At 47.6% G+C, this 72,089-nt stretch overlaps 2 protein-coding genes and 1 pseudogene across 2 annotated transcripts; 1 reads left to right on the top strand and 2 right to left on the bottom strand.

Annotated features, from left to right (window-relative positions):
• Positions 1-18,224: 18,224 nt before the first annotated feature.
• LOC127304731 (uncharacterized) lies at positions 18,225-21,463 on the top strand. Its single transcript, XM_071820594.1, has 4 exons — positions 18,225-18,798; positions 19,527-20,110; positions 20,233-20,415; positions 20,528-21,463. The coding sequence occupies exons 1-4, from the start codon at positions 18,225-18,227 to the stop codon at positions 21,446-21,448; spliced, it is 2,262 nt and encodes a 753-aa protein (XP_071676695.1). The 3' UTR covers positions 21,449-21,463.
• Positions 21,464-33,338: 11,875 nt separating this feature from the next.
• On the bottom strand, positions 33,339-34,388 carry LOC127303455 (uncharacterized). Its single transcript, XM_051334187.2, has one exon. It carries the CDS (start codon positions 34,386-34,388, stop codon positions 33,339-33,341), a length of 1,050 nt encoding a protein of 349 aa, XP_051190147.2.
• A 20,887-nt stretch (positions 34,389-55,275) lies between these two features.
• LOC127299533 (disease resistance protein Pik-2-like) lies at positions 55,276-65,891 on the bottom strand (annotated as a pseudogene).
• Positions 65,892-72,089: the final 6,198 nt, after the last annotated feature.

Below are 72,089 nucleotides of genomic sequence, written 5' to 3'. Positions count from 1 at the left end.
TGGAGGGGGGTCTTGGTCCGACCCGCTGGGGTTCCCTCGACATGTTTCAACCATCCTAAAGAAGGGTGGATTCAGAGTTTTAAGGGGGGACAAGTAGATGGGCAGCCACTTAAAAGGGGGAGGCTTGTAAAGAAAAGAACAGAAATTCAACAACGGAAGTAAACAAATGCAAGGTAGGCCAATGATAGCATAACATAGCAGGGGTGCCGAAGGCACAATGTAGCATACCTCATCACAACATAAGTTTCATACAGCACATCCAAAAGAATGGTTTCATAGAACCATCATCACAAGTCTACTCGCATCGCAAAAGGGGGCCTACTCATTGCCCTAAGGTAAGGTGGTGCGAGTCCAAGGTAGTGCTCTAGAAGTCGTCGAGGTCCACGACAGGACCCTCAGGTGCAGGTGGGGCATCCTCCTCGGACATCAGTCGCTCGGGCTCCTCATCTTCATCGTTGATGAAGGCCTCATCCTCAGTATCCGGCTCCATATCGAAGTCCTCCTCCTCGTAGTCGTCGTCGTCGCTAAGGAGGGTCTCGTTCTCCTTGCGGAGATCCTCACCGTCGTCCTCAAGCTCCTCAATAGTGGCCTCCATCTGAGTGGTCAGAGCCTCCAGCGAAGTCACCTTCGCCTTCAGGCGAGAAACCCTTCGGCGTGTGGCAACCCTCAGCTTGCGCTCGCTGACAAGGTCAGCCTGTGCAGCAGCAAGCTGAGCGCGTAGTGCCACAATCTCATCCTCCTGCAGATCGCACCTCTCACGGGCGCGGTCCTGCTGAGTCTGAGTGTGGTGAAGCAGGTACTCCAAGTGGTGCAGCTGGTGTGCGGTGTCGGCGTGCGGGGCGCCGGCCACGGGCTGGCCCGCGAGGTCGCGCTACCGAGGTACTGGTAGCCAGTGCCGGCGACAACCTCAGGGTGAAGAAAGGCAAGGCGGGCAAGTGCCTCCTGGAAGACTCGAATCATCCTGTCTAGCCACGTGCGCTCCATCACGTCGATGGTGAACTCCTCAAAAACGGGGGAAATCCCGCTCCCCCTGACGACGCAGGTGACCAGCCAGGCCATCTCCGACTCAGCAGACCTCTCGGTACGGACGCCCTTCACCTCGGGCACCGGACGTCCGCAACAAATAGCCAGGTCGGACAATGCCCGCTCGAAGAAGTAGAGGGGCGGCCTCACTCCGACCTGACAGAAGTGCGTGTACTCGATCTCCATCTACACAAATTTTTAAAGTAGATTAAGTTAGTGATCATAGTGTGCAAAATTTTAACATAATAAAACTTTAATACAAGTAAAATGTTTTAAAATAAAATAGAGGGAGATAAGGGACTTAAGCATTTTCAGCATTTAGTCAACCTTTTTGCTTTAAGAAAATAGTTTTTGTTCTCCTACAGTCAGGATGGCTCTGATACCAGCTCTGTGGGGCCCCGGACTTACCAGTCCAGAACTCCTGTTATGCATACAATTTCACGATCCCAAGATCATTCCATCGTGAATACATAACCGAACTGATACCAGATTACATCATCCATTACAGTACCAAATTTAAAGTATAACGAAGTCTTACATCATAGGCCATCAAGGCCGTAGTTCAGCAAACAGCAGCGGAAACAACTTGACTCCAAAAGCGGTGGAACCCAAGTCAGGCCTTTACCCTACAGGCAGCTGACTGGGAGAGCATCCTAGTTCGCGTCTTCGGCGTCGCACTCCTCTTCGTCGAAGTACTCCCCTTCAAAGTCTGGCCAAGTAGATTGCCAGGACAACAATGCTAGTGAGTACTTTTGAATGTACTCGCAAACCACCTTAGAGAGAAATAAAGGATATGCAATATGGCAGTAGCAAGGAACATGCACTAGACTAGGGTGACAAGGAGCGAGAGGTGGTTCCTCTTGAGAGTATGACATCTATAACTTTGTTGAAAACTTTTGTAAACCATTTGATTTGCAGACTAATAGGTAAGGGTGACCCAATTTCCTTTCCGACCATCTCACATGGTCATCACCTTTTTAACTTTTCACCGTACCTCGCAGGTACTTTCCTACTAGTCCCACTGGCGTCATTTTTCCCAAAACAACTTTTAGGAAGACACTTTTATAAAACCAAAATTCCTTAGTGCTAAGCAGCAGCATTTTCGACCGTCCATAACCGCAGACACGGCTATTCGAATAGTTTTCACTCTGCAGAGGTTGTACACTTTCCCCACAAGATCTGAATACTCATCGTGTGGGCATCATCCCTGCATAACAACATATGCCACGACAAGTACCCGGTCGTAGTTTTTCGCCGGCTCGCCTTAGTCTAAGACATGCCGAATGAGTTGTACCTCCCAACACCAGAGTCCGGGATGTCGTTTACCCAGGAGTTGCAAAGTCCCCGACATACCCGACCCTCCGGAATGCCATTCAACCTCTTAGGCATCTTTCAATGGGAGCTCATAAGTTGTACCCCGCGTACCTAAAAAGGCAAATGGGTTGCGTCCCTTCTCATGGGAAGAACCCCGGTCGAAGCGTCCATGGTCGGACTGCCACTACACTTGCGGGACTCAAACTAAGGCGAGACAAAACTACTCTGCTATGCCCCGTGCCCACTTTGGGGTAGTGTGGTTGCACTGTTTTTCAGTCCGGATGAGTACTTAGGCGCTAAAGTTTTCGAAAGCATTTTCTTTTCTCCACCTTCCTCCAGCAAATCTTCCTTCCATAAATAGTTTTTCTTTTCATAAACCCACACTTGGACAGGGCTACCCATTCCATGGTTTTTCGAAAACTTTATTTCAGAAAACATTTCCATAATCATTTTTCCAGGGCTCCCAACCTATAGTCCAATTCTTCTTCGAAAAATGGCGACAAGTATGACAAGGTGATAAGCACCATATCACTAATAGAGATGTGTTCAGTAGGTACCAACGAGGGCTGCACCCTAAGGGTGGAATAATAAAACTCCGGGTGGCGCTAACCACCGAAAAAATAAATAAAAGACATGCACTTTTATAAAAACCTGTAATAATGCAAGAATAACATATATAGGATCAGAGATGCATCAAGAGGTGGCTTGCCTTGCTCAGCAATGTGTCCCTGGTCGTCTTCTCCAAATCCCCCGAAGTCACCTTCTCCTTCATCTCCGGCGGCGTTCGAATCTATCGTCGCGAAAATAGAAGAAACACGCCATACAAATCAACCAACCATTTCCAGAATAATACACACGAAAATTTGATAAAATCACAGTATGTAGAGGTTCACAAATGTAAACTACTGGAAGTGGTTTCACCCATTTATGATTTTAAAACAAAAGATATGATTTTTGCAATTCCAGAATTGACTTATGAACCATTTAATTGACCTAAATCTTTCTGGAAGTCACAAAAATGCATGCAGCATACCTACTGAAAGCTAATGACATGTATAACACACCTGCACAAGAATCATATGCAAATAAAATTTCAACTGACCTAGACAATTTAATTAAGACAGAGACCAGAGCACTTCAATACCTAGACCAGCACTAACCAGAGCATCTCCAACAAAAACCAAGCACACCCCTGGATAGCTAAGAACAAATGTGAACTAACCCCACTGGATTTGTATTTTTCTGATTTGTAAAAAAATGCACCAGGCCTAAACTATAACTCTAAATATCATCTCCTTTGGCACGGAAATACCCTATCACTATATCTACTGGTAGCCTTTAGATTTACTTGAAGAGCATGTATAGTTTTCGAAATAAAAATCATAGAAGAGCTCTCTGGACAGTTTTTAATTTATTTAGAAATCAAAATCTAGGAGGCTTTTGCATGTGGGACCAGTGCCAAATGAAAGGTACTCACATGGGTATCACTACAGAATTGACCTCATTCAAAAAGAGCTAGCACAACAATCACACGAAATAAAATTCCTAATCTGCAACTTTCTAGGGTTTAATTTGATGGCACATTTCTGCTACACTAAACCATGTTCATGCAACTTCTAACGGTAGGGAAAACATTTGTGAGCATTCAGAAACTTGAATCAATTTATTTGGTCAATCGATGGCTTTTTGGTGATTTAATTCCTGATCAGGGATTTTACTGGCTGATTAAATGAGAGAAAAAGGGAAAGGAATTGGGCCGGGGCTCGCTGGGCTCGGCCAGATTTGGCCCAGGAGTAGCGGCGCAGCGCGGGGGGGGGGGTTGAACGGGGGGAGGAGCTGGCAGCCACGCTGGCGTGCGGGACCCGGCGGCTTGCGCATGCATCCGTTGGATTTAATCCAACGGTGCATGCACCATCGTCTCCGACGCGACGCGGCGTCCGCTCGGCTAACCCTAGCTGCATACAGGGAAGTGGCGAGGCGGAGCATGCTCACCCTGGAGCGCAAAAGACGGCGAGACGACGTGCGCTGGATGCGGGGGAGCAGGGGCTTCCGAACGGTGGTCGTCGGGGTCGAAACAGCGGCGTCGTTCCCCGCAATGATCGATGGTGGCGGAGCGGCTGTTCACGACGGCGTCGGCTGCGGTCAACCCTTGAACGAAAGAAGGGGCGCATTAGCTCGAGAAGAGGGAGGCGCGTTCAAAGAACAAGAGGAGGGAAGGAAACAGTGGCGGTTTTAGGCGATGGCAACCTTCACCGGCTTGCAGACGGCGAGGTGGCGCTCACGGCAGGGAGGAGCGGAGCTCCTCTCCGCTCCAGGAGGTGAGAGGGTAGCGTTCTGTGGGGTTTGTGGCAAAGCAAATGAAGGAAAGGAGGGAGCGGCGCCCTATTTAACGGGCTCGGACCGGTGCACCGTGCACCAGGTCTGTGCACCGACGGGGAAAGAGGGCGGCAGCGGAGGATTGGCCGAGCTGGGCGGCATCGCTGCAGCGTTGCGAGGCGGTGCCGCGGCTTGGAGGCTAGCGCGCGTCTTGCAGCAGGACAGAGAGGAGGGACGCGACGTAGCGAGCAGCCTGCCAGGCGCTCGACGAAAGGACAGGGCAGCTGGGCATCGCCGTGCAGCATCGGTGGGTCAAGGGCGGGGGCCTCTGGCGTGTCTCCGAGGCATGGTCGAGCCGTGCGTGTCCATTTGACAAGGTTAGGGCTACCAGAGAAGGGAGGTGAGGTGGGCGACGTGGCCGTGGCTGGCAGACGTGCTCCACGGTCATTGGGGGTTGCCACCGCTGGTCAGAGAGAGGGAGGGTGAAGGGAGCGTGCACGCGGGGTCAGAAGGAGAGAGGGTGCAGGGCAATGTCCCCAGGACAAGCAGATCAGGCCAAAAAGAGAAGGGAGATGGAGATCTCCGAAATCTCTCCATGCACGGGTCCCCATGTGTGTGTGCACGGTAAGGAGGTAGGGGTTCGAGCTGGGCTGCAGGAGGGATGCTGGAGGGTTGCTATGAACATGAAGAATGTGTGTATGGGTGCTGGTGAGGAGAGGGGGTGAAAGAAATGAACATGAGAGAGGGAAGGATCATGGCCGGCATGACCATTCTCCACTTTTCCCAATTGTTTGGAGATTTGGAACAAGCCACAAGGATGTGATCCAAAACAATCCAGAGCATAAATATGATGAGCCAAGTGGTGCACTAATTTGGAGAATTTTCAAAGATGAAAAATGAGAAAAGAAGAAATAGATATGGGGGAGGGAAATTTGCAAAAGATATGATATTGGAAGATCATATGTGAGCATGATCACATGCACAAGGGTGTGTGGAAAATTTTAAAATATTTAACTAAAAGAAAAGGAGATCACAAGATAAAGAGGGTAATTAGGATTATAAGAATCTACACACAAATCAAACATTCACAATCAATTAACACACAATTTCTACAATGCAAGGGCATGATCAACTATATGCATGAAATTTTGAAAAACCAGAAAAGTTTTTGTTGGCCCAAAATTTTGTACTCCAGAGTTTAAACCAATGCACAAAAAGTTGGGTATTTACACCAACACTCACACCGCCGCTGATGACGACGCGGGTGGAGAACTCTCGGCCATAGCCATACCCCTGCATCAGCAAAAGAAGAACCGTGATGGCAGCATCAACAACAACAAGCGGAAGAACCCCTCTGATGACCAGTAGAGCGGCGAATCCGACATGGTTGGCATGATGTTCCAACGCGGAGGTCAAGGAGGCGGAAGAGGCCGCGTCTGTGGTAGCGGAGCCGGCAGGGGCCAGCAGCGCGCTGACGAGGTCACCGTCACTGGGTTCCGCGCTCCCCAAACCTACGAAGAATACAGGGATATGCCAGGCCTAGCCCATATTGATCCGACTACTGGCAAGTCCTCCTACACCAATCGCAGCTGCAAGTGGGTATCTGAAGACCGACCCGGAAGCAGGATACAAGCGCGCCCGGAAGCACCGCCCACGTGGCAAAGGAGGCAAGGGAAAGAACAAGGATAAGGATGAGGACAGTTCCGAGGCGATGGAAGAAGGTGAAGCTTCGCCGGATCCCAAGGAGGGTTCCGCAGCTAACAAATCCAATCCCTTCGTCAAAAAGAGTGCGGGTGTCTACCACACCTTCCTTGGAACACCGACGTCCAGGCCAAGAAATCAGCCCTCTGGGTCCTGAATGCCATGCTTCCGGCTGTGCCACAATATGTCAAGTGGTCCAAAAACCCATGCACCTTCGATAGGGCAGATCATCCGACTGTCATCCCCAAAGAGTACTATGCTTTGGTTGTGAGTCTGTTATCACCGGAATTTGTCCGGATCAGAGGTGGGCCGCGATTGAAGAATATACATAGAAGAAATGCATGAATCGGCCTTCTATACTAAGATGGGCTAGTTTGCCCGTGTATCTGTAACGTAGTAGATCGCATCGTGTTTAGAATTAACAGGTAGAGTTTAGCCCGTGCACGGTTAGGTGCACGCCTCAATTAGAAAGTCCCCTGGACTATAAATATGTATCTAGGGTTTATGGAATAAACAACAACCAACGTTCAACCACAAACAAATCTCGGCGCATCGCCAACTCCTTCGTCTCGAGGGTTTCTACCGGTAAGCACCATGCTGCCTAGATCGCATCTTGCGATCTAGGCAGCGTAATGCCTATCCCCGTTGTTCATGCGTTGCTCGTGCTGAAGCCTTTTTGATGGCGAGCAACGTAGTTATCTTAGATGTGTTAGGGTTAGCATTGTTCTTCGTATAATATGCTATCGTAGTGCAACCCTCGCATGTCTAGCCGCCCTTACACCTATCTTAGGTGTAGGGGCGGCACCCCGCTTGATCATGGTTTAGTAGATTTGATCCGTTACGGTTGCTCCTTGATTCTTCAAGGATTAGTTTAATATCTGCAATAGTTAGGCCTTACAAAGGGTTGGAGGATCCAGCGGCGTGTAGGGTGTAGTTTGCTAGCCCTAGACAGGATGTTCCGAGGATCAACCTCGTGTTGGTTTTTAGGCCCCGTCTAGGATCGGCTTACGATCACCGTACGCGAGCGCGAGGCCCAATCGTGAGTAGGATGATCCGATTATGCGGTGAAAACCCTAAATCGTCGTAGATCTTATTAGCTTTATCTTGATCAAGCAGGACCACCATATATTCGGACACCTTGTCTGAATCATGGGTGGATCGGCTCTTTGAGCCGATTCACAGGATAACCTGAGAGCCGATCGAGGCTCGTATTTAATGTTTACGTGTGTGCCCTGCAGGAAACTAAGCGAGGCATCATCCACACCTTCCTGACCAGGTATAGGTCAGGTGGCACGCCCTTGCAATTAGCATCGGGTGTGTGACCAGGAGGCTTTGCGGGCCGTCGCTCAGAGGGACTGGGGCCAGCCGCAGCCCTAGTTGTTCCCGGCTCTACGGTGTTGCCCGTCGCTGCCCGCCGGTGGGTTTCTGATGACAACACATTCTGGCACGCCCGGTGGGACCGTCTTCGACATCCACCGCATCGCCATCTACATCCGAGATGGCGGAAAGCACTCCGGTCAAGTACGAGGATCTGTCTGACGAGCTCAAGAAGAAACATGACGAGATCGAGGCAGTCCTCGAGGCCGAACTCATCGGCTCCTTTGAAAAAACCCGCCCGCTGATGCCAGGCGCATTGGCAGCACCAGAAGTGCCGAGATCATCGGCATGCGCCGTCGACATGGTGAAAGATATGTACCCTGGGAGGCCACAGCCAGGACACCTGTTCAGCATCCATATGGTAGAACTTGGGTACCGCCTTGGTAAGGGTAGTGATGAGGGCAGCTGCTCTCATAGCAGGGATAAAAGGGGGGCTGGCCCACGTGATCAGCCCCGACACTTCTACGAGGTCCTGGTGATGATCAAGATGGAGGCCGATTCCAGCGATCGGACCGTGTTATCCGCGCCACCGGCTCTCCCAGTATTTGGCGTCGACCTCACAGGTGACGGAAAGTTAGGGTACGGGTTCACCTCGGCTGATGAGCTGGAGGAAGTCGACATCGGCCTTGGGGACAAGCCGCGACCAACTTTTATCAGCAAGAAGTTGGATCCACAGCTCAGGAGTCAGATGATTGCGCTGCTGAAAGAATACCCGGATTGCTTCGCATGGGACTATACAGAGATGCCTGGGTTAGACAGGAGCATCATCGAACATCGGCTCCCCCTTAAGAAAGGATTTCGGCCGTTCCAGCAACGAGCACGTCAGATGAGGGCTGAAATTCTGGAGGAGGTCAAGAAAGAGATCGAGAAGATGTTGGCCGCCGGGTTCATCAGGCCATGCAGGTACGCTGAGTGGATCTCCAGTATCGTTCCTGTGGAGAAGAAGGATGGCCGATGGCGTGTGGCCATCGATTTCAGAGATCTCAACAGAGCCACTCCCAAGGACGAATATCCGATGCCTGTGGCAGAGACACTGATCAATGCAGCTGCTGGCCACAAGGTGTTGAGCTTCATGGATGGCAACGCCGGCTACAATCAAATCTTCATGGCTCCAGAAGATATACACAAGACCGCATTCAGAGTACCAGGGGCAGTAGGCTTGTTTGAATATGTGATAATGACCTTTGGATTAAAGAATGCTGGTGCAACGTACCAACGAGCTATGAATTATATATTTCACGATTTGATCGGTAAGTTGGTGGAAATCTATATCGATGATGTCGTAGTCAAATCTGTCTCCATGGAGGGACACTTGGATGATTTACGGCGCGTCCTAGACCGAACTCGGAAGTTCGGACTAAGAATGAACCCGAAGAAGTGTGCCTTCGGTGTAACGGCTGGTCAATTCCTAGGTTTCCTGGTTCATGAACGGGGAATTGAAATCGGCCTGAAGAGTCAAGAGGCGGTACGCACCATGCAGCCGCCCACCACGAAGAAGGAGCTCCAACGTCTCATTGGCAAGATCAATTTTGTCCGACGATTCATCTCCAATCTGTCAGGACGAATCGAGCCATTCATGGCGCTGGTGAAGACCAAGTCTGACGACGAATTTCACTGGGGGGCAGAACAGCAGCAGGCGTTTGATGAAATTAAAAGGTATCTGACGACGCCGCCTGTGCTAGTTCCGCCCCGGCAAGACAAGCCGTTCTACATCTACCTGTCGGTGGCTGACACGTCCATCGCCTCGGTGGTGGTGCAACTCTATGAGGGCGTCGAAAGGGTCGTTTTCTACCTCAGCAGAAGGATGTTGGACGCGGAAACAAGGTATCCTGAGGTCGAGAAACTGTGCATCTGCCTGTTCTTTACCTGCACCAAGCTGCATCACATCCTTTTAACGGCAGAGATCTAAGTCATATGCAAGTCGGATGTTGTCAAGCACATGCTGTCGGCCCCTGTGTTGAAAGGCCGACTGGGTAAGTGGATGTTTGCGTTGTCGGAATTCGATCTCCGGTATCAGCCTGCGAAAGCAGTCAAGGGACAAGCGTTGGCCGATCTTATAGCTGAGCAGATTAATACTAATATAGCGGCACTATCCATACGTGCGTGGGCTATGTTCTTCGATGGATCGGCTTGTGACGATGGATGTGGCATCGGCATTCTGCTCGTGTCGCCTCGGGGGGCAACGTATTCTTTCGCCATCAGGCTAGCTGCACCTTGCACCAACAATGTTGCTGAATATGAGGCAGTGCGCAAAGGGATGGAGTTGCTATTGGAAGCCGGGGCAGAGGCAGTGGAACTTTTTGGAGACTCAAAGCTGGTGATCTCCTAGCTCACGGAAGAATACAAGTGCGAGAGTGAATCACTTTTTCCATATTGGATGGAGTGTCGTGAGCTGATGACACATTTTCGGTACATCAATTTCAATTGGGTCCCAAGGTCTCAGAATACCGACGCCAATGATCTCGCACAGATGGCGTCAGGGTACAAGGACATACCTGACGGGTCAGAAGTTCAGGTGCTGTTCCTGGAACAAGATGATTGGAGAACCGATATCTTCAATTACTTGAAGGATTCGGCTCGGGGGGCACCCAAGAGGATAAGATACAAGGCCATGAAATATGTCCTTATAGGGGATGACATGTTCTACAGGACGTTGGAAGGTTTACTACTCAAGTGCCTAGGACCAACCGAGTCTAATCGGCTCTTACATGAGGTGCATGAAGGCGCCTGTGGAACTCACCAATCGGCCCATAAGATGAGGTGGTTAATTAGGCGATCAGGGTTTTATTGGCCCACCATGCTAGAAGACTGCTTCAACTACTACAAGGGATGCCAAGCGTGTCAGATGTTCGGGAAAATCCAGATGGTACCCGCTTCAGCGATGAACCCCATCATCAAACCTTGGCCATTTCGAGGTTGGGGCATGGATATGATCGGCAAGATACATCCTCCGTCAAGCAAGAACCACGAGTGGATTCTGGCCATTACAGATTATTTCACCAAATGGGTGGAGGCTGTACCCATGAAGAAAGTAAAATCGGAAGATGTTATCCAATTTGTCAAAGAGCATGTCATTCATAGGTTCGGGATTCCCCAAACCATCACGACCGATGGAGGTTCGGTCTTTGTCTCTAAAGAATTCAGAGAGTTCTGCGATAACATGGGGATTAAGCTAATCCGGTCATCTCCATACTACGCTCAAGCCAACGGGCAAGCCGAAGCATCCAATCAAAGCCTGATCAAGCTGATTAAGAGAAAGATCGAGGAGAACCCCAGGGTGTGGCACGAGACGTTATCAGAAGCTTTGTGGGCTTACCGCATGTCATGCCATGGAGCTATAAAGACTTCGCCGTACCAGCTTGTTTATGGGCAGGAGGCTGTATTACCTTGGGAGATTACGGCTGGGTCAAGACGTGTCACATTCCAGAATGACCTGACACCTGAGGAATATGCAACCCTGATGAGTGACACTATTGAAGATGCAACGGAACTTAGACTTTGGTCGTTAGAGAAGATTAAAGAGAACAAAGCCAGAGTAGCTCGAGCATACAATAAGAAGGTAAGACCAAAGGAGTTCCAGGTTGGTGATCTAGTATGGGAAGCCGTATTGCCACTAGGAACCAGGGATAAAGCGTACGGCAAATGGTCTCCTAATTGGCATGGTCCTTACAAAGTCATCCAGGTTCTGAAGGGCAATGCCTACATGCTTGAACAGTTGGACGGCCAGAAGTTCCCAGTGGCCGTCAACGGCCAACATCTCAAGAAGTATTTCCCAAGCATGTGGGAGGATGGGCAGTGAGATATGGAGGCCGATTTTTAGATCGGCCAGTAAAAAAAAATCACAGCCGATGTACAGACATCGACTTGAGAAAACATGTGGAGACAACAGTATGCTAACAGCCGATGCACGGGCATCGACTTCAGAAGAATAAAAGCTGATGCATGGCTATCGACTCTAGCGGAACAAGCTCGATTCAGATCATAATATTTGGGATAAATCTCCTAGTGGTTTGTTGAGAGTTCAATCTACACAATTATGATGGTTTGGACGGGAGCTAGACCTACTGGACTGTGTGGATAGGCGACGGTTTTGCCTCAAATTGCTTTTGTAGTGCAAGCAGATGCCTTGTTATCGGCTCTTGGTATAACGACTTCGTTCGGCGATCGGCAAAGTTGACAAGAAAGCGAGACTCATTTGGGAGTATTCTCTTCATTAATAATGGGGATTTCTTACAAGGAAAGAGCCGATTGCTTGGGGAAGGAAGAACAAAAGCCGACTGCTACTACTGATCCCTAATCTAGGGGCCATTGCTGCCCTCATCGTCGCTGCCTTCGGCGCAGCTGCTGATAGGCTCCTCATCGGAGCTTCCGTAGCCTTCTACGGGAGCCTCATCTTCATCATCATCGTCATCGCTGTCGTCATCCCACCAGGTGCGGCGGCGCTTCGTTGGTGGGTAACCTTCAAGGGAGTCGTCGTCATCTTCCTCCGCTGATTCCTCAGAAGAGGGGTTTGTCGTCCTCAGACCAGATGGAGGAATCATGTTCCTCTTTGTTCCACGTCGTCGGGGCGAGAATGTCGTGCGCCGCCAACGAGCCCCACTCCGGCGTCGGCTCGCGAGAGGAGGAAGAGTCAGAGAAGACCGACGAGGTGGAGGAGGAGGAAGAGGAAGACATGGCTATGGGAGATTGGGGGTTTTTTGGGTGTCGATAGCCGGAACAGAGTAAAGGGATGAAGTGGCAAACTGCTCAGGGCGGTTAAGTAAAGGGGCTATAGTAGAAATTCAATGCCACAGCAGTTTCCGAGGAGGCGGTGCCCAAAGACAGCGGTCAAATTACGCGGAATAGTTGAGGAGGCAAGACGTCATGATGAAGAATACTGCGACGGTTCCGCTCTGCCACGGCATGACCCCTCGAGAAAAAACAGAATGGTTTTGAAATTATCATTTCCAAAACCAGGGGGGCATGTGTTATCACCGGAATTTGTCCGGATCAGAGGTGGGCCGCGATTGAAGAATATACATAGAAGAAATGCATGAATCGGCCTTCTATACTAAGATGGGCTAGTTTGCCCGTGTATCTGTAACGTAGTAGATCGCATCGTGTTTAGAATTAACAGGTAGAGTTTAGCCCGTGCACGGTTAGGTGCACGCCTCAATTAGAAAGTCCCCTGGACTATAAATATGTATCTAGGGTTTATGGAATAAACAACCAACGTTCAACCACAAACAAATCTCGGCGCATCGCCAACTCCTTCGTCTCGAGGGTTTCTACCGGTAAGCACCATGCTGCCTAGATCGCATCTTGCGATCTAGGCAGCGTAATGCCTATCCCCGTTGTTCATGCGTTGCTCGTGCTGAAGCCTTTTTGATGGCGAGCAACGTAGTTATCTTAGATGTGTTAGGGTTAGCATTGTTCTTCGTATAATATGCTATCGTAGTGCAACCCTCGCATGTCTAGCCGCCCTTACACCTATCTTAGGTGTAGGGGCGGCACCCCGCTTGATCATGGTTTAGTAGATTTGATCCGTTACGGTTGCTCCTTGATTCTTCAAGGATTAGTTTAATATCTGCAATAGTTAGGCCTTACAAAGGGTTGGAGGATCCAGCGGCGTGTAGGGTGTAGTTTGCTAGCCCTAGACAGGATGTTCCGAGGATCAACCTCGTGTTGGTTTTTAGGCCCCGTCTAGGATCGGCTTACGATCACCGTACGCGAGCGCGAGGCCCAATCGTGAGTAGGATGATCCGATTATGCGGTGAAAACCCTAAATCATCGTAGATCTTATTAGCTTTATCTTGATCAAGCAGGACCACCATATATTCGGACACCTTGTCTGAATCATGGGTGGATCGGCTCTTTGAGCCGATTCACAGGATAACCTGAGAGCCGATCGAGGCTCGTATTTAATGTTTACGTGTGTGCCCTGCAGGAAACTAAGCGAGGCATCATCCACACCTTCCTGACCAGGTATAGGTCAGGTGGCACGCCCTTGCAATTAGCATCGGGTGTGTGACCAGGAGGCTTTGCGGGCCGTCGCTCAGAGGGACTGGGGCCAGCCGCAGCCCTAGTTGTTCCCGGCTCTACGGTGTTGCCCGTCGCTGCCCGCCGGTGGGTTTCTGACGACAACAGAGTCCCCGCATCGACGCGTATGACTTCTCCAAGTGCCCCATGGATGGCGGAGCCAGCCTGAACATCATGTACCTGGAGACTCTTGAGAAGATGAACCTTACCAAGGAGCAGCTCAAGCATAGCACCACAGAGTTCCATGGTGTGGTTCCGGGTAAAAAGGCAAACTCTCTCGGCAGCATCAAACTTCCCGTGGCCCTCGGCGATGTTAACAATTTCCACGAAGATATGATCACGTTTGAGGTTGTGCCCTTCAAGAGCTCCTACCATGTCATTTTTGGTAGGCCCACCTACCACAAGTTTCACGCAAGGGCGTGTAACATCTATAATAAGCTTAAGATTTCGGGTCCTAACGACATGATTACCATATCCGGACTCTACAAGAAAGCTCAAGACTGCGAGGAGGGCGAAGCCACCTTTGCAGAATCCGTACTATCTGGAGAGGAGCTGCAAGACTACGGGGCCGCGGTGGATTCGAATGAGATGCATACCACCAAGAAGAAGATCTCCGACCAGAAGACCTCGTTTAAGACCGCGATAGACACCAAAAAGGTTAACCTCAAGGTAGACGATAGTTCCAAGCAAGTGTCTGTCGGAGCTGACATAAATCCCAAATAGGAATGCGCGCTCGTCGAGTTCTTGCGAGCTAACATGGAAATCTGTGCATGTCAACCTTCTGACATGTTTGGAGTACCGAGGGAACTCGCGGAGCACTACCTCAACATAAATCCGGGTGCAAAACCGGTGAAGCAAGCTATGTGACACTTTGGAGACAAGAAGCGCCGCGCCATAGGGATGGAATTAGCAAAGTTACTAGAGACAGGATTCATAGTAGAAGTTATCCATACTGAAGATAACAGTTGGTGGAAAAAAAGATGTCGCATAGAGGATCTGCCCAAGAATGGTTTCCGTTGATCCCATATATATTTGTTTCTATGGAGCTCCCCTACCATGCATAAGTCTTTGAGCATAGAGGATTTGCCAAAAAATGGTTTCCATGGATCCCATACGTTTGGCATCGAGGTGTTGAATACCTCGTGGAATTTCAATCCCTAGATGACTTAAATCAAACAACCAAGAAAGCATATCAGATTTACTAGAGTTGACCGCACTACTATACACTCACTCCTTTCCATATTACAATGCATTTTATCGTCGGTTAAAGTCAAACTTCGTAAATTCTGCTCAACTATATAAAAATATCGATATCTACCATATAAAATCAACACTAGTATTAAAATTTTCAGGAAATTTACTTTCGAATTGTGTGCACGTCTTATTATAGATGAATTATCTTTCGTTATATATTTGGTCCAACTTTACAACGTTTGACTTTGACCAAACCTAAAACACATGATAATTTGGAAAAGAGGGAGAATAATTCCATTCAGTAGATCTAAGGTTTATATGTATTCAGTAGAGATGAATCTAAGACTAGATCTGGTGCTACCTACAGCTCGGGGATGAAAATATTGACTTTCCCTTGAATGAGCATGACATTTCATGACAAACAAAGAATAAATGTCCACCTAGCTGATTATGATTGCATCAATAAGAAAACAATGTCTACTTCCAGTGACAAGGACTTGCTCATTTCTTAGTTCAATGGCTTTATATATCATAAGGAATATCCCAAGGAGACGACTTCAATCAAATATTATGCAGAAACCATCAAGTTGACTAGAGCTGGCAACTATCAGTACCACACAAGAACATGGCAGGTATATATATTCAATACAACATTCGAGCAATTGTTAGGTCTTAAAATTAATTTTCATAAAAGTGAATTGTTCTATTTCGGTGAGGCCAATGACGGTGTTAACCTATATGCCGAGTTGTTCGGATGTGGTCTTGGCTCTATTCCAATCAGCTATCTAGATATTCCGATTCATTATCGGAAACTGACGTTGGAGGAATGGAAACTCGTTGAGGAAAGACTTCAGAAGCGTCTAAGTAGTTGGAAAGGCAAATTACTGTCCCTTGAGGGGGGATTGGTTCTCATAAATGCAGTACTTACGAATATGGTATTGTATATGATATCCTTCTTCCATCCGCCCAAAGGAATCTTACATAGATTGGACTATCTACGATCAAGATTCTTTTGCCAGGAGGATAGTTAGAAGAAAAAATACCGGTTAACAAAATGGAGTGTTTTCTGCCGTCCAAAAGATCAAGGTGGACTTGGAGTTCATGATCTTGAAGTTAAGAACAGGGCATTGGTAGAAATATGGCTGGCTAGGTTATTAATTGAGGATGGTATATGACAACAACTATTAAGGAAAAAAGTATGCGGATTCAAAAGCGATATCCTAGGTCTATTGGTAACCGGGAGATTCTCACTTTTAGGCTGGCATTATGGCAACTAAGAAGCATTTTTTCCCATATGGTTCGTTCTCCATAAGGAATGGGACGGAGATTAGGTTCTGGGAAGATAGATGGTTGGGAAAAACTACTCTTCGAGAACAATATCCAATCTTGTACAATATTGTTCGTAATAAGGGAGACACCTTGCAGAAGGTTATGGAAACTTCTCCTCCCACCATGACGTTCAGGCGTGATCTAATTGGCCCCCATCTAACTAGTTGGAATGAATTGCTACAAATGTTAGCTTCAATACAACTAGCTCAGGGACTAATGAATTCCGATGGAACCTAACCAAGAACGGTGTTTTCTCGGTCAATTCAATGTATAAGGCGCTTACCATTCCTAGTCGACCGGTTGTCAATAATAAATACATTTGGAAGATGAAGATACCACTGAAAACAAAATTATTTTGGTGGTACCTTCGTCGCGGTGTAATTTTAACCAAAGACAACCTTGTTAAACGCAACTGGCACGGTTGTAAGAAATTTATTTTTTTGTCACGAAGATGAGACAATAAAATACCTTTTTTCAAATGTCGGTTTGCTAGATCTATATGGTCAATCATTCAGATGGGTTCTACCTTATACCCTCCTCGTAGCATTGTAAATATTTGGCAATTGGCTAAATGGGGTCGATTCTAGGTATAAAACGCTTATCAGAATGAGCACGATTGATGTCGTATGGATGCTTTGGCTATGTAGGAATGACAAGGTTTTCAATGATAAGAATTCTTCTCTCATGCAGGTCATTTACCGATCTACGTCTTTGCTCCGTTCATGATCGTCACTTCAACGCTTGGAGGACCGAGACCTCTTTATAGAGGTGTCTACACGGTTGGAGAATACGGCCAAGAACTTTATATCCTAACATGGGTGGCTGCATAATAAGCGGATTGAAGATAATGAAGCTTAGTCTAGTTGGCTTTTTTGTCTACCTTTATAATTTATTTATTTTAGACTTGATACTCGAACGGCTGTGTACATCTTAGTTATGCAAAGAGTGGGTGTAATGCTTGAATATTTTGAATAATGAAGCGCCCTTTATCGAAAAATATATATTCCATAGAGAGATGGCAGACCACTACTTATCTTGGTGATGATCATCGTGGTGACTACACAAGAGCGAACAAATGAAGTTTTCTATGCTCGCATTCAATAGAGAGATGGTAGGCCACTACTTATCTCGGCAATGATCATGGTGGGGACTACACCATAGAGAACAAGTGTCGTTTTCTATGCTGACATATAATGAGAAAACAAAGTCAAACTCTATAAAGTATGGTCAAGTATGTACAAAAACATTTGCAATGTCAAATACATATAATACATAAGTATATTCCATAACGATTCTAATAATACTGATGTGATGTTATACATGTTAATTTTTTTGCCATATCTGGTCAAGTTTTACGAAGATTGATTTTGCCTAAAACTAAGATTCACTATATGTGATCTGATCTTCGTTCGCATGCCATGAGGGCTTACCAAATATGGTCATTTAGTTTCTAGGCCAGATCCTGGACCCGCCACTGTCTATCATCATGCCCACCAGGTCAAAATTGCATGTATTTATGTTCACACAACCATCATGAAGAAGTCTCCATCCATAAGCTATCTTTCTCCTATAGCCTCAAGAATAATGGTGACATTACAAACTTAATGGAAAAAAATATGGAGTATATGTTACGGTAAACAGGTACATACCGGTTTAAGCCGGAGTACCTGAAAGAATATTTACAGTAACTGTTATGCAAAATTGTTCACGGTTTATGTGTTCTATTGTTACTCGGGTTGAGTAGACTAGGACTAATTAAGTAACGACATGATGCTGCAAGCAGCTGAGGCCAAGGAGGATTGCAGGTATATATGTCACTATAAATCCAGCATCCTTGAGCTAGCTAAAGTACCATCTCATCTGATCCCCAAAACAAACACAAACCAGCTGAGCAAAGCCGATCGAGTTAAGGTACCTAGGGAGTAAGGACCCGTTAATCTCTCGATCGCGCAATGGGGGACGGCCGTGGCAGCATCGCCTTCTTCGGGACCTACCGGCCACCGGTGCCACTGGACATCTACTCCTGCCCCGCCAACCCGCCACCGTCGTCCGCGGAGGACGAGCTGCACCTCACTGACGGCGTCTCGTACAACCAGAACGGCCGGGCCATCCCGGCGGCGGCGCTCAAGGAGCTGCTCACCTGCCTAAGCAAGAAGAACCCAAAGCTCGCCGCCGAGTGCGGCGCCTCCCCGGACGACGCCGACAAGGGCCGCGTCACCGGCCTCGTCTTCGTGTCCGAGAGGGACAACGGCCTCGAAACGCTGCACGTGGCCCTGCGCTTCACGGCCGACGACGTGGTGAAGGTGCTGCGCCTGGCTGACATCTACGGCGCCGACACCTTCGGTGGCGCGCGCCTGGAGGACAGCGGCTGCATCGCCGGCAGCTTCAAGGTGGGCTCCCGGACCGTCGGCCATTCGCTCATCTACGTCTCCACCAAGGAGCCGGTCAAGAAACGCCGGACGCCGTGGACTGTCGTGTACAGGACCAACCTTAACGACGGCAAAACTGAGCGCCTTACCCCACAAGGTAATTCCTCTTTATTTTATTTTACCAAAAAATGCAGCAGCGCTGCTTTCAGTTACTATACTGATATTTTTCAGTTAAAATTAAACCCCCGAAAGTTGTCCGCGTACATCATTTAATTGCTCGATATGCTACTCTACCAAGTGCAATTAATTACAATATTCTTCAAAGGAAAAAAAGGTTCATCTTGCTTTGCTTTTTTTTTTTGTAGGAGAAGTTGGTTTCTTAGCTAAACTATGCAGATTTGTCTTATAGTATTTTCTTATTTAACTTTGAAGTTTATAACTACATTATTGCAATATAAATTAGTGGACAATATTGCAATTTGTGTGACTGCGCCAGTTTTCAAATCTATTCGGGTTTAGAGAATTACAGAGTGTTGCATGCCGCAGTTGTAGAGTACATGTATATATGACATGGGGAATTCGGGACAATGCTTTCACCTAGTACTACTCCCTCCGGTCCAATGAATAAGAAACGTCAAGTTAAGCTATATAAACTTTGACCTAACTGTTAGAAAAAACTATAAATAACTATAACATCATATAGGTATCATATGAAAATTTATTTCATGTTGTATCTAACGATATAGATTTTATATGGTACATGTTAAAGATTTTTATAAAAGAATAATCAAAACTTTACATAGTTTGACTTAAAAAAAAGGCTTTGTTCATTGAAACCAAGGTAATATTAGATACCTGAGGGTATAAATCAATGCACTGTTGCAGACCAGTACGATTTAAGTCCAGCCGTGTCGCCGTCTGGGAAGATGGTGGCAGTGGCCAACTTTCGATTTAACAAGTGGACTGGCGAGATTGAGCGTCTGAACACGGACATCGTTGTCATGAACGTGGACAAGCAAGTGCAAGGTGGCCTGCGGCGCAAGATCCTTATTAGGGATGGTGGCTGGCCGACGTGGGGCAGCGACAACATCATCTTCTTCCACCGAGGAATCGAGACAAATCTTCCTTCCGGGATGGCTACAGTTTGGGGTGTGTTTCGGTACAACATTGCCACCAAGGAGACTATCCGGGTGACACCCGAGACCTTTGATGCCATGACTCCGGCGGCCATCAGTGAGACAAAGGTGGCCGTGGCCACAATCCGCCAGAAGTCTCTGCAAGCTGTAATGACAGTGCAACGTGTAGATGTACAATACCGGCACATCGAGATCTTCGATGTCACTGCGCTTGACCAACCTGTGCAGATCAGCCGGAAAACTAGGCCAAAAGGAGACCACTACAATCCATTTGTGGTCGATGGGGGAAGCCACATCGGCTACCATAGATGCAGAACCGATAATCTTCTCAAGGTATAACTTTTGCTTGTTTGATGCATCATTATTATATACACACATGATTACATGTAGAGTTGGATAATGTTAGTATCATTTAGAACACGGGTGAGATTAATGACTAGACATGACATATGCAGGATGGAAGCCTCGTTCCAAAGAGCTTTGACAAGATGCAGTCTCCCCTCAAAGATGTTGGGTTGTTTAGGGTGACGGGTGTGTTTCCAACCATTTCAAAGGATGGCTCCAAGCTTGCCTTTGTTGACAATGAATTCAAGGCCGTGTGGCTTGCCGACAGCCAAGGTCTCCGCGTCGTTTATGAGGTACCTATGCTACTTTACACACTTCTTTTCTTAGAAAATATGATACATAACTGTAGTTGTTCCGAGTTCATTTTTCTTATTTGGTAAATTGTAACCCCTTTTCTACTTGCAGAAGCGAGGTTCGAATAGCGTATTCTCAACGGCGTGGAACCAGAACCCAGATATGGACACATTGTATGTCTGTGTAGGACCGTCCTTCTCGGCCGCAAAGCCTCTAGAGATCTATGCTATTTCCAACGCGTCAGGGCCAGCTGCTGGTCGCAAGGTGCAACGCCTGACCAGCGGGAACTTCAACAATGCCTTCCCCTCAACCAATGCACAAGGGGACAAGTTTGTGTTTCGGTCGACAAGAGACGGTGGCCGAGAGAAGTTCCACAAGAACCTCTACATTATGGAGGATGCGGAGGAGGGAGAGTTTGGCCAAGGCACCGTCACACGGCTCACCAATGGGCCATGGACCGACACCCACTGCAGCTGGTCTCCCAAGGGGGACTGGATCATCTTCTCCTCAACTCGCGAAAAGCCGGAAAGTGCCCCGGAGAAGGCCTTTCTGGATGCCGGCTTCTTCGCCGTGTACCTTGTGAAGGTCAGCGACCCTACGGTGGTGGTGAGGGTGGTGCAGAGCTCTGCTACCCTCGCTGGGCACATCAACCATCCCATGTTCAGCCCAGATATGAAGAGCATCGTCTTTGCCTCCGACCTCGCTGCGGTCTCCAACGAGCCCATCTCAATGCCCATATTTTTGCACTCCGTCAGGCCCTATGGTGACATCCTGTCTGTCGACCTCCGAGACACGGATGACATCGCCAAGAACAAGGACATTGAGGAGTTCGACCGCATAACACATAGTCGCTACGAGTACTCCACGCCGACATGGACCAAGTTCACCACCGAGGATCCCAACGAGCAGTGGAACGTGCTCGCCGACAAGGGCGGTTCGAAGCTCAAGCCGGCCTGCCCGTACATGTACCCTGACGGAGGAGAGGGGTGGCACATGGCCGGACACCTCACCATCCCGAAGAGATGCTGCTAGGAAACGGGGCATGCATTGCATGATTTCATTCGTCTTCCCTGCTTCTGATTGCTACACTTTTTTTGACACATTTTCAAGCAGTACTCTTGTTATACTTCCGATCATGAAGGCTGAATTAATAATGTGTCTAAGCACAGCTAGACGATGATCTGCTATATAGCAATATTTCGTATTGAGAAAGTGACACCAAATTCAGTCGAAGTGTTTTTACCATCAGAAGTAAGATGCTCAGAATTTCCCAATGTTCTGTAGCCATCTATCTACTCGATTAGACGTGTAGTGCCAGTGCAATTCGATTGTGCAAAAACAAATGTTTAAAACTGCTACATTACATGAGCACCCTCCTGACTAGAAATAAGACCACGACGGGAAGTGCAGCTAGATGATGATCTGCTAAACAATTTGTATTGAAAAAGTGTGTTTACCATTAGAAGTGTAAGGTATATACTTATAATTTCCCAATATTCTGTAGCTATCTATCTACTCGATTAGACTATTGAAGTGCCAGTGCAGTTGGATTGTGCAAAAAAATGTTTAAAATTGCTGCATTAGAAGCACCCACTGGTGGAAAAATGGCCTTCGGTCGCGGTGCGCAACTGCCATTAGTCGCGGTTGCGCAACCGCGACCTATTATTCGCGACTAAAGGTCCCCCCTTTAGTCGCGGTTCCTTACGAACCGCGACTAAAGGCCCGTCCACGTGGGCGGCAGGCGAGCGCCAGGGCGGAGGACCTTTAGTCGCGGTTCTGCTCGCCCACCGCGACTAAAGGCCGCCGCAGGTTTAGGGTTTTAGCCCCCCCCCCCCTAACCTGGTTCCCCTAACCTGGTTACTTTTTAAGTTGTATTGTTTTATTTCTTTTGTGTTTTATTTTAATTTTGAAGGAGTTTCACATATTCTATGGTATACATGCATGTGAATGTACAATTTCAAACAAATTTGACATTAGAACCAAAAAGAATTCAAGAGGAATATACAATAATATATATTCAATATCGGACGACCACATATACAATTTTGAACAAGTTTCCATACATAATTTATAAGTGCATATAAAGTTCTACGTCCTCTACATAGTGTTCTCCTCTAGGATCGATGACTTGGTTCGCCAACCATCCAGCTAGTTCCTCTTGAATTGGTCGGAAGCGAGCTTCTGGAGTAAGCATCGCCCGGAGGTTAATCCTCTTGAGGTTGTTCTCAGACGGCTCCCGCTCAGTGGTGTATCTCCGGATCCTCTCACAAACATAGTATCCACATAGATTGGTCCCCGGTGGCTGAATATCCCCAGGCGCAGTCTTTGCCCTTTTAAATTGCAGCTCTTTTTTAAATTCACCGACCTTTTGATCTACGAACCGTCTCCAAACCCTACGAGGCAAAGAAAATTAAATGAACAAGAGAGTTATTAATAATTACTTTTGATATTAGGAAATGATGAACTAAATAGGCCGATCGATATAGAGCGCAAATGAATGAAAATAGTTACTTTTGCATCATTTTTCTCATGTCGCCCCAAAGCGCCGAATCCATATTCAGAGAGTCGTGGACGAGAACTGTGGAGTTATGAATTTGAATTACTAGCAGAATCCAGTGGAACCTGTGGACACGATACACGCACAGTCATGCATAACTCATCGATTAGCCACATACCATGCATGGAGTAAACAAAAGAGAATGTGCTCAAGACAGAAACACTCACCCAAAATGGTAAGGAAATAGAATATCACTTTTGAGTTCCTGCTTTGTAAGAAACCGCCACAGGTCTGCCTCCACGTCCCTGGGGTGGTGTTCTAACGTATATGAATTAACGATGTGTGGGTCAATGAACCCAACATCATGGATGAGCCTTATTCGCATTTCCCGCTTCTTCAATCTGCATAATAGCGTACACACAAGATAGTTAGGACAATATATATATATATATATATATATATATATATATATATATATATATATATATATATATATATATATATATATATATATATATAGTGTGCAATGAACGAGATGGGGTAGAAATTAATAAATCACTTACAGAACATAGCAACTGATGATAGATTTGTCGAGCTCGCGCAGATTGAACAGCTGGAACAATTCATTCCGTTGAATTGTTATAGAGTAATGTTTGAAGTGATGCTCAGGTCTAACATCCGCATAAATATAGTCTCTGGCGTTTTTAAGTTTTATGTAACCCTTGTACCAATTTAGCAGACCTTTCATTTGTCGAGGTAGATCCTCTTCCTGCGCAGGCTCGACGAGAGGACCATCCTTCACATATCCAAATACTACGTCCTTCATTGCCACGTCATCAAGGCCTAATGCTACACGAAGAGTCAGACCTAAGTCTGCCGCTTGTTCTTTGGCTTTCGCTACAGTCAATCCCTGTGCTGCCGCAGCTGCTATGACATCAGGGGCTTCGTCCTCCGGACCTGCGGCTTTCACTATGAGCGGGGGGATCGACTGTTTACTTTGTTTCCCGAGCTGGGCAACTTGTTTCCCCCTTTCTAATTTTTTCTCGGCCTCCTCCAAGGCTTTCTTCTCCTGCATCTCCGCCTCCTCCTGCTTCCTCCTGAACGTGAGTGCACGTGCTTGCCTACGAAGTTCACGTTCATAGTCGTCAGGGAGATTCTTCGCGGCTTGGGACGGTGTGTTCAAAAATGTCTTAGCCCACTTCTTTTGCTCATCAGAAAATACTGGCTTGGGCTCGCCCTCTATTTTCTTCTTGCAGCTCGCCTTCCATTTCTCTAAATCAGCAGCCGCGCCCGCCTCGACTTCCTCGGCACTACATTCCCAAGACCTCTTGGTGAGAGGCTTAAGTGATGGCTCTGGTATCTTTGTGGTTGCAGGTACGTAAGGGTCCGGGTTAATAACCCAGGACTGCTTCTGCTTCTGCTTCTTCGCCGGAGGTGGATTGGGGGGCGGCGTCTGATCACCCGCCGGACGAGGACTGGGGGGCGGCGTCTGCTTACCCGCCGGAGGTGAATTGGGGGACGGCGTCGGCTTACCCGCCGGAGATGTAGGTGAGCCACCACCACCACCACCGCCGCCGCCACCACCACCGGAGGGGGGTGGACTTGTTTGCCTTGGCTCCTCCCCTGGAAACTTGATAAACTTCTTCTGCCACAGAATGAACTGGCGCTTGACATCTCCAAGTCTTGTCGCCCCTTCAGGTGTAGCAATGTCAATGTCCAGGTCCTCAAACCCTTGGACTATCTCCTCCACCGTGACACGAGCATAGCCATCTGGAATGGGGTTGTTGTGGTGGAGTGCTCCAGGTGGTAAAGCACTGCCGGTGGCTACCTTCATGGACATGTTCCCGATAGGATAATACAGATGACATGCTTTCATCTCCTTTATATCGTCCACGGGGTAGCGAGGAGGCTCCGGTGCAGTAACTTCGACCACCAGATGCTCCGGTGCAGTAATTTCGATCGTCGGTGCACCAGCCGGTGAGGCCTCCGTGGAAGCCACGCTGCTTCTTCTCTGCTGGCTTCCGAGATCCATTGGATGATCTTCATGCTGCGCCCGAGCTGCATCTCTTTCGGCTACTAGTACACTCACGGTTTTCTTCATCACATCCATTTCCGTTACCAGCTTCGCCACAACATCTGCATCCCGATCCATCTTTCTCTTACGGCTTCTGTAACCGTACGGGTCATCGTTCTGGGGGAACCCTACTTTCCACGGAATGTCCCCGGGCATGCCTCGTACACGTCCTCCGTGTTCAGGATTCCCGAGGGCTTTTGTCAGGGCGTCGTTCTCTCTGTTGAACTTGATCCTCCCCTCTTGAGCATCCCTCATTGCCTCAATAAGCTTTTGGGTGGGTTTAATTATTTTGCCCTGATAAACACACTCCCCTGTCTCCGGGTTCAGCGATCCCCCATGCCCGTACCACCAGCTTTTGGCCCTTGGGTCCCATCCCTCCGTACCTGGACGGATTCCTCGCGCCCTCAGCTCGTTCTCCATCTTCTCCCACCTAGGCTGCCAAAAGCGATACCCTCCTGGCCCCATAATATGATTGTACTCCTTCTTGGCCGCATTCTTCTTATTTTTTTTCGACATTTCAAGGAACTGCTCCGATTTCTTTTGCTTCACAAATTCTGGCCAATCATGTTGCAGTTTCTCATATTGTCCTTTGAAATCCGGAGTCTTGCCCTGCTTGACAAAGTCATGGGCTAGATTTTGCTTGTATTTCCGGAATGCGTCGGCCATCTTAGAAAGAGCGAACTGTTTGACTAGCTTGCACCTCTCCTTGTTTTCCTCAATCTTGTTACCCGCCTCATCGTATCTGCGGTATTCCGGAGGTAGAACGAAATGTTCTATAAGCTTCTTGAAGCAATCTTTTTTTGTTCTCTTATCGACGAAAGTGAAACCCAGACGTGCCTTCTTTGGCTCATTCCACTCCTGGACGGTGATCGAGACGTTCTCTCTAACAACGGCTCCGCATTGGCTGATAAACTTGGTGGCGTTCTTGCTGGGCTCCAGCGGCCTGCCGGTTGCTTCGTCGACAACCTCGATGGTGCATGTTTCGTTTGGTTTCATCGTCTTGGTTGCGCCACGCTTTGACGACGACGTACTCGATTTTTTCGACGATCCGGCCGAGGGCTAAAATAAGAAAGAGAGTCGCGCGCGTTAGTACACACATATTTATTCAAATCAGTTAGTTTGTATATCACCAGAGGCTCAATGTATATATATACCTCGGCGCCGGAGGTGGTTGCTACTTCCAATTGAAGATCGTCGTTTACCGACGTTTCTTCGGCATCATCTTGCTGACGGCGCCCTTCATCTTCACCGTCAAGGTTCAGATAAGAAGAGATATCATCTTCTTCTTGTCCGGTCGGCTCATATGGAATATCGCCTTTTATGATGCCGAATATATGGACTTCAACGTCCAGATCATAGTTGTCCAGAATCGGGTCAGCTCTATCGTCCGCCATATGTCAGTCCTGAAAACATGTAGTCAAAACTAATTATTTAAGTGCGGTGTCGAAAGGGCGGTGGCAAAAGGAGAGAGGGCGGTGGCGGTGGCAAAAGGGCGGTGGCGGTGCCGAGGACAACACATAGAGGCCTCCCTCGCCGTATACGGAGGGGGGGCGGCGAGGCAGGGGCGAAAGGGCGGTAGCGGTGTGCCGATCCTCTCTCTCGTAAAAAAAGAAAAAAACCCGCGCGTATACGGAGGGGGAGGCGAGGGCCTCGCCGCCCCCTCCGTATACATGCGGGGTCGGTGGCGGTGGGTTGCTAGTGAATTTTTTTGTTAAGTCAAAATTCAGAAATTTTTTGTCCACTTAAAATTTTATTAAGTCAAAATTATCAAGTTTTATGTTTTTTTGTTAACTATATATATAGTTACTAATTAATTCATTAATTATAAGTGGACAAAACAAAAAATTATTAAGTCAAAATATGTTTTTTTTGTTAACTATATGTTTTTTATTAAGTCAAAATTATAACTGAAATTTATAACTGAAATTTATAACTCAAATTTTGTTAAGTCAAATTTACCGTTTTTATTAAACTAATTAACTACTTAAAATTAAAAAGAACAAAAAAACTAAAAAAAAACTAAAAAAAAAGAAAAAAAACCCTGGCCGGCCGTGTACACTGTGGCGCCCCGGCGCCCTCTCGAGCTCTCCCGGCCGATGGTGGACGTACGGCGGCGCCGGCGGCCGGCGGCGCGCGGCGGTGACGTGTGTGGCGGCGCGCGGCGGTGGTCTCCGCAGATCTTGTGTGGCGGCGCGCGGCGGTGGCCCCGGCAAGGTGTGGCGGCGGCGCGCGCCCGCGCGCGCGCGGCTCGATCTGTCGACGGCGGCGGCGGTTACGGCGGGCGGGTTACGGCGGGGGCGCGGACGCTTACGGCGCGTGGCGGTTACGGGGGCGCGGACGCTACGGCGGCGGCGGTTCCGGCGGCGAAGACGAGCGGCGACGAAGACGGCGCAGACGACGAAGACGAGCGGCGGCGCAGCGACGAAGACGGATCGATCGAGAAGATGAGACTGCGCGCGGCGGTTCGCGCCGCGGAATTTATAGGGACCACCCTTTGGTCGCGGTTGGTTCGGCCAACCGCGACTAAAGGTCCTCTTTAGTCGCGGTTGGCCAGGCCAACCGCGACCAAAGGCCTTTTTTCGCCCCTTTTTTGGTTCCCGCGGAAATGACCTTTAGTCGCGGGTGGCCCGGCCAAACGCGACTAAAGGCCTTTTTCAAAATTCTTTTCTTTTTCAAAATGTTAAAAATACATATAATTCATTTCTAATTGTGAAAAATACATATAATATATCAAAAAATTCAGAAAAATAAAACTAATTCAATTCAAAATCTTAAAAATACAAATTATATATCAAAAAAATTAGAAAAATAAAACAAATTCATTTCAATATGTAAAAAATACAAATTATATATCAAAAAAATCAGAAAAATAAAACTAATTCATTTCAATATGTTAAAAATATAAATTATATATCAAAAAATTCAGAAAAATAAAACCAATTCAATTCAAAATGTTAAAAATACAAATAATATATCAAAAAAATCATAAAAATAAAACTAATTCATTTCAAACACATCACGGGCATTTCTCTTCTTCCCGCCATTTCTTCCCTGTCTTCCCGCCTCTTTCTTCCCGCCAATTTCTTCCCGCCAATTTCTTCCCGCCAATTTCTTCCCGCCTCTTTCTTCCCGCCTCTTTCTTCCCGCCAATTTCTTCCCGCCTCTTTCTTCCCCCCTCTTTCTTCCCGCCAATTTCTTCCCGCCAGCTCTTTCTTCCCGCCTCTTTCTTCCCGCCATTTCTCACTACATATATGTTGCCCGGCTTGGCCAGCATTATCACATCTCTCCAATCTCTCATCACTCTCTCATGGCTTCCACCGCACCCACTCTAACCTACCAGCAGGTGGAGGAGCTTTGCGCCTCGAACTACCCTTGCCCACCGGGCTACCGCGTCCCCGCCGGCTGGAGCCTAAGCGCCGGCGGCGTGCCGGTCCCTCCCCTCCCTCAGGGTACTGCGCGCCGGGCAGCCATCACGAACCACTACTACCTCGACCTCACGCCGGAGCAGCGGATGAATCCCCGCTGGCATCCCGATAACCAGCATACTTGGGACGCCTTCTTCATCAATCGGCGTGAGAGGGCGCTCGCCAGGTATGAGGAGGACGGTCTGCCTCCTGGGAACTTCCACGAGGCCGGCCGTCGGCTATGGTGGTACGGCCGGACTCTGCAGAGCGTCATGGACTACATCACGGCCGGCGATATCCCCCGCCTGCGCTACCCTCAGTTCGAGCCACGAGCGCCGCCCGACGACAGCGACGACAGCAGCGACGACGACGGCGGTAACTTAGAAGGCGACGACTACCAGTACAACGGCGGCGACTATGAAGACTACGAGTATGCATATTATACGCCTAGGCAGGAGTATGACTAAATCACTCCAAATTTCATGTATCATCAGTGCTATCTCTCGAATCAATCGAATCATTCGAAAATGGACACCAAACACATCACGGGTAATATAAGTCACATGATTCATTCAACAAAGTTTGGTACAATAATAAATTATTACACATCATTTCTTCCCTTGTGTCCCTGCTTGCTTACGATTGTGCCGTATCCATGGAGCATCCTCATCATTTAACTTAATGCTTGGGTCGGTGTTCACTTTGAAGGGCGGAATTTCAGCAAACATATTATAATCTTCTGACATGTCTGTCTTGTCCTCCACTCCCACGATGTTTCTTTTCCCTGAAAGAACAATGTGGCGCTTTGGATCATCGCATGATGTACTGATCGTTTTCTTATCTTTCCGTTTCCTCGGTTTGCTACTCATGTCCTTCACATAGAAAACCTGAGCGACATCTTTCGCTAGGACGAATGGTTCGTCAAGGTAACCAAGATTGTTGAAATCCACCATTGTCATTCCGTATTGCTGGTCCACCTTTACCCCACCTCCTGTTAGCTTGAACCATTTGCACCGGAACAAAGGGACCCTAAAGGAGGGTCCATAGTCAAGTTCCCATATCTCCTCTATGTAACCATAATATGTGACCTTTTGCCCATTCTCGGTTGCTGCATCAAAGCGGACACCACTGTTTTGGTTGGTGCTCTTTTTATCTTGGGCGATCGTGTAAAATGTATTCCCATTTATCTCGTACCCTTGGAAAGTCGTTATAGTCGAAGATGGTGTCTTGGCCAACATGTACAGCTGATCTACAACCTTATTGTCACTCATTAAATGTTTTCTCAACCAACTGCCGAAAGTCTCCATGTGGGCCTTCCTAATCCAGGATTCAGGCTTCCCAGGGTTGTCCGAGCGTAAAATATTCTTGTGTTTCTCAAAGTACGGAGCCACCAAGCTGGAATTGGTCAGAACTGTGTGGTGTGCTTCAGTCAGAGAATGGCCGTCCATACATATCGTTGATTTCCTTCCGATCGTGCCTTTTCCACTTAGTCTCCCCTCGTGCCGCGATTGAGGAAGACCAATCGGCTTAAGGTCAGGAACAAAGTCAACACAAAACTCAATTACCTCCTCATTTCCATAGCCCTTGGCGATGCTTCCTTACGGCCTAGCACGGTTACGAACATATTTCTTTAATACTCCCATGAACCTCTCGAAGGGGAACATATTGTGTAGAAATACAGGACCGAGAATGGAAATCTCATCGACTAGGTGAACCAGGAGGTGCGTCATAATATTGAAGAAGGATGGCGGGAACACCAACTCGAAACTGACAAGACATTGGACCACATCGTTCTGTAACCGTGGTAGAACTTCTGGATTGATTACCTTCTGAGAGATTGCATTGAGGAATGCACATAGCTTCACAATGGCTACTCGAACATTTTCCGGCAGGAGCCCCCTCAAAGCAATCGGAAGCAATTGCGTCATAATCACGTGGCAGTCGTGAGACTTCAGGTTTTGGAACTTTTTCTCCGCCATGTTTATTATTCCCTTTATATTGGACGAGAATCCTGACGGTCCCATCATACTGCTCAGGCATTCAAAAAAGATGACCTTCTCTTCTTTGGTCAGAGCGTAGCTGGCACGACCTTGAAACCGTTCCGGATACAGGTCATCAGGGTCTTTCAAACTTTGCTGGTCCTGTCGTGCTTCCTTTGTATCATTTGACTTCCCATACACGCCCAAGAAGCTTAGGATGTTCACGCAAATATTCTTCGTAACGTGCATCACGTCGATTGCAGAGCGGACTTCTAGGACTTTCCAATATTCTAGCTCCCAGAATATAGATTTCTTCTTCCACATGGCTACGTGCCCGTCAGCTCCCTTCGGAACTGATTGTCCGCCAGGACCCTTTCCAAAGATGACTTTCAAATCCTTTACCATATCAAATACCTCAGCACCAGTGCGTTCCGCAGGCTTCGGCCGGTGATCTGCCTTGCCGTTGTAATGCTTGCCGCGCTTTCTTACGTTATGATTTTTGGGAAGAAATCGACGATGCCCAAGGTACACGTTCTTCTTACAATTTGGCAAATGTACACTTTGAGTCTCATGTAAGCAGTGCGTGCATGCATTGTATCCCTTATTTGACAGTCCCGAAAGGTTACTAAGAGCAGGCCAATCGTTGATGGTTACGAAAAGCAACGCTCGTAGGTCAAATTCCTCTTCTTTGTGCTCATCCCACACACGGACACCAGGTCTGCCCCACAGCTGTAAAAGCTCATCAACTAATGGCCTTAGGTACACATCGATGTCGTTGCCGGGTTGCTTCGGACCTTGGATGAGCACTGGCATCATAATGAACTTCCGCTTCATGCACAACCAAGGAGGAAGGTTGTAGATGCATAGAGTCACGGGCCAGGTGCTATGGCTGGAGCTCTGCTCGCCAAAAGGATTCATGCCATCCGTACTTAGACCAAATCTTATGTTCCTTGCGTCAGCTGCAAAATCTTTGAACTCTCTGTCGATCTTTCTCCATTGCGTTCCATCTGCGGGGTGTCTCAACTCCCCGTCCGACTTACGGTCCTCTTTGTGCCATCGCAACAACTTGGCATGCTCTTTGTTCCTGAACAGACGTTTCAACCGTGGTATTATAGGAGCATACCACATCACCTTGGCGGGAACCTTCTTCCTGGGTTTCTGGCCCTCGACATCGTCACCAGGGTCATCGCCTCTGATCTTATAACGCAATGCAGTGCATACCGGGCATTCATTCAAATTCTCGTATTCACCGCGGTAGAGGATGCAGTCGTTGATGCATGCATGTATCTTCAGAACCTCTAAACCTAGAGGGCAGACAACCTTCTTTGCTTCGTACGTACTGGCGGGCAACTCGTTATTCTTTGGAAACATATTCTTCAACATTTTCAGCAAGTCTTCAAATGCCGAGTCAGCTACACCTGCCTGTGCCTTCCATTTCAGCAAATCCAGTGTGCAGCCCAGCTTTTTCAGACCATCATCGCATCCGGGGTACAGCGCCTTCCTGTGATCCTCTAACATGCGATCCAAATTCTCCCTCTCTTTTTCAGTTTCGCAGCGACTCCGTGCATCAGCAATGGTCCGACCAAGATCATCAACGGGATCATCACGTGCCTCTTCTTCACCTTCCCCTTCACCTTCCCCTTCACCTTCAGCATCCTCCATGAAAGTATCACCGAAATGAGCAAGATAGCTTTCATCGATGAAATCATCCCCTTCTTCATCTTCTTCCATTATAACCCCTCTTTCTCCATGCTTGGTCCAACAATTATAGCTTGGCATGAAACCGTGCCGAAGCAGGTGCAGCTGAACATCTCTTGAGGAAGAGTAACCCTTCTGATTCTTACATTTAACACATGGACATATAACAAAACCCCCCTGCTTGTTCGCATTAGCCACTACGAGGAAATCATTCAAACCCGTACTGAACTCGCCGGAGAGTCGGTTACCGTACATCCATTGTCGATTCATCTGCATTATTATAATATAAAATATATAATTAACCATCATGCATTTGTTAAACTAACTAGCTACAAACAATATAAATTAAACAATGAACTACACACACATGCACATTTTATCAACGACACATCAAAGGTTCAAGTTGCTAACCGCGATCGAGGAGGAAAAAATAAATGAGAAAGCTCAAGTGTGGCTCCAACACTTCATATCATGTTTGTTTCATGCTCTTGGGGCATTTCATCAAACACCTTATGTGCATAAGAGGAACCAAAAGCAAACCTAACACCCACTTGTGAAGCTTGTGAAGAAAATGGCACCAAATGGCTAAGTGTTGGCTGCTGGGTGGGTATATATAGGGGGGGCGGCTTTAGCCGCGGTTGGCCAGGCCAACCGCGACTAAAGGCCTTCGGGCACCTTTAGTCGCGGTTGGCCTGGCCAACCGCGGCTAAAGCCCCCCACGTGCAACGGCTGGCCACCGAGCGCCCTGGGCCCAGGCCTTTGGTCGCGGTTCGCCTCCCGAACCGCGACTAAAGGTACCATTAGTCGCGGTTCCTTTACCTTCGCGACTTATGGGGCTCACCGGAAGCCTGTTTTTCTAGTAGTGACCTTCTGACTAGAAATAAGACCACCATGGGAAGTGCAGCTAGATGATGATCTTCTGAACACTTCGTATTTAAAAGTGACACCGCATTCAGTTGAAGTGTTTACCATCAGAAGTGTAAGATACTTATAAGTTTCCAAAATGTGAAATAAAGATAAAAGTTGAAGCTACATGATACTGGTCATGGCTTCTCTTAATAATTGAACCATCCCTCAAACAGACAATTGTAAATTCGTAAAAATAAATAATCTAAGAGGAGGAATTATGAAAGTTGCCCACATATAGTAGTACTACTGAACCACCCTAGCTGATTCCAAACTTAAAAGCATGCATACATTATTAGAGCTAGCACTCGAGAACTTCGAGTAGACACACCAAAGCGTCAGTCTAGTCGAAGATCCACATGCATCAAATAAACTTATCCGCGGTCTCATCTTGATGTCCAATGCGCAAAGATTCTAAGCTTGAGTACAAGGGCACATATGGGAGATAAGGTGGCTGGCCCTCTCCAAGTGTGCGGAGCTCGGTCTCTTCTTGGCTTCGCATGCTGTAACACTTCAATGTACTATCCGACTCCTCACAGAAGAAGATCAAGTTACTCTCTGGATGCATCTCAATCCAATCAAACTTGCGCTCGATTATCCCTCCATGAACGTCCGTCTCTGAAAGCTCAAGTGTATGCTTCAGTATCCACTCGTCGGTCGCATAGTCGTCAAGGGCGTAAACTTGCAGCTGAATTTGCACTTCATCCCAGTCACCAGTAGTGTTAAAGCTAGCGTAATGCAAGCGGCCCTGCGACTGGTGAATAGAACCAAGAAACTCGTCACCGCCATGCATATCGCAAGGTGTGTCAAAGTAACGCCATTCTTCTCCCTTGGTGTCCACGGCTAATATACTAGGGTACCGCTGTGCGCAGGCAGTGGAGAGATGCAGGTAGCCGTTAAGGAAGACGGCTGACTGATGATCGGCGAGCCTAAGGGTTTCGCCCCGTCGCTTCACCTTGTAGGTCCATGTGCCGGTCTGAGACGAGTACACGTCCACTCCGCTGATAAAGCGGCGTGCATCCAGCGAGAAGAGAAACACGTGGAAGTGGGGAGCCGCGGCCGGATCGAAACCCAGGCACGCCGTGCCCACGACCTTGTCGTCCTGGACGCGGTCCGGCAGCACTGCCCACTCCTCGGTGGCGGGATTGCACACGACGTATGTGAAAGTTATGAAGTCGTAGTCGTCTTGGGTGGTGGTGGAGACGTCGTCGTACCTGCGGCAGAGGAGGAGCCCGTTGCAGCAGTCCAGGAGATGGAGGCGGCGGCGGTCGGGCAGTATGGCGGACGATGAGGGGTAGATGAAAGGGGCGCCGCTTCCGGCGGAGGCATCGACGAAGTGGAGAGCTGATCCGGGGAAGCCCTCGTCGTCGTCGTCGTCGTCGCTGATGGTGCTGTTGCAGAAGAAGCCGGCCATGGACTTGGGGAGCCTCGTGCTGTGGTCGGCGTGGTCCACGAGGCGGAGCCAGTTCTTGGAGGCGCATTTGAAGCGGCAGAGCGATTTGGCGGGCACGCGCGAGAGGATCTCGAGGTGGAGGTCCTCGGTGAGTCTCTCGAACGTAGGAGCCATGGCGCTCTCGGAAGAAGCAGAAGATCTGCACCAACGCAATGAATCAACGAAGAATGGAGAGGAGAAGGGTTGGGACGATGGATGGCGACGGCGTACCTGGCACGAGTCGAGGCGCGGCCTTCCTCTCGCCGAATGCGCATGGCGAAGGCACGAGTCAAGGGGCGGCCTTCCCCTCGCGGATTGCGCATGGCGAAAGAAGGCGACGTATGGCGGTTGTGGTGGCGGCGTCGTCGAGCGAGACCTACGTCTACGCCACCTTATATTATGATTATGAAAACATACCCTTCGAGTCAAGATCGTTCCATTTTTTGTGCGTAAATTCAGCGTTAGCCAACGGGCAATCCTCGTCCTCGAATATAGGATCTTTTTTGCTTTTGGGCAGCACTAGGAATCCGGAGCCGATCTTTATCTTCCGTAAGATGGAGCCTACATGCACCATCCGATCGAAAGCTTGAGAACAAGCACCAGCCGTAGTAGTTAATTAGTTTCCTTAGTACTACTTGCAAGGATCACTCGTAATCCCACAGTTTCAGGAGTCCGTTACAACATTATTGGAGATCCTACCATGCATATCTTCTGGTAGTTTCCAAATAATCGAGAGCCACTAATCTAATTACAAAACTTCCAAAACTATTTACTTCCAGAATTATTCTTTCTGATTGCTAGGAACCCAATTATTCCGGATTTTGAGGACACTATTTATAATAGTTTGCCTCCATAGAAGCATTTTTTTTGTTTCCATTGTTGTACAAAGTTGATTCGGGTGAAACTAAAATTGCTTCCCTTTGGAAGAAATATATTTGAAATGTGAAATTGAGTGTTTCTTATACATAAATTAAGTTCTCGTTCACCAAATAATTTGCTTACACTACAATGTAATACTCCTCGTCCGTAAAAAGATTGCTTAGATTTGTTTAAATTTAGATGTATCTATACACTAAATAGTGTCTACATACATCGCCTTACAGTGGCGTTCTCCAAACCCCTCTCGCGCCCGGCACGGTACAATAACATGTCCGACGTGCCCATGCCGTCCCCAACCCACAAGGCACGCACCAGGCACGCCGGACACGAGACACGCCGCGTGATATACAGTCGGGCTCCACATGCCAGTGACCCAGGCCCCAATTCAACCACCGCATAGCCTACTCCTCCTTCTCCCGAGCCTTTCCAACCCCGTCGCCGACACCCGCTGCACTTCCCCTGTTGGTTTCCCCCTCGTCTCGCCGGTCATTAGTCGTCGCAGAAGTCCATCAAGCGCGGTGCGCTCACACGTCTGGTGTACGAACATATGCCAGAGCCAGCTTTTGCACCGCCACTGCACTGAGTCTTCAATTTTTGAATTGTAGACTATGGATAGCGAGGACAAGATGATGATGCGTTTGTTGATGGAGGAGGAAAGCAATGCTGCCGCCAATGATGAAGAGCACTTCATGATTCTTGTCGGCCTTCTTCAGCTCGATGTGGAGGAGAAGCTGGTTCATTCCAAACGTGGAGGGTCAAAGCCCATGCGCTCACGAAATCGAAGCCAATGCAACGATTGGAATGCCATGTCATGTCGTGTTGTACACCGACTATTTCGCCGAGAATCTTACATACACGCCGAAGGATTTTCGCCCGCGATTTAGGATGAACAAGGATTTGTTCAAGAACATAGTACATGGCGTGAGATAGTTTGATCCGTAGTTCGAAATAAAGAGAGACGTCGGAATCCCAGGCTTCTCATCAGTTCAGAAGTGCACAACGGCAATCAGGATGCTAGCTTATGGAGTTCCGGGATATCTGAAAGATGAGTATATACTTCTTGTAATCCTAAGAAATAATACAAGTTGAGTTTTATTATAATTCTACATGGTATCAGATTAGTTCCGATCCTAGGGCATGTCTCCACCGCCCACCCCACAACCACCGCCGCCACGCGGCTTCTTCGAGTGGCGTGCCGCCGTTGCCGCCGCAAACGCCGCCACCTCTGCGGCGGCATCTTCTTCCCCAGCCCTCTCTCTAGCCCCAACTATCGGTACCAGCATACACTATGCCGATACTATCTCCGATGTCACACCCCTAATCCCTATTACCCTAGATCTTCCCAAGCACAATTACTACCATTGGTGCCATCTCTTCGAGGTTCATCTCGGCTGTTGTAACCTTCTGGATCACGTCGCCACCACCTCCGTTCCTCGGCTCGCCAATTTTCGCTGGGTCAAGGACGATCTTGCTGTCATTCAGTGGATCGACTAGCGGTTGTCCACGCAGATATTCAACCTTGTCTTCCGTCATGCCGCAAACGCCGCCGCACTCTCGGCGGCCCTTCGTCAGCTTTTCCAAGAAAATGTCGATGCCCGGGTTGACACCCTTCAGACAGAGCTCCGCAACACCGTCCAGGGTGACTCTCCGGTCGGTGTCTACTGCCAACGGCTTCAGACCATCGCCGATGTGCTTCGCGAGCTTGGGGACCCCATCGACGACCGCCAACTCATCAAGATTCTCCTCGTCGGACTTGGCAAAAGCTTCGACAAGTAGGCGTCCTTCATCCCCACGATGCGGCCACCTCCCTGATGGGGTTCGTTGCATAGAAAACAAAAATTTTCCTACCGCAAAGCGAATAAAACCAACAGATCTAATCTATGGAACACCCAAGATCCAATCTACTAGATCTAAGCAACGAGATGGAGATGAGACTAACCCTCGAAGATTCCAAAGCCTACGAGATTAATCTCGTTGTTGATGTAGACGATCGTCCCCGGTGCTGCAATCCGGCAGCACTTCCGTACTCGGTCGCGCGTACGGTGTCGATGAAGCTCCTTCCTCTCCCGTTCCAGCGGGCAGCGGAGGTGTGGTAGATCTCCTCCAACGTCCAGCAGCACGACGGCGTGGTGGTGGTGGTGGAGGAAGAAAACTGCAGGGCTTCGCCTAAGCCCGGGCAGCGTATGGTGGAGGGAGAGGCGGCCAGAGGAGGAGGCAATCGGGGGATTGGTTGGCCGGCCACCCCCTCCCCTCTTTATATAGGGGGCTGGCCGGCCAGGGTGGCCCCCTTTCCCATCTAGGGTTAGGGGGGGCGGCGGCCAAGGAGGGAGAGGGGCTTTCCCCTCCCCCAAGTTGATCCCCCCCAGGGAAACCCTAGGGGGTTGGCCGGCCTGGGCCTTGGGGGCCAAGTGCCCCTGGCCCATTAGGCCAGGGAGCATCCCCTCGGCCCACGGTGGGCCTCCCGGGTCGTGGGCCCCATGGTGGAACCTTCCAGAACCTTCTAGAACCTTCCAGTCAACACCGGAACAGTCCCGAACATTTCCGAAAACCCAGAAATCAACTTCCCTTATATGAATCTTATTCTCCGGACTCTTCCGGACCTCCTCGTAACATCCTGGATCACATCCGAGACTCCGAACAAACTTCGTCTCCATACCATACTCAAATCTACTTATGCGACATCGAACCTTAAGCGCGTCACCCTACGGTTCGCGAACTATGCAGACATGGTCGAGACTCCTCTCCGAGCAATAACCAATAGCGGGATCTGGAGATCCATAATGGCTCCCACATATTCAACGATGACTTAGTGATCGATTGAACCATTTACATACGATGCCAATTCCCTTTGTCTCGCGATATTTTACTTGTCCGAGGTTTGATCATCGGTATCTCCATACCTTGTTCAACCTCGTTACCGACAAGTACTCTTTACTCGTACCGTGGTATGTGATCTCTTATGAACTATTCATATGCTTGCAAGCTAATTAGATGACATTCCACCGAGAGGGCCCAGAGTATATCTATCCGTCATCAGGATGGACAAATCCCACTGTTGATCCATATGCCTCAACTCACACTTTCCAAATACTTAATCCCACCTTTATTGTCACCCATTTACGCAATGACGTTTGATGTAATCAAAGTACCCTTTCAGTGTAAGTGATTTACATGATCTCATGGTCGAAGGATTAAGACAACTATGTATTGAAAGCTTATAGCAAATGAACTTAATGACTTGATCTTATGCTACGCTCATTTGGGTGTGTGTCCATTATATCATTCAACTAATGACATAACCTTGTTATTAATAACATCCAATGTTCATGATCACGAAACCATGATCATCTATTAATCAACAAGCTAGTTATACAAGAGGCTTACTAGGGACTCCTTGTTGTTTACATAACACACATGTATCAATGTTTCAGTTAATACAATTATAGCATGGTATATAAACATTTATCATAAACACAAAGATATTATAATAACCACTTTATTATTGCCTCTTGGGCATATCTCCAACAGTCTCCCACTTGCACTAGAGTCAATAATCTAGATTACATTGTAAGGTACCTAACACCCATGGCATTCTGGTGTTGGTCATGCTTTGCCCTTGGGAGAGCTTTAGTCAACGGATCTGCAACATTCAGATCCGTGTGTACTTTGCAAATCTCTACTTCACCATCTTCGATGTACTCGCGAATCGAATGAAAACGCAGCTTGATATGCTTCAGCTTCTTGTGTGACCTTGGTTCCTTTGCATTGGCGATGGCACCCGTGTTGTCACAGTAAATGACTAGCGGGTCCAATGCACTAGGAACCACACCAAGCTCAACAATGAACCTCTTCATCCATACCGCTTCCGATGAAGCCTCTGAAGCCGCTATATATTCAGATTCTGTTGAAGATTTCGCCACCGTGCATTGCTTGGAACTGCTCCACCTTCCGGCCGCACCATACAATATAAACACGTACCTGCATCGAGACTTAGAGTCATCAGGGTCGGTGTTCCAACTTGCATCGGTGTAACTGGTTACAACGAGCTCTTGGTCACCGCCATAACAAAGAAACATATCCTTAGTCCTTTTCAAGTACTTCAGGATATTCTTGACCGCTGTCCAGTGTTCCATTCCTGGATCACTTTGATATCTGCTGGTCAAACTAACAGCATGTGCGATATCCGGTCTAGTACACAGCATGGCGTACATGATAGAGCCTACTGCCGAAGCATAGGGGATCTTGCTCATCCTCTCTCTTTCATCTGCCGTAGCTGGACCTTGAGTCTTACTCAAGACCTTACCTGGCAACATAGGCAAGAACCCTTTCTTGCTTTCATCCATTCTAAACTTCTTTAGAATCTTGTCCAGATATGTACTTTGTGAAAGGCCTATTAGGCGTCTTGATCTATCTCTATAAATCTTGATGCCTAAAATGTATGCTGCTTCACCAAGGTCTTTCATTGAAAAAGACTTATTCAAATAACCTTTAATGCTGCCTAAAAGTTCTATATCATTCCCAATCAATAATATGTCATCTACATATAATATCAGGAACGCTACAGAGCTCCCACTCACTTTCTTGTAAATACAGGCCTCACCATGAGTCCGTATAAAACCAAAATCTTTGATCACTCTATCAAAGCGTAGGTTCCAACTCCGGGATGCTTGCTTCAGTCCATAAATGGAACGCTGAAGTTTGCATACCTTGTCAGCATTTTTAGGATCGACAAAACCTTTGGGTTGTACCATATACAACTCTTCCTCAATGTCACCATTAAGGAACGCCGTTTTGACATCCATCTGCCAAATCTCATAATCGAAAAATGCAGCTATTGCTAACAAAATCCTCACAGACTTTAGCTTCGCTACAGGTGAGAAAGTCTCATCGTAGTCAACTCCTTGAATTTGTCGGAAACCCTTTGCGACAAGTCGAGCTTTATAGACAGTAATATTACCATCAGCATCTGTTTTTCTCTTGAAGATCCATTTATTCTCGACAGCCTTGCGGCTATCAGGTAAGTCTACCAAAGTCCATACTTTGTTATCATACATGGATCCCATTTCGGATTTCATGGGATCTTGCCATTTGTTGGAATCTGGGCTCATCATCGCTTCTTCATACGTCGCAGGGTCCTCATCATTGTTGTCCACAATCATGACATTTAGACAGGGATCATACCAATCAGGAGTGGTACGTTCCCTCGTCGATCTGCGAGGTTCAGTAGCTTCCTCGTTCGAAGTTTCATGATCATCATCATTTGCTTCCTCTCCTATCGGTGTAGGCTGCACAGGAACTTCTTCCGGCACTGCGCTACTCTGATCTATGAGAGAAGGTTCATCAACCTCGTCGAGTTCTACTTTTCTTCCAGTCACTTCTTTAGTGAGAAACTCCTTCTCAAGAAAGGATCCGTTCTTGGCAACAAAGATTTTGCCTTCGGATCTGTGATAGAAAGTATACCCAATTGTTTCTTTAGGGTATCCTATGAAGACGCATTTCTCCGCTTTGGGTTCTAGCTTGTCAGGTTGTAACTTTTTTACATAAGCATCGCAACCCCAAACTTTAAGGAACGACAGCTTAGGTTTCTTCCCAAACCATAATTCATACGGTGTCGTTTCAACGGATTTAGATGGTGCCCTATTTAAAGTGAATGCGGCTGTCTCTAAAGCATAGCCCCAAAACGATAATGGCAAATCGGTAAGAGACATCATAGAACGAACCATATCTAAGAGAGTTCGATTACGACGTTCGGACACACCATTGCGCTGTGGTGTTCCCGGCGGTGTCAACTGTGAAAGTATTCCGCATTTCTTTAAATGCATGCCAAACTCATAACTCAGATATTCGCCTCCGCGATCAGAACGCAGAAACTTAATCTTCTTGTTACGTTGATTTTCTACTTCACTTTGGAATTCCTTGAACTTCTCAAAAGTCTCGGACTTGTGTTTCATAAAGTAAATATACCCATATCTACTCAGATCATCCGTGAAGGTTAGAACATAACGATAACCACCGCGCGATGCTACACTCATTGGTCCGCACACATCGGTATGTATGATTTCCAATAAGTCTGTAGCTCGCTCCATTGTGCCAGAAAATGGAGTCTTACTCATTTTTCCCATTAGACATGCTTCGCATCTGTCAAGTGACTCAAAGTCAAGTGACTCAAGAAGTCCATCGGAATGGAGTTTCTTCATGCGCTTCACTCCAATATGACCAAGACGACAGTGCCACATATAAGTAGAATTATCATTCAATTTAATTCGCTTAGCATCAATGTTATGAACATGTGTATCACTACTATCGAGATTTAACAAGAATAAACCATTCATCTCAGGTGCATGGCCATAAAAGACATTATTCATATAAATCGAACAACCATTATTCTCAGACTTAAACGAATAACCGTCTTGCATTAAACAAGATCCAGATATAATGTTCATGCTCAACGCAGGTACCAAATAACAATTATTGAGGTTTAAAACTAATCCCGAAGGTAGATGTAGGGGGAGCGTGCCGACGGCGATCACATCGACCTTGGATCCATTTCCAACGCGCATCGTCACCTCGTCCCTTGCCAGGCTTCGTTTATTCCGCAGTTCCTGTTTCGAGTTACAAATGTGAGCAACCGAACCAAGATCAAATACCCAGGCACTACTACGAGAACCAAGAAGATAGACATCTATAACATGTATATCAAATATACCTTTCTTCTTGGCATGGCCGCTCTTCGATCGGCCAAGTATTTGGGGCAGTTCCGCTTCCAGTGCCCCTTCCCGGGCAGTAGTAGCACACAGTCTCAGGCTTAGGACCAGCCTTAGGCTTCTCAGGAGGCGCTGCAACTTTCTTGCCGCCCTTCTTGAAGTTGCCCTTGTTAGGCTTGCCCTGCTTCTTGAAACTGGTGGTCTTGTTGACCATCAACACTTGGTTCTCCTTCTTAATTTCTACTTCAGCAGACTTCAGCATGGAGAAGAGTTCAGGTAACTCTTTGTTCATGTTCTGCATGTTGTAGTTCATCACGAAGTTCTTGTAACTTGGTGGCAGTGATTGGAGGACACGATGAATACCCAGCTTGTTAGGGATCACAATCCCCAAGTCACTGAGCTTCTTCGCATGTCCGGACATGGCGAACATGTGCTCACTAACGGAGCTACCCTCTTCCATCATGCAGTTAAAGAACTGTTTCGAGGCCTCATAGCTCTCCACGGCTGCATGAGTCTCAAAGATAAGTTTGAGCTCACGCATCATCTCACATGGGTCGTGGTGCTCAAAACGCTTTTGGAGCTCTGCCTCTAAACTGCACAGGATGGCACACTGAATTTCGGAGTACTGAGTTACCCGAGTCTCATAAACATTCTTTATGTCCTCGGACACTGCAGGAGGTGGTGGGGAACCTAGCGGTGCTTCGAGCACAAAATGCCTGCTCACGCCAGTGAGGAAAATCCTCACATGACGGGACCAGTCAGTGAAGTTGCTACCATTGCCCTTAAGCTTTTCTTTCTCTAGGAACTGGTTAAAATTGATGGAGGGGGGCGCCATGATCTACAACATATTTGCAAAGAGTTTAGACTAAGTTTATGATAAAATGAGTTCAGTTTTAATTCTTAGATTAACTAGGTGAACTCCCACTCAAAACAACATCCCTCGCATTGTCTTAGTGATTACACGAACCAAATCCACTACACCAAGTCCGATCTTCACGAGAAAAGATGTAGTTTCAAAGGCGAACACTCAAAGTGTTCATCATATCATTCATATGACTCATGCTCTACCTTTCGGTATCCCGTGTTCCGAGACCATGTCTGTACATGCTAGGCTCGTCAAGGCAACCTTAGTATCCGCGTGTGCAAATCTGGCTTGCACCCGTTGTATGCACATGTAGAGTCTATCACACCCGATCATCACGAGATGCTTCGAAACGACAAGTCTTAGCAACGGTGCATACTAAGGATGAACACTTTATTATCTTGATATTTAGTGAGAGGGATCATCTTATAATGCTACCGTCGCGATCTAAGCAAAATAAGATGCATAAAAGGATTAACATCACATGCAATTCATAATGTGTGATATGATATGGCCTTTCTTCTTGTGCTTTTGATCTTCATCTCCAAAGCACGGACATGATCTCCATCATCACCAGCATGGCGTCAAGGTCAGTGGCGCCGCTTCATGGTTGTCCATCACTTATAGCTACTATAACAACTACTTGGAATAAAGCTATTACATGATGAATAGACACGCAGGTCTTTAACAAAAATTAAAAACAACCATTAGGCTCCTGCCGGTTGCCATAATACATCAATGAACATCTCATACATCGAATATAATCATCATCACATAATGGCCATATCACATCACCAAACCCTGCAAAAACAAGTTAGACGCCTCTAATTTGGTTTGCATCTTTTACGTGGTTTAGGGTTTTCGAGTAAGATCCAATCTACCTACGAACATGAACCACAACGGTGATACTAGTGTTGACAATAGAAGTGCAAATTACAATCTTCACTATGGTGGGAGAGACAGACACCCGCAAAGCCACTTATGCAATACAAGTTGCATGTCAAGCGTGGAGCAAGTCTCATGAGACGCGGTCATGTAAAGTTAGCCCGGGCCGCTTCATCCCACCATCCCGCAAGAAGCAAAGTACACAAACTAAAGCAACAAAAGCATCACCGCCCACAAACCATTGTGTTCTACTCGTGCAACAGATCTATGCATAGACGTGGCTCTGATACCACTGATGGGGTTCGTTGCATAGAAAACAAAAATTTTCCTACCGCAAAGCGAATAAAACCAACAGATCTAATCTATGGAACACCCAAGATCCAATCTACTAGATCTAAGCAACGAGATGGAGATGAGACTAACCCTCGAAGATTCCAAAGCCTACGAGATTAATCTCGTTGTTGATGTAGACGATCGTCCCCGGTGCTGCAATCCGGCAGCACTTCCGTACTCGGTCGCGCGTACGGTGTCGATGAAGCTCCTTCCTCTCCCGTTCCAGCGGGCAGCGGAGGTGTGGTAGATCTCCTCCAACGTCCAGCAGCACGACGGCGGCGTGGTGGTGGTGGTGGAGGAAGAAACCGCAGGCTTCGCCTAAGCCCGGGCAGCGTATGGTGGAGGGAGAGGCGGCCAGAGGAGGAGGCAATCGGGGGATTGGTTGGCCGGCCACCCCCTCCCCTCTTTATATAGGGGGCTGGCCGGCCAGGGTGGCCCCCTTTCCCATCTAGGGTTAGGGGGGGCGGCGGCCAAGGGGGGAGAGGGGCTTTCCCCTCCCCCAAGTTGATCCCCCCCAGGGAAACCCTAGGGGGTTGGCCGGCCTGGGCCTTGGGGGCCAAGTGCCCCTGGCCCATTAGGCCAGGGAGCATCCCCTCGGCCCACGGTGGGCCTCCCGGGTCGTGGGCCCCATGGTGGAACCTTCCAGAACCTTCTAGAACCTTCCAGTCAACACCGGAACAGTCCCGAACATTTCCGAAAACCCAGAAATCAACTTCCCTTATATGAATCTTATTCTCCGGACTCTTCCGGACCTCCTCGTAACATCCTGGATCACATCCGAGACTCCGAACAAACTTCGTCTCCATACCATACTCAAATCTACTTATGCGACATCGAACCTTAAGCGCGTCACCCTACGGTTCGCGAACTATGCAGACATGGTCGAGACTCCTCTCCGAGCAATAACCAATAGCGGGATCTGGAGATCCATAATGGCTCCCACATATTCAACGATGACTTAGTGATCGATTGAACCATTTACATACGATGCCAATTCCCTTTGTCTCGCGATATTTTACTTGTCCGAGGTTTGATCATCGGTATCTCCATACCTTGTTCAACCTCGTTACCGACAAGTACTCTTTACTCGTACCGTGGTATGTGATCTCTTATGAACTATTCATATGCTTGCAAGCTAATTAGATGACATTCCACCGAGAGGGCCCAGAGTATATCTATCCGTCATCAGGATGGACAAATCCCACTGTTGATCCATATGCCTCAACTCACACTTTCCAAATACTTAATCCCACCTTTATTGTCACCCATTTACGCAATGACGTTTGATGTAATCAAAGTACCCTTTCAGTGTAAGTGATTTACATGATCTCATGGTCGAAGGATTAAGACAACTATGTATTGAAAGCTTATAGCAAATGAACTTAATGACTTGATCTTATGCTACGCTCATTTGGGTGTGTGTCCATTATATCATTCAACTAATGACATAACCTTGTTATTAATAACATCCAATGTTCATGATCACGAAACCATGATCATCTATTAATCAACAAGCTAGTTATACAAGAGGCTTACTAGGGACTCCTTGTTGTTTACATAACACACATGTATCAATGTTTCAGTTAATACAATTATAGCATGGTATATAAACATTTATCATAAACACAAAGATATTATAATAACCACTTTATTATTGCCTCTTGGGCATATCTCCAACACTCCCTCCTTCGACGAGGTCCGCTCTATGCCGCAGTGGGCTGACCGCACCATCGCCACCAAGGAGTCATGCCCCCAAGCATTCGCCGCTGCTCCACGTCCACCGCCCACGGTAGTGCCCCCACCACCACCGCCGGTGCAACCTCCCTCCGGCTGGTGCCCAAGCGCAAATTATCGCGGCAAAAATCCACAATACAGGCCGCCTCGCCCACCATCCGCACCGGTGCCCTCCTCTAGCGCTGTACACTGCGCCTTCAGCATCTGTGAACTGGCATCCCTCTCATGACCCTTGGACAGGTCTCGTCCAGGCGTGACCGATGCCATGGTCTGCACCGTCCTCGCTTGGTGCTCCTCCTGCCTACTCCCGCTCTTGGCGGCCGGGCATGCGCCCCCACACCGGGTCGCCTGGTCTCATGGGCTTGCGGCCACATGCGCATGCATAAAATGCTGCTTCGATGTACAGCTCATGCACTCCTTCAGCACCGTACGCCTTCGATGGTGGTGCCCTCTCCGCGCCGTACCACTCGCATCTTCCAGTGGGTGCCCCGTACCAGCTGCCTCCGTCGACACCTGCCTTGTACCAGCCGCCAGCTCCACCTGCGCTACCACCGTCAGCTGCACCACCGTCAGCTGCACCACCACCACTGCCTACACCACCACCACTGCCACAGCTGCTTTTTTGCAGGGTATGAACAACTTTGCTGCTCAGGGCAATTCAGGTATGGACTGGATTTTCGATACTGGAGCCTCTAGTCATATGTCTTCTTCATAATATACTGTCAAATTGCATCTCTTCCCCTTTTTCCTCTATAACTTTAGGCAATGGCTCCACCATTCCCATCTATTGTGTCGGCCATACACACCTACCCTCTTCCACCAAACCCCTTGTATTTCGAGATGTTCTAGTCGCACCTGCTCTCATCCAAATTTATTTTTCGTGTGTAAATTCACAACTGGTAAACTTGTCTCTGTCGAGTTTGACCCTTTTAGCTTATCTGTGAAGGATTTTCTGACCAAGGCGGAGATCACTCAATTCAATAGCTCCGGTGATCTTTATTCTCTCCAAGGAGTCCCTGCCGCCAGCCCAACCACCTCCCAGATGGCCTCTGTAACCTTTGGCACCAGTGTCTCGTCCACCCCCAACAATAAAACCTTGTCCTCCATACTTAGTGATTTTTCTCTCCAATGCAATAATAATCATGATTCCACCTTGTGTGAGTCGTGTCAGGAAACATGTACGCCTTCCTTTTAGTTCATCTAGCTCCTCTAGCACTTTTCCTTTTGAGCTTTTACATTGTGATTTAGGAACATCCCCACATATTAGTATATCTGGTTTTCAGTATTATCTCGTTATTCTTGATGATTTTACTCACTTTGTCTGGACTTTTCCTCTCCGCAACAAATCTGATGTTCATACAATTTTTCTCAAATTTTAACCCTATGTATACACCCACTTCTTCATCCCTATTCGCTTTAATTGATGTGACAATGGACATGAGTTCGATAATCTTAGGAACCGACAATTTTTTTTTTCCAGCATGGCATTCTTCTTCGTTTCTCTTGTCCCTATACATCTCCCCAAAATGGCAAGGCCGAGCATTCTCTCCGAACTCTCAACGACATCGTTTGTACTCTTCTTATTCAATCCTCTATGCCACCAAAATTTTGGGCGGAAGCTCTGCGCACGGCCACATATCTTCTTAACATCCGTCCGGCCTTTAACAAAACTCCCAACACCACACCCTTTTTCTCGCTATTTCTTTGTCATCCCAACTATCCTAAACTCCGTGTCTTTGGTTGTCTTTGTTTTCCCAACGTATATGCCACCTCACCCAATAAATTAGCTCCTCGATCCATCCCCTGCGTTTTCTTAGGTTACTCTAACTAACACAAAGGATCAGTGGCGGAGCTTGAAGAATAAGCATGGGCGGGCCAGCTTACAACAAAACCTAAAAAAATATTTGTTCTCAAACATACCACTTCTTTAAGGCCCTTCCCATTGTTGTTACAATTTGTAAAATTAAAGAACAAATTCCGAGAGATTCCATGCTGTCAAATTGCCAACTAACAATTTAGGAAAAGAAAGAGAAGTACCGAGCATGTAAACTGTACATGAGTATGAGGCCTGCTGGCTACTGGACATCTGGCCGGTGCAACCCCGTGTGGTGCAGCCGTGCTACGACTGTAGACCTGTAGTGATGTCCTTTCCGTCCCCTGGCTGTGGCGGCCGCGCGGAGTAGCTGCCTCTAGTATCGCGCTGCTCCAGATTCCACCCAATTTTCTCTTGGGATCACGCTAGCCGTCGGTCGGCTGATCCGCGCGCGCAGATCGGTCGTACCAGCACCGTTGGATATAAATCGTACGTCTGAAAAGCAAATGTGCATTAAATGCTTTCACATGCAGGTGGAGCCCGCCATTGAAGCTTGTGTTGGGTTTTGTCCTTCATGCATGTGGATGCCGTGCATGCATCCTTGCTCACATGGTGGGGCCCATCGAAAAATCTGCCATAGCCATTGATTGCTGTGACTTGCAGTACTACTATGCCCAGTGAGTTTCATGCAATTTGCTAAAAAAATACAAATCGTATGTTAACATGTGTATGAAAATTGTTTTAATTTTCACCCGCGTACAAGAAAAGTATACTATTACAACAACAAAAAAGGTTGCAACATTTTACAAAAGTAATTTTACAAAATGGAGTTAAACAACAATAAATTTCCTGTAGGTTTATTTACAATAAAAATCACCAACTATTTTTACAAAATCCACAAACTTTTACAACAAAAAAAGTTTGACCGCATTTTTAAAAGTAATAGTACAATAAAAAGTAATACTATTACAACAAATTGTTACAATATTTTTTCCAAAAATTTGTTACTATTGTATAAAAAAAGTTTGACCGCATTTTTAAAAAGTAATAGTACAATAAAAAGTGAGTAAAAATATATTATTCAAAATTTAAGTAATGTTACAAAAATTAGTTAAACGACAATTTTTCAATATTTACCCCTATGGCAAAGAGTATTACAACAAAAATTATTACCCCGTGTACAAAAATATATATACTATTACTTCAAAAATATCGTGAAAAATTATCAAAACATAAAATTACAATAAAGTTGTTCCAACATTTTTTTTTGCAAATTGGTTTGTAACTAAAGCTGCCAATGATTTCACCAAATAAATTCTACCGATTAAAATACAATAAAAATCATCAACTATCTTTACAAAAGTCACAAACGATTACAACAATAAAAATCACTTGAATATTAGCAACAACAAATCTAACAAAAAACATTAGTTGTTTACAACAATAGCTAACAACAAAATCCAACAAAATTATTGTCTATTTACTATAATAATTAACAATAAAAATCAAGCTAAGTTGTACATGGAAGCTAGCTAGCAGTGACTAGCGACGTGCACATGCATCAACAAAGGCAAAAACTCATACGTGAATGAAGGGCCTGAATGCCTGATACGAGAGCGCAACATGATATGCACCGGTGCATGCATGTGTTAAACCGGCGTGTGCGACTTTGCTGCGGCTGCACATGGGTGGTCCCCGCGCGGAAGGAAGTCAGACCCACGACCGATCTTTTTACCGTCATCGGCCGACCGAAACCAAGCATTTTCCTTTCTCTTGTTTGTATATGCCTAAATCGATAAAACGAGCAGTGGTGAGCCACTTTCCATCTATCGAGAGAAACTTAGCCAACGAGAGTAGGAGATAGTCGATCTAAAGAAAAGAAAGTAGGAGACACCGAGACAGACCGGAAGAAAGCATTGTGGGCTGGCCAATGTGTGCTGATGGGCTGGGCCACGGATGCATAGGAGCCAATATTTTTTTTGCCAAAAACCTGGGCGGGCCACGGCCCAGGTTGGCCCCAACTAAGCTCCGCCAGTGCAAAGGATACCGCTGCCTTGATCTTGCATCTAGTCGCATTCATATCTCACAACATGTCACGTTTGCCGAACACATTTTTCCCTTTGCCACTCGCGCCCCTGATCCTTCACTAGAAACTACTTCTACTCCACCTCGCCATCTCGCAAATCCCCTCCTTCACATCCCTATAGATTCTTCCCTATAGATTCTTCGATCATGCAAAACCACTCACCGTCACCTCCTGCCATTTCCATGTTCATATTGTTCGGCATCATTACTTAGATAGGAAATTATGAGTTGCATTCTAAAACATGATGATAGTACTCCCTCCGATACCGTTTAAGACGAACTTTCACCTTTAATTTAGTCAACAAAATGTGAATTATATGTCTACAAAAAAGATTTCTAATTAATGATATAATTTTTGATATATAATTTATATTTTATTGATCAAAATAATAGTCTAAGTGTTTTCTCAAATTACATGGTTGCTTGTTAAACTGATACGGAGGGAGACGTAAATGAAGTTAGAAATGAAATCAAGTGAAGGAATGTCATGTTGAGATTGATCTCGGGTTTAACCACAAGAGAAAAAAAGGAGCATGCGCAGGGTCTCATCTAGTTAGTAAATTATGACAGGCACCTAATACTTGGAAGAAATTGCGTGTTGTAATGTTACAACTGAACAGGTAATGCATTATGAGCAAATGCTTGTTTACATTTACATTAACTCTCAAGTTTCTATGTAAATCTAAGAAAAATGCCATTACCGTAATTCTTAATCACGTGGTAGTGAGATAAGTGTGCAACACGAATGTTGATAAAGCAGTGTTAGAGTGGTATTTAGCCACTAGATGTACGTATTGTATGAGTCGTATTGTACATGTATTGTAACCTGATCATGCATATATAAAGTGAGACCGTGAGGGCTGAGACCCCACGAAACCCCAATCCTATTCTCAAACTTGGTATCAGAGCCTAACCTAACCTAACCCTAGCCGCCGCGAGTCCCTTGCCCGCCGCCGCTAGATTGATCTCCCGCCGCCGCTAGCTCGTCCTAGTCTGCGGCGATGTCTGGTCCGCTCCAGCTCTCCGGAACCCTGGGCGCCATGGTTTCGTCTTCTTCCTCCTCCGTCTCGACCGGCGTGATCAGCACAACGATCCCGGTCCGACTTGATGGCAACAACTTCACCCTGTGGAGAGGCCTAGCGCTGCCCAATCTGGCAGGCGCAAACCTCCACCTGCATCTCGACAAGACCGCGGTCGTTCCTGCGAAGACTGTACAGCAGGGTACCGGCGACAAGGCGATCGTCGTCCCCAATCCAGAGTATCATAACTGGTGGACTCAGGATCAGCGGGTCAAGGGTCTTCTCCTCGGATCAATGGGAGAGGACATCGCAGCGCAGCTCATCGGCTGCACGACGGCTGCAGAGGTGTGGGAATCTGTCCACGCCATGTTCGGCGCACAGAGTCGGGCGAATATTCGCCATCTGCGACGTCAGCTCCAGTCACTCCGGAAGGAGGACATGACCGCCAGCGCCTATATGCACAAGATGAAGGCACTGAGCGATGCTATGGCCGCCGCCGGGACAGTCGTTCCGGACGAGGATCTTATCGACTACATCGTCACCGGGCTCGGGTCCTCCTACAGCGCCGTCGCGGCCTCTCTCAACTTCCGCAACACGCCCATCTCCTATGCCGAGTTCTATGCAAGCGTCCTCCAATTCGAGGCCATGCAGGCGCAGCAAGCCCAGGCCGAGGGCTGGTCTTCCTCGGCCAACGCTGCAGCTCGCCCAGGTCCGGGCAATGGCGCACGTCCTCGTCCCGCCGATCAGCACCAAGGAGGGGGCGGAAGCTATCAAGGAGGAGGCAACCGTGGTGGCTACGGTAACAACGGTGGTCAGGGCCGTGGCAATGGAGGCTACGGCAACGGCGGCTATGGCAACGGTGGGGGTTATGGGAACCCTCGCAATGACGGTGGTGGCCGTGGCCGTGGTAACGGCGGCCGCAACACCGGTGGAGGCGGTGGCGGGAACGGACGCAATGGACGTCGTTTCCGTCCCCAGTGTCAACTCTGCGGTATCTGGGGTCATGATGCATATGATTGCCGCAATCGCTTCAACCATGACTTCCAACGCTCCGGCAACTCTGCTTCGACGAGCTCCAACGACAACAATCCATGGATCATGGACACGGGAGCCTCGGATCACTTCACCAGTGAACTAGAACGCCTCCAGCTCGCCGAACGCTACCTCGGCAAGGACCAGGTGCAAGTAGCAAATGGAACAGGTTTGTCTATTGCCCATATCGGTCACTCTAATTTACCCGGTTCATCTCTGCGTTTGCAAAATGTTCTTCATGTTCCAAATATTCGCAAGCACCTTCTTTCCGTCTATCGTCTTGTTTCGGATAACTATGTCTTTGTTGAATTTCACCGGGATTTTTTCTGTGTCAAGGACAAGGCAACGAGGAGGGTCATTCTTCTCGGTAGAAGTCGAGATGGTCTCTACCCAGTGCCGTTCTGCAGAGCTTCTTCCCCCTCGCGTCGCGCCTGTTCGAGTAGCAAGATCTCCCCTTCGCAATGGCATCAGCGTTTTGGTCATCCATCCAATAATGTAGTTCAATCTATTGTTCGAACAAATAATCTTTCGTGTTCACAGTCAGACAATATATCTTTGGTGTGTGATGCTTGTCAACGCGCCAAAAGTCATCAATTACCATATACTGTGTCATCTCGTGTTTCTGTTGCCCCACTTGAATTGATTCATACTGATGTTTGGGGGCCTGCACGTACCTCCTCTGGCGGGTACAAGTATTACGTCAGTTTTGTGGATGATTATTCTCGTTTCTGCTGGATTTATCTTTTAAAACATAAGTCCGATGTCGAGCAGGTTTTCTATGCTTTCCAGGCTCATGTCAAGCGCCTCCTGAACGCTAAGATTAAAGCAGTTCAGTCTGATGGAGGTGGCGAGTATCAGCGCCTCTCTCGCTATTTTCAGCGCACGGGTGTGTCTCACCGTGTGTCATGTCCTCACACTTCCCAGCAGAACGGGATCGCCGAGCGCAAGCATCGGCATCTGGTAGAAACAGGGCTCGCTCTTCTTGCTCATTCCTCTCTCCCACTACACTTTTGGGATGAGGCTTTCTTGACGGCGTGCTACTTGATCAACCGCATGCCCTCACCGGTCATCAACAAACAAACACCCCTTTTCCGCCTTCTTGGCGTTGAGCCGAACTACTCTTTTCTCCGCATCTTCGGATGTGCGTGTTGGCCTAGCCTACGCAAGTACAATACACACAAACTCGAGTTTCGCTCCACAGCTTGCATCTTTCTCGGTTACAGTCCGATGCATAAAGGGTACAAGTGTCTAGATCGGTCCACGGGACGCATATATATATCTCGTGATGTCGTTTTCGATGAAACAGTCTTTCCCTTCTCCACTCCCGGCGTTACGGTTCAAGTTTCTGATCTTGCAGAGTCCTTGTCGTTTCCTGCAGATGAACCGGTTACGAGTGAGCATATGCGCAAATATGACCTGACCCTTTTGTCTACTGATCCTTTTCCTAGTGTTGTGGTGTCTACACAGGAACATGCAGCTGGAGAATCATCTGCCGCGCCGCCAGCGCCGCCCGTCCGTGGGCCAGACGTCGCGCCATCATGCCCGATCGACGTGCATGGCGCATGCACACCTCCACCTGCGCCCTCGCCCGCAGCGGGTCCTGCGCCCTCGCTCGCAGCGGGTCCTGCGCCCTCGCCAGCTGCTTCTCCGGGGCAGTCCTCGCCAGCTCCGTTGCCAGCTGCTGGTGCTTTACCACTCGAGGAGCCCCTCTCATCGGCCCCTGCTGTGTCCGAGCGTCGGATGGTCACACGCCACCAGGACAACACTCGGAAGGAGAAGGTGTACACCGATGGCACGGTCCGATATGATCCGCGTCGTCGTGCTTTCTTTGCCGCGCCGCACTCTCATCGGGATGCCCTGCAGGAGCCCGCGTGGCATGCTGCTATGAGCGAAGAATTTGCTGCACTTTGTCAGAATCAGACCTGGGTGTTGGTACCTCGACCACCTGGAGTGAATATCGTTGGCAGCAAGTGGATATTCAAGACAAAACATCGTCCCGATGGCACAATTGACAAACACAAGGCCCGGCTCGTTGCTCGCGGATTCACTCAGCAGCAAGGCATTGACTACGGTGATACTTTCAGCCCAGTTGTGAAGCCTGCTACTGTCCGCCTGGTTCTCTCACTTGCTGTGTCACGTGGCTGGGCTCTCCGGCAAATCGATGTCAGCAATGCGTTCCTTCATGGGTTTCTGAATGAAGATGTGTATATGCAGCAGCCGCCGGGTTTTGAGGATGCTCGCTTTCCCTCTCATGTGTGCAAGCTCCAACGATCTATCTATGGTCTGAAACAGTCACCTCGAGCATGGTATGCTCGTTTGAGTCATCTCCTTTATCAGTTGGGTTTTATCTCTTCTAAGGCAGACACTTCGCTGTTCATTTTTCGGCGTCATGGAGTTCACATCTTCATGCTTGTCTATGTGGATGATATAGTCATTGCTGGGTCCTCGCCAGGTGCCGTTGATGTTCTGGTTCATTCACTATCAGTCAGCTTTCCCATTAAGGATTTGGGTGTTCTTGAGTACTTCCTTGGATTGGAGGCCTCTTACAATTCAGGGGGTATGTCATTGACTCAGCGGAAGTATGCTCTTGATCTCCTGCATAGAGTCAATATGGAGAATTGTAATGCTGCCCCTACACCGCTTGTTCCTTCAGAGAGGTTGTCACGGGCTGAAGGATCACCTCTTGGTGCGGATGATTCATTCAGATATCGCAGTGTGGTTGGAGCATTGCAGTACTTGACACTCACACGGCCCGATATCTCCTTTGCCGTAAATAAGGTGTGTCAGTTTCTCTCACAGCCCACTGAAGTGCACTGGGAGGCCGTGAAGCGTATACTGCGGTATGTTAAAGAGACATTACAGACTGGCTTGCAAATCCGCAAGTCTCCACTGACTGGCATCAGTATATTTACAGATGCAGACTGGGCAGGTGATGTTGATGATAGGCGATCCACAAGTGGCTTTGCTGTGTTTGTTGGTCCGAATCTCATTTCCTGGAGTTCGAAGAAGCAACCGACAGTGTCGAGATCAAGCACCGAAGCTGAGTATAAAGCTTTGGCTAATGGCGCTGCTGAAGCCAAATGGGTAGACTCACTACTCAAGGAACTTGGCGTGACTAAGCAGCGGACACCAATATTATGGTGTGATAATCTTGGGGCAACGTATCTGACCGCAAATCCAGTCTTCCACGCTCGGACGAAGCACATTGAGATCGATTTCCATTTTGTGCGGGAACGAGTAGCAGCAGGTGAACTGGATGTCAGATTTATTTCCACTAACGATCAGGTAGCTGATGTATTTACTAAACCAGCAACACGACTCATGCTAGATAGATTTAAGTCCAATCTAAACCTTGTATAGTGGTTAAGATTGAGGGGGTATGTTAGAGTGGTATTTAGCCACTAGATGTACGTATTGTATGAGTCGTATTGTACATGTATTGTAACCTGATCATGCATATATAAAGTGAGACCGTGAGGGCTGAGACCCCACGAAACCCCAATCCTATTCTCAAACTAGCAGTACACTAACTACTAAGTAGGTTTAATCACTCGACTCTGTGAGTCTGTAGTTGAAAGCATAGTTCAGTTGACCTTCAAAACAGGCCGATTTGGGTTCCCGGAAAGCTGGGTCCGCAAGTCATCGACGAAGACATCCTCATACCGACCCTTCAGCAAAACTTCCTCGAGGCTCAAAAGAGATGGCAGTCCAGCAAACAACACGATGTTGGTTCTGTAACGCCATCCACGAAACTGCAGCAGCTCAATCTTAGGGGCTGCTCCTCCCTGGAACTCCACCGATTCAAGGTCATCTAGGAGACTGATGTTAGAGTACGTCATGGGCCTGAGCCCGTTAGTCTTATGGTTTTCTTAGGGGTCAAGTAAGCCTTGCTTGGGAGTCAAGTAAACCTCTCTATATAAGGAGAGGAGATGTATCAATCTAAGCAAGCAAGAATTAAGAAGGAAATCCCTTCCCTCTTGCCACCGGCCGTGGGCAAGGCCCCCGGCCGGCCCTCTCGCGCCATCGCAGCCCTCTCTCTCCCTCCCAAACCCTAGCAGCCACATAACATTTGGTATCAGAGACCTCTACGATCATGTCTTCGAGCCAGCCCACCACCGCCGCCGCCTCCGAGACGCCGCCGGCCTCCTCCGCCGCCGCGCCCCTGCCGCCGCCCTCCACGGGCGTCGCGGCGCCCCTGGCAGATGTCGCCGGTGCCGCCCCCCTCCTCTCGCAGCAAGAGCTCTCGACGGCCATCCGCGATCTCACCACTGCTGTCCAGGAGATCCGCCTCTTCCTGGCCGATCCCTACGGGCCGCCGCCGCCGGCAGCGCTGCTGCCGTGGCAGCCGACGCTGCTGCTGTTGTCGCCGCCACCCGACGTCGGGCTGCTGCAGTCCCCGCTGCCGCTGTCCATCATCTCCGGGTCGGGCCATACCTCGGCGCCGGGGGTCCCTCTTCTCCAGCAGCCGGCCGCCTTCTTCCCCACCGGGACGCTACAGCAACAGCAGCAGCTGCCGCCGCCACCAACGCCACCGCTGCAGCTGCTGTCCTCACCGACGCTGTCCCTGTCGTTCGGTGGGCAACTGCAACAACAGCAGCTGCTGCCGTCGCCACCAACACCGCAGCAGCGGCTGCTGCCGCCACCGACGCCGTCCCTGCCTTTCGGCGGTGTGGGAGCGACCTTGGCCCCGGGCTCTACATCGACACCGCCCGGGATGCCCTTCCACCAGGTCTGTTTTCCTCCGTCGCTGTCACCGCTTCCAGCTTGGATCGCTATCCGCCACGTATCGGCGGCGGTGAGGCTGCAAGCTGCTGCGCGCGGCCTCCTTGTGCGTCGGCGTGTGCGGGAGATGCGTGATCTGCAGCTGCAGCTCCTTCAAGTTGCGCTTCATTGCGCAACGGACCTCGATCTCGTCCGCTGCGTCGAGGATCTTGGGCGTACGGTTTCCCCCACGGGCGGCGGACATGCTGTTTTTCCCACGGGCAGCGACCTCAAAGTCTGCGCCATCGACAGTCATTCGGCGGGGAGAAGGCATGGTGTCACCGACAGGAGCGCACCGCGTAGCACCACTGCATTCCGCCGCCGGCCGCCGCGTGGGCTCCTTTTGTCCCGCTGGTTTCCATGGGATCCAGGTGGCTGTACAGGTGCACGTCCGACGAGCGGACGGTGTCCACTTTATGTTCAGGGGTCAACAATAAAGCGTCCCAGTCCATTTCAGGTTGAGAGTAATAAAAACAAGCCGAGATGTAAAAGGCTCGTTTTTAGGTGTTAGGTTTGTGTTGCGTCGAGTCATGGTTTGTTTAGGTTGCAGCTCGAGGACGAGCTGCGTGTCCAGGTGGGGTGTAGTGTTAGAGTACGTCATGGGCCTGAGCCCGTTAGTCTTATGGTTTTCTTAGGGGTCAAGTAAGCCTTGCTTGGGAGTCAAGTAAACCTCTCTATATAAGGAGAGGAGATGTATCAATCTAAGCAAGCAAGAATTAAGAAGGAAATCCCTTCCCTCTTGCCACCGGCCGTGGGCAAGGCCCCCGGCCGGCCCTCTCGCGCCATCGCAGCCCTCTCTCTCCCTCCCAAACCCTAGCAGCCACATAACAACTGAGCTCCAGCACCACTAGACCCAGGAATGCTGTCTTCCGATCGAAATTGAAACGGAGTTTTTGGCCAGCAAATGCGTGCCTCAACAGACGTAGTATGGCCAGGTTAGGTAAATTTCCAAGGGCATGAAGTGTTGCATCGACATCCAATATCCTGCTGCTTCGGAGCTCCATCTTCACAAGATTTCGGAGCCTCTCGGCCCATTCAGGCAATTTCACCAGGTTACCGTACAGCTTGAGGCTCTGCAGTTTTTTCGGAGGCGACGATAGGTCATCCAAGCAGCCAGATAGACCAGGGCTTCCCTCTGAACGGACTAATAACGCTTCCAGGCAACTGAGCTCTGAAAGGGCTGAACATAACTCTTGAGAGTTTTTCTTGTTGATGCCAGTCACTCTTAGCTTCCGCAACCTTGTGAGACGTTTTATGTCGCTTAGAGCAGCCTTTCCCCCCGATCCTGAGACGTTCACAACACCCATTGTGTCCAGGGCTTTCAGTCTACGAATCCCTGTTGGCACTTGGACACCGTTTGGACTTTGGCGCGTTGCAGCAGAAGGTAATTTATTGCAGCAACACCCAGTGCATACATCACGCCTGTTAGGGTTACCATCCATATCCATTACCTCTTTCAGAACCTGAGGTGCGCAGCATGCCACACAATATGCCATTGACGACAAAGTCAAAATACATAGGGTGTCTGCATATGTTTCATGCGTACCCCCATCGTTACTTCCAATGCCCACAGCACGAATATGACGTAGCTTGCTGAGCTTAATAATGCTACGTGGTAGTTTGATTATGCTTGTATACATAACATCTAGTGTTTGCAGCTGCCTCAGATTACCCAACGAATCCGGCAAGTGGTAGATATCATCACATCCTCTTAAAGAAAGGTACCTTAGATGAAGAAGCTTCCCAATGTCCGTAAGGTGATGATCAACTAAACCTGATGTGCCCTCTAAGTCCAGCACTCGCAGCAACCTCATCTTCTCAGACATGAAAAATGGCCTCCACTTCCCAAACACTGTTAATGATCGTATATGGGACATGTCCACAATGCTCTTGAACTCACACTGATCCCCCTCCCAGCTACTACTTATGGCAAGATGACGTATTGTAACCCGGTTGTTTAACCCGCAGCCATCCTCCAATGTGAAAACAAGATTATCCTGCATTGATTTTGAGATACCGATTTCACGGATGAGATCATGTACTCGACAGGAGTCAACTCCGATCCTACTATGAATGGATTCTTGAGATGGCAGGATCATGCTCCTACTTATCAGTTCCATGAAGTAGCTCTCTGCTATTTCCTCCGCGGACTTGCCACGCACCTCCCTTGAGTAGCCCTCTGCCGTCCACCGACACACCAGACGTCTCCGGCTAACCTTGCTATCTTGAGGAAAGATCGAGAAATAGAGCATACATGACTTGAGACGATAGGGTAAACCATCATAGCTTTTGTTAAGGACTGCTGCTATCCTGCCAAGTTCTGGATTCATCTCCAACTCAGCACTAATATGGTCATTCAATTTTGTCCACTCCAAGGCGGTTTTAGGTTGGTTTGCCAAGAAACCACCAATGGTAACAATTGCAAGGGGAAGTCCATCACACTTCTTCGGGAGCAGATTTGCTTGTTCAACCAACTCAGGATGTTCATCATTCAGATATGTGATCTTTTGAAATACCTGAATTGTGTTCAATGCACATCTTTAGTTACCACAAAATTAACTGCAAGCCTAATTTTGTGCTCAAAAAGTCTACTAACAAAGGTATATTGTACCATTGATCCTTAAGTTAAGCATGCAAATAGCTACTAGGTAGGTACATGAAAGCTCCATTGAGCCAGGTCTCCCGCAGGGTTTTAGCTACCTTTTTGAATAAAATATCAGCGTATTAAATTAATTAGGAATCTTGTAAAAATACAGTTTGTATGTGCTCAAAAATCCATTAACAAAATGGCCACTGTTAGCCATACAACTAAAACAAAGGGAAAATTATGTCAATGCCACCCTTCTCTGGAATTGTGAGTGTGCTACTACTTCTAAATGCCACTGGTCCATTAGTTTTTCTTTTTGCCATTTGCAACCGTTACTGGTAAGTCAAACACTCAAACCACTTCGACTACATGTGGACACAACTCCTTTTATCTAATTGACACAAATGCTCAAGCAGACCCTCTTATTCTGTCCCTTCCATCTACGGTAAATTCAATCACCTTCTCTTCTAGAAGCTTCAAGAGCTACAGCTGAGGTTCGTCCCTGCAAATGGCTGTCGCTGCAAGCTGCTTTCCCTTCCTATGCGCTTCCCACAACCTCTCCTCAGTCCACACCTTTGTCTGTCATATGCATATGGGTCGCGCCCTGGTGGCCGCATGTGCGGTAATCACATCCTACACCTCGGTGGTGCGTGGGCGTGGCTTATGGTCTGGATGGATTTTGTGTCTTTGTGTTAGCCAAATTTGATGGATTACGTCTGGATTATATTTCATCTTCCTTACACATTTTTGCTGGGAATTGGAGCTGATTGATTATGGCCGAAAGCTGAAAGGTGCAGCTATTACTTGTCTTTCTCTTTAGATTTACTGCAGACAAAAGGTGCATCGTGTCTTTAGATGCATTCTTGCTAGGGAATGCATCAGAAGGGCTACAACTTTGCAAAGAAACTGTTCTTGAGGAATGTACCAAAGGCACTTACTTTCCGAACAAATTGTTCTTGCAACATCTGTTTCCAAGCTAAAGCACACAGCAGCAATTCTAATTTACAGAGAACACACAGCTACGCCCTCTCGGTGCTAAACAATGGCAAACATTGCTATTTGTTTCCAAGAGCGTTAGCAAGTACATTTAAGACTTTTCACATCTTGTCAGCTCAGTCAATCCAGTCAAATTTGTTTGGTCTCACAATAATAGTTGCAAATGGCAAAACAGAAAGTATACGAACAGATCAGTGGCATTATCATAAATAGCAAAAGGTAGTGAGATACTCATAATTCCAAAGCAGAGTAGTGGAGTTGACATAAATTTATCTAAAACAGATACGTCATGAATGCACGATGGTAGGGTCGCAGGTACCTTTTCCGTGAAGAGGTTAAGTCCGTCCTCATATCCCAGAATTTGAAGCTTGTATATGTTTTCATGTTTCTTTGAACAGTGCCTAGCAATATTTTCTGACCTTGTGGTGACTATGATACGGCTTGCTGTTTCCCTTGCAGGTAAATGTTGTATTATAGAGTCCCATTCTGAGGCAGATGATAGATCATCAAGAACAATCAAGTACTTCTTTCCTTCTAAAATATCAACCAGTGACCGTTGAACTCTAGGTTTTGTTCTGCCACCCGTCAAGCCGGTTTCTTCCTTATTTTCATAATCCTCTGCATCTAGTTGTCGAGCTAAGCTCTTGATAAGCTCGCCGCAATCAAAAGGATGCATAATTGTTACACAAGCACGACACCTGAATTTCACATTGAGTTGTTCGCTTTGATACACATCTCTAACAAGTGTTGTTTTCCCAAGACCGCCCATTCCCCACACAGAGATCACCTCAAGCTGTTGGCTATCATTTGAAATTATTTTGATAATGTCACATTTTTCTTTATCTCGGCCGATAAGCTCATATTCCTTAAAGGAAGCTACTGATGTCTCCGTGTGAGTGAGGCTCTTGCTCTCCGCAGAGCTGTTAATGCTGGTAGTGGTTGCGTTAAAGCTAGAACCTGCATCAGTTGCATCAGCTCGATCTTCAGAGCCCTATACACAAGTAAACAATGATTAGGCGTTGCTTTATGTTCCCCAATAATGTTAATCAAGATTTTATTTTTTGCCAACGTTTATATGGAATTTTCCATTGTTGACGATCGGATAATATCTAAGTACACGCCATGTTAATTATGGTTATGATCCATTTATATGGGATCAGCTCATCAGCACCACAAGAATACGCCGCAGAGCACAGGTGCAAGCCTAAAATGATCCCATCTCCTAGGATGTAAGTGCGCAAAAACAGATGAGCATGAAGGCTGAAATGCTCTTACTAAGTTAGATGCATCACTAACAGTAAGAATAACAGAGACAATTGAGCTCCTAATGGTCAGTGTACCCGGACCTGCGACATGCAAGCTAAGTGACCAGCTAGACGAGAGTGTGAGATTTGCTTCTCCCTACTTCTTGCCTCTTCTCTGCCGCCCACACTTCCATCAGCCACAATCATGTATCGACATTTTCTCGAACACCTTCAGTGTGCTGAGAAGTTGCTGCCGTGGCGGACAATATACCACCCTAGACCTCATCTCACCAACTCAATAGCATCACACCAGGCCGCCCATCACATCATATCCCTCCCCATCATTCTCCTTTCTTCATCGCCACCAAGGAGCGCCACCGTCGGAATCCATGGCCATCACCAAAGGTGACCATCGGGAGCTTTCCCACGAAATCCTTTACCTCTGATGCAGGACAGAGCAAGATCCATGTGTAGGGAACACAAAGATGGGGGACTGCAAATTGGTGGTTAACCGCTGCAACGGCGCTTCAGCTCTTTGCTTTTCCTTCGGGCGCCACCCACATCTGGTTCTGCCTCTGGTATAACCATGCTCATCGGCGAGCGGCCAACACTTAGGACGAAAATGCAAAATAGTAGGGTTATGAAGTATCAATTATCATTTGATGAGCTTTCAGAAACTCAAGAGACTTCAAATATTTCCGAGAGGCGAGCATTTGAGAAATTGAGAGGAATTTTTTAAAAAAAAGTCAGCATAAGCTTTCAAAATTCAGTAGGATGACTCCGAAAAATCGTAATTGAGTTTTATCTCCACTCAACTAGCAAAACATTGTTTAAGTAATTTCAACCACATTAATAAAAAAATGTTCCACGATTGAGGAATTGATCTATGGAGATCTCAACCTCTGAAAATATCTCGGTCACAAATTTCACTCCTCAGCATTAATGTCCAAATCCCGTCAATAAAACATGAAGCTTTGTATCACCACCCATGGCAATCTTACCTGATCAATCAACAATACCCATACATGAGCTCTTCGAGACAGCCCTAGTGACAGAGAAGAAAAGGTGATGTGAACCCGTTATGGCTGCACTATCCAACGCTAACACACAGGAAGAGCACCGACAGTGGTGGACTAGGGGCCCGTAATTGGGAGAAGCAGGAGGCGATGCTCCCATGTGTGACTTGATGCCTTTTTCTTTGGAATGGAGACAACCAGTATTGTGTAAGGAGGAAAGGTTTACAAAGTAACATGAGAAATTAAGGAAAACAGGATGACAGAAGTCAATGATGGCCCCATTGGGACCCTTGTTGGCATCACAGCATGATGTGTTGAAGAAGACATGTCAAAATTAATCGCACCCACGGGTCCCTGAATGGATTTTTCCGGAAAATATCTCCAAACCACCATGGATAGAAAATTTATCCAATGCTAGATGTTTAAGGATTATTATGTGACTTAAAAAAAAATTGTGGATTATAAACCTCGTTATGGGTTTAAGAAGGAAAGTAGATTTTTCTCAAATAGAAGCAAATAGGAGAAATGTGAATGCTCATATATGTATCAAGCAAATACAATCATGCTTTTCCCCATTTCTCTCAAAAAAGTTTATATAATGGAATAGGCTGCCATAAGAAAGCAGGTGGGTTGACAAAATTTATCCAGAAAAGAGTCCGTATTTAGGAACTGTTAAGTTTTTCCAAGTCTTTTTTTTTTCGAATGAGACAAGTCTCGACACAATTATGCATGGAGTATTGTACAGTTTTTACATTTGTGTTTGGAAGTTGCTTAATTTGCAATTGCTCAAACGTTAATGTTTTGATATATGATGACGCTGCAATCAGTTAGGACAACACCATAATATTGTAATCAATTGGGCTGGGCTAATGGCAACGAAGAATCATTTCTTCCGTCATGGTACATTTTCCATTAAGGATGGATCGGAAATTCGTTTCTGGGAGGATAGGTGGCTTGATGGCACACCCCTCCGAGAACAATATCCCGCTTTGTATTCTATAGTGCGTTACAAAAGTGAGACCATCGCTAGGGTGATGGACAATTCTCCTCCAAATGTAACGTTCCGTAGGGATTTGTCAGGACAGAGGTTGTTGGACTGGAACGCCTTACTTCAACGTTTGGCGAATGTTCATCTACAACCTGGTCATGACGAATTTCGTTGGAATCTACATGAGAATGGTAAATTTTCGGTAGCTTCCATGTACAATGCACTTATTCATCCGGATTTACCAATCGATACACCTAATAACAATAAACTTTGGAAGTTGAAAATCCCTTTGCGGATAAAGGTATTTGGGTGGTACCTCCGAAAAGGCGTTATTCTCACCAAAGATAATCTAGCTAAGCGGAATTGGCAAGGGAGTAAACAATGTGCTTTCTGTCACCAGGAGGAGACAATAAAGCACTTGTTTTTCCATTGGAGGTTCGCTAGGTCTATAGGGTCAGTCATCCAGTTAGCTTCGAGCTTGTATCAGCCACGTAGTGTTACCAATATCTTCGGGAATTGGCTAAATGGCATTGATCCTAGGTTCAAGAAGCATATTAGGGTGGGAGTGATTGCCATTATTTGGTCGCTTTGGCTATGTAGAAATGATAAATTGTTTAATGGTACTAATTCTTCTCTGTTGCAGGTTATATACCGGTGTACCAACACCCTCCGCTTATGGTCGTCGCTCCAGCGTGTGGAACATCGAGACATGTTTACGGAGGTCTGTTTACGGTTGGAAGCTACGGCGAGGGATACTTTTTCCCTACATGGATGGCAGCATAATCTAAGGATCGAAGCTCCTCCAGTTTAGGCGTCTTTACAATTTCTCAATATGATATGTAATCTCGCCTTTTATTTTGGTGTCAAGACTAAACAACGGCTGTGTGCATCTTAGATATGCAGAGGTCGGGTGTAATGGCTTAAAACTCTTAAGTAATAAAGCGCCCCTTATCGGAAAAAAAAATTTGCTTAGGGTCCGCAAAACTTGACCGACCCACTAATATAGTTGTCATCAGATTTTTATTGGAAATAAGTACAGATTTTTTTAATTGCTAAATTAAGGAACCCAGTAATGTATTTCTCGCACAGATTTTTATTTCGAAAAAAAGTATATGTGATCTTTCAACTACTGACTCAGTTTTGATTTCATCGATACCGCACAAACTGTTTGAAGACACTTCTGGATGACAAGGCTGTGATTCTTCCATGTCAACTCCTATCAGCGTACCGTTAGATATTGCCAAACTCAACACCACGGTGTCATGACTAGATAAGATGTTGGTAAATAGTGCACAAACACTAGTACGAATCGACAACCCAGTGTCAGATATTGTTGTAAATTACTGCATTAGCTGAACCTGAAGAAGATAATGTAGCACACTAGACAGAGTATATTTATACAGAAAAATATTACCTTCTCGTAGAAAGCATAGAGATTATGGTCCATATGTAACTGCTTGTGCTCTGCCGCTGCACTCCATTGTCTGACGCATAAGCTAGCAACTTCAACTTTCTCCGTGGATACTACGATCCGACTTCCTTTCTTGTTGTTCGAGAAGAAAACCTTAACGATGTCCCACTCTTCGATAGCATGTATGCCCTTAAGCACAACCAGGTAACGCTTTGAATCCACAAACCGCTTGAACTCGTCAGCCAAATCATTTTCCTTTGTCATCTCCATCCACCTCAGATCTTGGGCCTCCATGGCTGTCTGCTGTAGTGAATTTACATAAAATTGCCTCAAAACACTCTGCAAGCACTCTGTTGGATTGACAGGACGCGCTAGCTTGACCCAGGCAAAGCATTCGAACTTGTTGTGCATCTTCAGGTCCTCGTATGCCTTTCTGACAATGGAGGTTTCGCCATTTTCTCCCCATAGCGCGATCACTCTAAGGTCGTCGTCCTTCTTGAAGTTGACCAGGCGAAGAAGATCCATTTTTGCTTTGTCCCACTTCCGCCTTGCTTCATCGGTGCAGGACATCGTCACGCCAGCAATGGGGAACTCGCCTGTGGAGGTGGTGCCGGGTTTGGAGACAGAGGCTTCACCCAGACCCTGACGACCCTGCCATCGTCCTGACGCTCGTCGTGCGCGGCCATCAGGAAGGCCTGCATCATCTCCAGCTCGTCGGCGATGAAGGCCTGGTCGCGCCGGACTCCGAGACGCGAGGCTGCCTCCCCGGCAGCCGCGGACTTGGCGTAGCTGAGCGCTCCATTCACCACGCACTTGCCCAGACTTAGCACCGTCGCCTCCATGTAGCTGGCTGTCTTGTGTATGGCTAATGCTACTAATACTTAGTGCAGCAGGGTACACTCGAGAAGCTACTGATGGCGAAAGAGGGTCAGCTTGAGCTGCGAGTGTAGGTGGAAGTGGTGAAGTGGCGTCGGCGAACCGGAGACCAGGGGCATTTCCCAGCCCGATGGCCGAGCTAGAAGAGCACCCGGATCCGGTGGAGGTCGGCGGCAAGGGGATGTTGCGGCCGCTAGGGCAGAAGTGGCGTCACGTGGCACCGCCTGTTGCCGGCCGGTGTGTCGCGCTCGGCGCAACTCCGGTGAAGCTGAGGATTGGGGACGGGGAGGCTAGGGTGGTGTGGAGAAGGATTTGGGGAAAAATTGGACGAGTACGCCGATGTGCCGCGTACGCGTGAATGAGAAGGGACAGGGACACAGGGTCAGCCGGTCACACCAGCAGAGAACGGTAGAGAAGGCGTTCACACGGTTCATTTGTGTGGACGAGCGTGTACACTGCAAAACCGTGTGAAAAGAATTTTTTTTTGTCCTAAAAAATATTTTTTAGTTTATGCTGGACTACAGACAGATTGAGTAGACGGGGACCTCCCGCACCCGGTGACTTGCCCGTTCTGCGATCAAGAGGCTGAGAGATGCTTGACCACCTTCTGCTTGGCTGTGTCCTGGCACGGCAGGTCTGGGTGGGGTAAGCTCCATTGGATGCCGCATGAGTTTTGTCCCTTGGCTCCAATCGAAACGGGGTCTGGGCAAGGACCGAGACCTCTGGACAGCTGTCACCCTTGTTTGTTGGTGCCTGTGGCGCCACCCGAACGACATCGTCTTTGAAGGCGCCACCCCATCGTTGGGCAAGGTAGTTACCCGGGTTTCACACAAAGCAGAGCTATGGCGTGCTGCTGGGCTATTCAGAGGTATTCTTGTAGACGTGGGTAAATGGAGATGTCGCGAGTAGTCCCGTAGAGTGTGTGTTGCTGCCCTTTCGAGGGCAGTGTGGTGTTGCACTCTCTGACGGCTATGCCAGGAGTGTGTTGTACAATGGTCTTCTAGCCCTTCTTCTATGAACCAGATACATGACCGTATCTCTGAAAAAATATTTTTTAGTTTAGAATGGACCTTAAACTTTTTGAGTGGTTCACTTTTCATCCCATCGGTTGAGTTGAGGAAATCGCAAATGTGAAAAAAGAAGTCAACCAACCAAATTGGTTTTGAAGCAGACCAATCACAAGCAAGTTGAGATGTCGAACTCAACATTTTATTCCAGAAAAATTGAAACCCCATGCCCCTAAACCAGTCTTTTGCTTGATTTCTTTCTCTCTCAATTCACGTGAAGCATCATGCCATGAAGCCCTGCTTGCTTTTGCTTATCAACATCATTCTGATAGTTCAAGGTTCATTTTGAATCATCATTCTAGTGAACTTTCACTAGAATTCAAGGACTAAAAATGGACTTTCTTCAACCGTGTGTGATGGGTAAAAAATTTCCGACGATTTTCTAAACTTGCTTGTTATTTACTACCTCTATCTATAAATAGATATTTGAGATTTATCTAAATCTTGATATGTCTAGACGCTATATTTAATATTCTCATATATCTAGATTTAGACAAACATCAGACATCTATTTATAGACGGGGGAGTAAATGTTATGTTCCTCGTAAACAACTTTCTTTTCTACATCCCGGTGATCGATTTTAGATTTATGCTCTTCAGTTCATTTTTGCAGATAAGGGCATCTCCAACGGGGCGACAGAAACGGACGCTGAGCGACCGTTTGCGTTCGCCGGACCGAAAAATGCGTCTGGTACCACCTCCAGCGGGGCGGCGCAAAGTGACTGGGCCGTTCGCGGCGACGTAAACCTGGCCCAAATATGCGTATCGGATGCGTCTCTGCGGACGCTACGTGGACGCGCAAAGTGTCCGCTCGCGTCTGACGGACGTTTCGTCGGGCCCGCCTGGCAGCGACCCTGCGTCGATGCATCTTCTCACGAGCGTCAGCGACTGGCGCCGAGGCGTCGCTTTGGCAGTCTGCGCCACGTTAATGGTGATGTCCAACGCAGTAATGGCGACGCCACGCATCCCGCGGTCGTCGCCTGCCTCTGGCCTATATAAAGAGGGCGTGTTCTTCTTCCTCATCCACTCCTACAAACAAACCCTAGCCGCCACAAGCTCCACCGTAGCGCCGCCTAGCTCTTCCTGCGACGCAACTAGGTCCGCGAGAAAATCCATGGCGGGTCCTGGTGGCCGGCGAGGCGGCCGAGGCCCCGGGCCTGGGCGCCACTGGGGCCGGGGCAGGGGCCGCCGTGGTGGAGCAGCTACGGCCCCACGGTCGATGTCTCCTGCGCCCTCCTCATTTTCGCGGGAGGACCGCTGCTTCGAGTTCCTCCTCCGCATCGATGACGACCCACTCGGCATCAAGCGGCTCCCGGACAAGTTCGTCGAGTTCGTCGATGGTGTCGAGCCGGCGCACTTGCAGCTACGGGAGGCCAGCTGCAACTTCTGCCGGTGGACTGTCGAGGTCTTGTTCGACGGGCAGGGCAAGATGTACCTGCACACGGGGTGGGACAAGTTCGCCTGCGACCTCACGCTCGAGCCCGGCTGCCAGCTCACCTTCCTCTACGAGCGGGACGGCGAGATGATCGTCAAGGTGTTCGACGACACAGCCTTCCGTAGGCACTACCACACCGGCGAATCCGGCTCGGACACCGATAGTTAAAACTTAGAGTGTTCTTTCTTTGCAGCGAATATGGCTACGGGCCAGTTGAAGCCAGTAGTGAAGGTTTCTGATTGTTCTTCCTTGAAAGAACTAACAGGGGTACCGTCACCAGCTGGATTTTCCAGTTTGGGTGACTGGGAGTGCCTGAAAGTGTTCTTTCTTGGCAGCGAACATATGGAATCAACACAACTATTTTTTTTTACAATGTTTTTATTTGTGTCAACCATGGTTCAAACTATGTATTAATTTATGTAAACCATGTTCCCAATTATGTATTAGTTTGTGTAAAACCATGTTCCAATATGTAATGTTTGGAACTATGTTTAAATGGAGAAGAGGAAAAAAAAAACAAGTACAAAAAAAATGTGTCGCCCCGCTGGAGGAAACAAGAAACATATGAAAAATAAGAGAATTTATAGTTTTCTTTATATTCTTAATTAAAAATCCAAAAATATTTGTTTACATTTCTCTTCTTTGTTTATTACTTGTTTACTATTATCAAAAAATTCATAAAATTGGTAGCATGGCAAACAAAAAAGCTTGTGGGTTTAGCAACTGTTGATAATGGTTATTTGCGCTCATCCATCACTTAACTTGCAGTACTTGCAGATAATTGTAAAATCAAATCTCATTTTCTAATCTTGGTACAATAAAACCAATTTAGAGCTTTAACTTCTGAGGTTTCGGGTATGCATTTAAATGATTTTACTGAGATATGTGATATGTTCGCATTAAAGGTTAATCCAAATGATACTAAGTTGCGTATTTTTTTCCTTTTTTTAAGGGACCAATGTGGAGGGTGGAGGGTCGATGGCGTGGAATCGCTCATCCCGCCTCGTACCTATTCGCGGACGTTTCCGTGCGAGCCTTCCTGTCCCACGATCATGGCTGCGGATCGGACTTCGGCAAAGGTATGGTCTCCCCGCCCTCGACGGCTGCCATTCGTCATCGCAACGCACAACCATTCGATTCTTTTCGAGACGCGCACCCCCTCGATGGCTGCCGCAATCCCAGCTATTACCCCCTCGACTATTTCATCTACACGGCCCACTCCCGTGCAAAGAGGTCCCAGTCCCTCCGGCGCCTACCGACGTACATCAAGAGCTGCGGGTGGACTCTGAGATTGATTAGCAACGGATATTGTGGAAAGGAAACACTAGTCTCATGTGCCGTGGCGACAATGAGTTCACGGTGGCAGAGCTCACGTCGTCGGCTCTCGCGCTCCTTGGTAACATCTGGGTCCTGCACCATATGCCTGCCTAGACGACGAACATGAAATGGGACCTCAAGGAGCTCGCGGTGCCATGTTACGATGGCACCCTGAAGATCATGAGTGATTCCTGGCAAACTGACATCATCATCTCCTTTGATGATCGTTGTTATGTTGTGATCTAAATTCATATTAAAAAAGGCTAATTTCTAACGAGCGGAGTGAGACCTGTCCCCAGAGGCTTGGGCCGAAAATTATAACGATTATGTTAGCACTCATCACATGTTTTACAGCAAACAAATAATTCCATTGCGGCTGATAGACCGAGGTGTAACAAAGGTCCACGTTCTCGTTTAATTGAAGAGTGTGATCTTGTATATTATGCTTTGAGTTGTGCTGAACATGTGGAGCATGATTCTGAACCTGGTACATATGTTGAGGCCATTGCATCCGTTGACCACGAGAAGTGGATTTGTCTCAAGGTAGAGTTTGTTATGCTGTGATCCAAATTCATATTAAAGTTACACTAACTTCTGACGAGCGGAGTGACTCTCGTCGCCGTATATACCTCTTGTAAGCCGCTAGGCGGGGTTCATCAGGTTATAAGATAATCCATGCGTTTGTAAACACTCATCGACATAATGAAATTTTGCTGGCCGGCGCCGGTAGTTTTTTTTCCCTCTGCGTTGGAGGGGTTTTCCAGTTTAAAATCTTATGTCGTCACTGTAATTTTCTTTTCGTTCTTCGTTATTTACTTGTCGTGGTTATAACAATCGTTACCTTTGCTAGGCTGATTGTTATAACAATCGCTACCTTTGCTGTGTTGATTTCTACAAGGCTTGCTCTTTGTGGATGTAATCGCCAAAGATGCAAAGCCACCACGTTACGACACATGTCGCAGTGTGTCTGACCCTTCTTCTTCTGCTTATTTCAGTATCACAACTTAAACTTTGATCAACTTTGAGCAAATGCAATTGGGTAAGGATGCTACCATCAGTCCACCGACATCTGGGCTGCTCTCGACATGGACAAGCGGCTCCCATGTATTTGCTTCATGTTGGAGGATAACAACCACATTTATTGGCTGATAGAGAATAAGATATTGGGGGCTGCCACGAAAAAGCCCCAGTTAAACCTGGGTGCACGTGAACCCAGGTTGGAAATGCATTTTGAAATGTGAAAAAATTCTGAAATAAAAAATATCGGGATACGTATGCATGTTCAATGTGTGCGTAGAAAGTTCTCGCGGAGAAACCACTTTTTTTTATTTCAGAATCTAAAAAAGATAAAATACGTCACATATGTACTGCTATATCTCTACTATTAAGAGCAAACTGGTGAATGCCTGGTGTCACATTTTCAGGATGGACAATAATACCCCCACGTCCAATCTAGATAAGTATGGAAGAGAAGAAGATATATTTTTAAAATTAAATATCCTATCTGATCCAACAATATCGGTAACAACCCGCTTTACGTTTGCCAAGGGGAGAAACTATTAAGAGCAAACTGGTAAATGCCTGGTGTCACATTTTTAGGATGGACAATAATACCCCCACGTCCAATCTAGATAAGTATGGAAGAGAAGAAGATATATTTTTAAAATTAAATATCCTATCTGATCCAACAATATCGGTAACAACCCGCTTTACGTTTGCCAAGGGGAGAAAAATAAGCGGCACTACCTTCCCGCTTCCGCATCGCGCGACTGAGCTAGGATTTCCTTCCCATTGGGGGCCGCCTCTTCCATCCATTGGCTGCCACCGCCAGTCCTGCCCGGGACATCGTCCGCGCCACCTACTCGCCTGACTTCCACCGTCACAGATCGACCTGGCCGCCCGAATCGCGCCACTGACCTGCGGCCTCGCCCGCCCGCCTTCTGTCCATGCGACGCCGGGTCAGTGCCAAGGCGCGCCGCACATTCCTCATCCATCTGCATGCAGCCGGAGAAACCAACGAGAAGGTCGAAGACTCGAAGTCGCAACCCACCAGGAGCAACATCGCTTGCCTCTTGGCACCTCCATTTCATCGCATCGCCACCGGTTGTCAATTCCGTGCAACCTGCGGATGTGCAGCGGTGTCTAAGAAGAAACACAAGAATTTGAGTCCTCGTTCCGTGGTTGGGTCTACAGCTCGGCATCTCCGCCAGCCAATTCCTCTCCATCTTCGTCTCCACTCTCCAAAGTCACTTCAGGTGAGAGGTGACCTCCCTGCGGCCGTTTGCTTTAGTTGGTCCCTGCTGGTTTGTTCTGAAAACTGTGCAGGAATAGAGCATTAGCATCGCAAAGCTAGCAGCAACAGTAGGGACGAGCTGAGGAAGAAAATTGGGCCCACCTTTCATTGAATGCATAGCAAACTAGAGCATGAACAAAAATACAGAGCAAAGATTTTGCTAGCTACGTGTACATTATTGCTGCACTGAATTAAGGACGTGTGAGTTGTTTGGTTGCCTGTGGTAATTCATTATTCATGTTTCTTCAAAACTCCCTTTTTTGGCGAATTTGTTCGCAACTCTAATTTTACTATTCATGCTCCAATATGATGAGCAATGTAATATATGTATTTTTTTAATCTTTGC

This window comes from Lolium perenne, chromosome 5 (assembly GCF_019359855.2).
Source record: "Lolium perenne isolate Kyuss_39 chromosome 5, Kyuss_2.0, whole genome shotgun sequence".
Classification (NCBI taxonomy): domain Eukaryota; kingdom Viridiplantae; phylum Streptophyta; class Magnoliopsida; order Poales; family Poaceae; genus Lolium; species Lolium perenne.
This window is presented reverse-complemented; position numbering and strand designations above follow the sequence as displayed.

Coding starts and splice junctions, on each gene's coding strand:
- LOC127303455 (XM_051334187.2), bottom strand. CDS start 34,388: ATGGCCGGCTTCTTCTGCAACAGCACCATCAGCGACGACGACGACGAC.
- LOC127304731 (XM_071820594.1), top strand. CDS start 18,225: ATGGGGGACGGCCGTGGCAGCATCGCCTTCTTCGGGACCTACCGGCCA. Junction 20,111..20,232: donor GAACCGATAATCTTCTCAAG/GTATAACTTTTG, acceptor TGACATATGCAG/GATGGAAGCCTCGTTCCAAA. Junction 20,416..20,527: donor GTCTCCGCGTCGTTTATGAG/GTACCTATGCTA, acceptor TTCTACTTGCAG/AAGCGAGGTTCGAATAGCGT.